This window comes from Lynx rufus, unplaced genomic scaffold (assembly GCF_022079265.1).
Source record: "Lynx rufus isolate CCGP_SWC_20201006 ecotype Redwood Valley unplaced genomic scaffold, mLynRuf1.p SCAF_5, whole genome shotgun sequence".
Lineage (NCBI taxonomy): Eukaryota > Metazoa > Chordata > Mammalia > Carnivora > Felidae > Lynx > Lynx rufus.
In genome coordinates this window covers 93,646,949-93,718,570 of record NW_025814867.1, presented here as the reverse complement: position 1 = coordinate 93,718,570, position 71,622 = coordinate 93,646,949, and the positions used below count along the sequence as shown (strand labels likewise).

General features: G+C 42.7%; 2 protein-coding genes and 1 non-coding gene across 4 annotated transcripts; 2 read left to right on the top strand and 1 right to left on the bottom strand.

Annotated features, from left to right (window-relative positions):
• Positions 1-10,926: 10,926 nt before the first annotated feature.
• UPK1B (uroplakin 1B) lies at positions 10,927-29,010 on the top strand. The gene is made up of 7 exons (XM_047100034.1): positions 10,927-10,995; positions 12,135-12,335; positions 14,731-14,805; positions 15,739-15,861; positions 17,962-18,141; positions 25,111-25,194; positions 28,960-29,010. The coding sequence occupies exons 1-7, from the start codon at positions 10,927-10,929 to the stop codon at positions 29,008-29,010; spliced, it is 783 nt and encodes a 260-aa protein (XP_046955990.1).
• Positions 29,011-36,738: 7,728 nt separating this feature from the next.
• B4GALT4 (beta-1,4-galactosyltransferase 4) lies at positions 36,739-60,797 on the bottom strand. 2 transcript variants are annotated; one of them, XM_047100204.1, is made up of 7 exons: positions 60,709-60,797; positions 54,321-54,717; positions 50,807-51,039; positions 48,340-48,527; positions 43,138-43,260; positions 40,977-41,081; positions 36,739-37,703 (listed from the first exon to the last, which is right to left on the bottom strand). In XM_047100204.1, the coding sequence occupies exons 2-7, from the start codon at positions 54,571-54,573 to the stop codon at positions 37,571-37,573; spliced, it is 1,035 nt and encodes a 344-aa protein (XP_046956160.1). In that variant the 5' UTR covers positions 54,574-54,717; positions 60,709-60,797; the 3' UTR covers positions 36,739-37,570. The 2 variants fall into 2 exon arrangements, with proteins under 2 accessions (XP_046956160.1, XP_046956161.1); XM_047100205.1 differs by lacking the exon at positions 60,709-60,797 and having other exon boundaries at positions 54,321-54,796.
• Positions 60,798-69,627: 8,830 nt separating this feature from the next.
• On the top strand, positions 69,628-69,730 carry LOC124527443 (small nucleolar RNA U13). Its single transcript, XR_006965892.1, has one exon. It is a non-coding gene; the product is annotated as a small nucleolar RNA U13 (small nucleolar RNA).
• The last annotated feature ends 1,892 nt before the right edge of the window (positions 69,731-71,622 follow it).

The following is a 71,622-nucleotide window of genomic DNA, read 5'->3' as shown; positions in this document are numbered from 1 at the left end:
CTTCAGCCAGGTCACGATCTCGCGGTCTGTGAGTTTGAGCCCAGCGTCAGGCTCTGGGCTGATGGCTCGGAGCCTGGAGCCTGTTTCCGATTCTGTGTCTCCCTCTCTCTCTGCCCCTCCCCCGTTCATGCTCTGTCTCTCTCTGTCCCAAAAATAAATTAAAAACGTTGAAAAAAAATTTAAAAAAAATGTTTATTTATTTCTGAGACAGAGACAGAGCATGAGTGGGGGAGGGGCAGAGAGAGAGGGAGACACAGAATCCGAAGCAGGCTCCAGGCTCTGAGCTGTCAGCACAGAGCCCGACACGGGGCTCGAACTCACAAACCGTGAGATCATGACCTGAGCCAAAGTCGGTTGCTCAACCGACTGAGCCACCCAGGCGCCCTTTAATGTCTTTTTAAAATTAAAGATAATGTTGATTGTTTCTTACCTGAATAGAGTTGCTTAAGCACAAGAAGAAAGAACTTAGATTATATATATATATATATATATATATATATATATGTTTTATATATATTTATATAGTTTTCAAACCTTGTAAAGAAATGGTTTTCCTTTTGATTAGCCCTTCTTGATGAGGAGAAAATTTTCTTATTTTGCTTTCTGCTACAATAGGCTTAAAAACCAACTCACCCATTTTTTTGTTTTTAAACTACCTGGAAAGAATCATAGACTTGTAAATCCCTAGGGGAATTTATATACCATTTAGTCAAGAAAAACAAATGAAATCTCAGAACTTCTTTTTGACCTCTCCTGCCTACATCTCACCCAGAACAAACACTGATCAGCCCATGCAGGCTGCACACACCCCTGATGTTCCCTAACTGGGGCAAAGACCAAATTCATGAAGAGTCGCCCTAACCTCACCTCCCCCAAGGAGTCTCCATAGCATTCCTGCCTTGGGGCTGGGCATCCGGCTGGCATTACCCACACCTGAGGTCCTCACGTGGCTGAGAATGCCTGAGCCATTGTTTCTATCCTATTCCTGACTTCAGGTGGGTCAAGGGCTCTGAAGTCACCACGGCAAGCATCAGGAGTCTAGAGCAGTGCTGTCCAATAGAATCCTCTGTGATGATGGAAATGTTCTATACAATAGCCACTAACTCCATGTGGCTATTGAACACTTAAAATGTGGCTAGTGCAACCAAATAATTGGACTTTTAATTTTTATTTAATTGAATGAATTTGAATGAAAATAGCTACATCCAACTACTAGTTGCCATAGTAGAGCAGGTTTAAAGCTTTAAAACAAGAAAAACCAATGGATGCTGTGAGCCATGGGTGTCAGAGCCATAGGCACAAGCACTGCTTTTCATCATTGCCAGAGACTCATCCTACCCTAAATTTTTTTTTTAATTTTTTTTTCAACGTTTATTTATTTTTGGGACAGAGAGAGACAGAGCATGAACGGGGGAGGGGCAGAGAGAGAGGAAGACACAGAATCGGAAACAGGCTCCAGGCTCTGAGCCATCAGCCCAGAGCCCGACGCGGGGCTCGAACTCCCGGACCGCGAGATCGTGACCTGGCTGAAGTCGGACGCTTAACCGACTGCGCCACCCAGGCGCCCCATCCTACCCTAAATTTAAGCAGACTAGCAATTGTCCTGATCTAAAATCCCCACACCCACCTTTATTCTCCCCTGTAAGTCATAAAACTGTCTACTCTTGTTCTGGGTTTCAAGGTTAGGGCTAAGGTAACAGCACAGTGTGTTTCTTATTTCTTCCTCTCCTATTTCTCTGTTTGTTTTGTTTTGTTTTTTTTTTTCCTTTGTTAATCCAAATTTCCCTAGCATGAGCTAGAGTTTGAGGTGTGGTTTGCGTGTTTTCTGGTCCAACAAACTTGGGTGAGGAAAAGAGGTAATGAACTTGAAGAAATGATCTCATGCTTGGTGGGAGAGTCTTATTTCTTTTTCTTTTACTTTGAAAATGGTTTCTTTAGTGAGCAATAGTTTTTAGACCTATTCAATGTGTCTGGAAACATCAACACTATGGATATGAGTAATTTTTATAAGAAAACAAACTGAATGAGGGCACAAGAAAAAAAAAAAAGAAAACTCCAGCCTTTTAAAATGTTTGCACTTCTCCAGAGCAAAGGAGCTCCTGGGATGTTGAGCAATTTGCGTAAATCATCATGGTGCCAGGCCACTGGGCAGTTTTCCACAGGGTGGGGCTCACAGAGGCTATTCTTGAACATGGAAAACACTTTGAGGTGAGCTGCATACTTTCAGTCAGGGGTGATATTATTTCTAAAGTGGACAGTCACAGGAGGCCTGGGTCGCTCAGTTGCTTAAGCATATGACTTGGGTGAGCCCTCATGACGTGAGGGTCATGATCTTGCAGTCTGTGAGTTTGAGCCCCATGTTGGGCTCTGTGCCGACAGCTCAGAGCCTGGAACCTGCTTCAGATTCTGTGTCTCCCTCTCTGCCCCTCCCCGACTCGTGCTATCTCTCTCTCTGTCTCAAAACTAAATATTTTTTTAAAATGTTTAAATAGGGGCGCATGGGTGGCTCAGTCGGTTAAATGTCCGACTTTGGCTCAGGTCATGATCTCACGGTTCATGAGTTTGAGCCCCGCGTTGGGCTCTGTGAGGACAGCTCAGAGCTTGGAGCCTTCGGATTCTGTGTCTGCCTCTGTCTCTGCCCTCCCCTGCTCGTGCTCTGTCTCTCTCTCCCTCTCTCTCTCAGAAATAAACATTAAAAAAAATAATTTAAAAAATTAAATAGTCACTACTTGGCTCTCTGCCCTCTACCAATCCCACTTTTTAAAACTCAGCTCACCCCATTTGCTTATTTTTTATCCCTGCTAGGTTTAAAAACAAACCTAATACCTATCTATGAGGGAAGAGCTGCTTTGGAATAACACAAGAAAGTTTCTATAGACCCCATAATTGACATAGCTGATACATACATACTGGGGGCTGAAATGGTAGGTAGGCAGGGAAGACACATCATATTTTCAGGACCCGGTCTCTATCCACAGAAGACGGATCCAAGCCCCCAGATCATGAGTTACGTTAGCCCACTGAGGCTTTACTCTCCTTGGGTCTCTCTCTCTCTCTCTCTCTCTCTCTCTCATGTGTCTTCCCCCTCTGTTTGAAAATATACAGAAGAGATCTGATAAAATCATTCACAATGAGGTATTGACATTGAAGCCTCATGAGCCTCACTGTGCCTCTTTTACATGGATGTGCATTCTAATCAGGAGCAAAGGAGTGACTCTTTTGTGGGATTTCGGAAATTAGGGTAATTAGTGAGAAGAGTTTGAATGGAGGGCAATGGTACAAGGCTCTCTCCCTGCTAGCTTTGTTTATGTGCCTCCCTTTATGGCTTAACCTTTAAGGGAAAAGAGCAGGTTCAAGGGCAGGGAATTGGAGGTTTCTCTCAACTTTAAAGAAACATAAAGGGAAGGGCACCTGGGTGGCTCAATCGGTTAAGAGCCAGACTTCAGCTCAGGTCATGATCTCACAGTTAGTGGATTCCAGCCCTGCGTCAGGCTCTGTGCTGACAGCTCAGAGCCTGGAGCCTGCTTCGGATTCTGTGTCTCCCTCTCTCTCTGCCCCTCCCCTGCTTGTGCTCTCTCTCTCTCTCTCTCTCTCTCTCTCTCTCTCTCTCAAAAAATAGATAAAGAAAGAAAGAAAGAAAGAAAGAAAGAAAGAAAGAAAGAAAAAAAAAACATAAAGGGAGGTGGTGTCTACCTACCTTAGAAAGAAGAATGATTAGTGACAAGCTCAATAAAAGGCTATTAAGAGTCAGAAGACCTGGACTTGAATCTTGACTCTGCAAACAACACATGCATGATCTTGAACAAGTCACTTCCCCTCCGGGAGCCTTGGTTTCCTCATTTGCACAATGAGAGACCTGACTACAAAGCCTCTACGTCTTCAGCCACATAAAGAGATATTTGTTTTAAGGAAATGGCTTATGGGGTTGTAGGGGCTAGCAAGCCTGAAATCTGTAGAGCAGCCGAAAATTCAGGAAAGAAGTTGATGTTGCAGTCTTGAGTCTGAAATCTGCAGACAATTTTGAGGCAGAATTCCTTCCTCCTCAGGAAACCTGTCTTTGCCCTTAAGGACCTCAACTGATGGGAAGAGGCCCACCCAGGTTGTGGAGGATAATCTGTTTTACTCAAAGTCTATTGATTTAAATGTTAATCATGTCTGTAAAAATATCTTCACAGCAGTATATAGACTGGTATTTGACCCTACAACTGGGCACCATATCCTAATCAGGTTGACACATAAAATTAACCATTACAGGGCATTTATCACAATGTTTCTTCATCAGGCAGGCAGAAACAAAACTCAAGAAGTTATTAACTTAAGACACATCTACCACCAAGCCCTAGAGAACACCACAGTTTATGTTCTTTATGTAGAGAGGTGCCTATCTGTCTCACCTTTTTGTTCTCTCTCCATGCCTGTCCTTTCTGGAAAGGGCAATCAATTCTTTTTTTTTTTTTTTTTTTTTTTTTAGTAGCCATTGGTGTGAAAATTCGTCAAGGTTTTTCTTTCTTTTTTTTTTAACTTAAATAAGTTCATAAGTCTGTCCCTGTGCACAGACATTCAGAGCCTTTAAAGAACTCTGAAAGATTAGCCAGGCCTGATCGTTTTTCCTTTCATAGAAATCATGTTGCCTTTCCTCCAAGTGTGCTAGGAACCCCTTCCGGGACACTCCTCCAGCTGTCTATTATGGAAGTCCCCTGTTTTCCAAGAACTTTTCCTAGAAGTTTTCCACTCAGTGCAGTCTCTTTGACACAGAGACTGTGTAATGTCATGGAGTCATTTCGACCGGGTTTCCCAACTTCACTCTTGAGTGTCTCCTAGTTTCCTGGGTAGCTGCCTTCCAGCTCAGTACTTTTCCTACATCTTTCTTTTCTGATAGTTCTAGAAGAGTGGTTTGCAGCCACACTGGGGCTTGCCATGTGGCTTGGAAATTCCGAGCTGATGAGGAGAAGCTCTCCACTCTTGTTTCAGCCAGATTTTGATCTGGTTGTATATATTAGCATTCCATATTAAAATCCTATTTTCTTGGAAAGGGAATGTGGCTCTGTGTTTTAAAACAATGGAATGGCTAGTTTTAGGTACTTTCACCATTCAAGTCTGTTAGCGTGGTCTACCTGCTTCAAGAAACTGAGGCAAAAGTGAGGAGAAGATTAGTACTGGTTGAGTAACTAATATTGTGTTAGATTTCACATATATTCTCACTGAATTTTCACACAAACCCTTTGAGTGAGTTATTACGATACCCATTTAAAGATGAAGCTCAACAAGATTAAGAAACTGCCCAAGCTGGGGTGCCTGGGTGGCTCAAAGGGCTAACCGTTTGACTCTTAATTTCTGTTCGGGTCATGATCTCACAGCTCGTGAGTTTCAGCCCTGTGTTTGGCTCTGCACTAATGGTGCTTGGGATTCTCTCCCTCTCCCTCTTTCTCTGTTCCTCCCCTGCTTGTGCTCTCTCTCATGCTCTCTCTCAAAATAAATAAGAAAAGAAAAGGAAAGATAAGAAAAGAAAAGAAAAGGAAACAAGAAAAAAGAAACTGCCCAAGCTCACAAAACTGCTAAGTAGCAGAGTCAAAGCCCATGTTCTTCCCACTTCATTGTACTCTCTAACCTACTGTGCAATAGAGGTCTATGCAAACAATTCACTCATATATTTATTTGTCTATTTATTTATTCATTCATTCACTCATTCGTTCATTGATTCAAATATACATTTCTAAATTTTACTTTGTCTGCCTTTTGTCTATCAAAATAATTTATTGAGTGCCTACTATGTGTCAAGCACTGCGCCACCTTGGACCTAGAAAGACAAATGAAACAGGGTCCCAGTGCCTTCTCCTGCTTTGGAGACTCTTACAATAAAGTGCAGGAAACCATTTGTACATTGATAACAGGAGGAAAGAATGCACAAGGGGAGCAGAACAGAGTCCTCCCTAAGTAAATTCTGTATCAGAAAAAACGCAGCCTGGGCACAGAGGAGAATCTTGAGTGTCAGCTCTGTGCCGCCTCGGTCTGGAGCAGAGGCCCTGGAGCTAGCCAAAGCCAGGGCAATGTAGCCCAGTGTCCGGTGTTAACTGTTCAGGAATGCTGATGGAATGCAGAGAGGGTCCCTCCCACGTGGACGTGCTGCTTGGTACCTGACTCTGGCCACACCCCAAGCACAACTGGGAAACTTGTTTCTTGTCCCAAAGAGATTATTTCCCCCCATGAATCCTTCCATGAAAAATAAGCACACATGGGTAAGGACTATAGGTCCTTACGGCAGACTGGGCCCTAGGCAGGGGAGAGAGGGAAGGAAGAAGGGGCTGCCTCACCTCAACCTGGAAGACCTTGGCTGTGGGACTAGTCACCTTCAAACCTCCGGGCTAGGCTCCAGGTGTTACAGTGCCACTGGTCCACGGAGAAAGGCCATAGCCCAATATCCTGCCCTTCCTAAATATGCCCCTGGTTATTAATCATAATTTCTTATGTTTGTAAACAGACTTAGTATTTGCCAACCACTTCTGCATCTTTTATGTCAGTGATCACAACAACCCCATCAAACACATTGTGTTTTACCCATCTTATAAATGAGGAAGTAAACACTGAGTGGCATTGCCCAGGGATACACAGTAAGGATGGGCAAGACTGGGGGTTGGAACTTCAGCATTCTGACACCAAGTCCAGTGTGCTCACAGCTAGACCACAGCCACTAGGCTACACCGTGAGCCACCAGAAGAGCCTCCACTTGGTTCCCTAATTGCCATCTCTCTTGACATTTGCAGCTATCTGATGGATACAACAATGTTTTAAATCTTCGAGACACCAACCTAGTCTAAAATACAAATGACCAAGGAGAGGCTATGAAATGTTGACTGTCATATTAACCTGCACATTTGCACCTTTTCCTTCCAAGAATTTTGGTCCCAAGGGGTGGGTGAGAGAACTGCAGGTTTGGGATACATCTCAACAAAATCTCTGGAAAAACATGTGGGTCCAGCGCTGGGTTTGGGGAAAATGTACAAATATTAGTGCAACGTCGAGGAGCTAAGGAGACAAGAACCTAGAAAAGTGAGTGAAGACTGATTCTGACCTTTGCAAAGACAGGCTCATCTGAGCAGGAAGATGGACCTGTTCTCTCTGCTTAAGGGTTGCCAAGGAAGCGAGCCAGGCGTTGCTTTTTATACTGAAAGTATTAGCTACATGACAGGACTTTATAAACTGCACAGTGTTATGTAGATGATCCGAAACCAAGCAGACCTGGGTTTGAATCTGAGCTTTTGCATTTTCTAGCAATGTGGTATTGGGCAAAGTAAGTAATCTCTCAAGCCTCCCTTTCTTCATCTGCAAAATGACAAGAAAACAGATTCTCCCCCTGGATCCTCCAGGAAGGCAGCTCTACTGACACCTTGATCGTAACCCAGTGAGGCTTATTTCACACTTTTTTTTAAAGTTTAGTTATTTTATTTTTGAGAGAGAGAGGGAGAATATCCCAAGTAGGCTCCATGCTCAGCACAGAGCTCCACTGGGGGGTGGGTGGGAGAGCCTTAAACCCATAAACTGGGAGATCATGACCTGAGCCAAAACCAAGAGTTGATGGCTCAACCCACTGAGCCACCCAAGTGCCCCTCATTTTCATACTTCTGACCTCCACATCAGATGTTACATTTGTGTTGTTTTAAGCCAGGAAGTTTGTGGTAACTTGTTACAGCAGCCATAAGGAACTAGTACAGACTTTAGTAAAAAAAAAAAAAAAAAAAATACCCATCTCATGGTGTGCCTTGGTGTCTCAGTCAGTTAAGCATCAGAATCTTGGTATTGGCTCAGGTCATAATCTCACAATCGTGAGATCAAGCTCTGCATCAGGCTCTGAGCCAAGCATGGAACCTGCTTGGGATTCTCTCTCTCCCTCTCTCTGTGCTCCTCCCACACTCCTGCTCTATCTCTCTCAAAAATAAGTAAACAAACTTAAAAAAAAATACCCATCTCTTGGATCTGTTGAGAGGAAATGCACATAAAGTACCTAACATGTGCTGAGAACAGTGTAAGTGCTCATTAAATGGCAGCTTTCATCATCATTTTGTTATTTTGGAAGACGAGAGTGACTTTCTAAGTTATTATGTGTCACTGATCCCAGAGGCCTGAAGACGAGAATTCACAGGGGAAAAGGAGAAAAATCTAGTGGTCAGCAACTTCAGAATGTTTTACCATCACTATATCCCTGCCTTCCATAAATACAGTCAGGCTGCCTCTCTGGCATTTCCTTCCATATGCCTGTCTAGGTTTCTTCTGTTAATTCTTCTTTTTGCTCATACTAACCCCTCATCTGCCCACTCTTTGTCTTCTCCCACTCTTGTCTGCACGTTTCCACCCTGACTCTGATGGACAATTCTCCTCTATTCATTTGTCCCTTCCTCCTTTATAAAACTCAGTGTGGCAGGTTCCTCTTTGGAAAAGTTCGTTATGGGGCTTCATGAGTCACCGGGCCAAATCCCTTGTTCAGAGTATCTTCAGTTCCTTTCTGCACCAATAAAGTCCCTCTTCGGTAGCCTCATACTCTCTTCCTTTTATCCATAGTCCTATTTCCCCCTTTATTTGACTGCATACAGTCATTTTTGCTTTGAACCCATGTTGCTGTCATCACACTTTACATTCCTTGAAAGAACGAATTGCTGCTAACCAACTAGTCAACACAAACAGGCTGCTGCTACCCAGCAAATGGGTGCATAATCTGTACTGGTTGAAATGGTGCTGCACTTGGCCTCCAGACTTTTGCCCTTTACTCTCTATACTTGTGTTGTTTGAACTTCTGCCTTCCACTGTCTATTTATTCATGTCTCTAAATGGTAACTTAACTTGTCAGGAGCAATGTCTGTGCATACCAGTAATGAACTTTACAATGTGACTGGTCTGGTTACATGAGTAAAGATCTACCTTGGCAGACTGTGTATTAACTCCTTCAGGGCATTCGGGCTCCACTCAGTCTAATGTTTAACAATTACTGGAACAATTGCGGGAAAGAATGAATGCCATTTCTAAGCAGAAACTACACATAAAGATCTTGTAACAATGGCCCGGTTCTATTCATTCAGCAAACATTGATAGAGTACCCACTATGCACCCAGCTCTGGGCCAGAAACACTCATGAATTTTAATTCCTTTCAATTCCCACAGCTACCCAGGTGAACCAGGAAGGGAAAAATGGAGAAGCTGAGATTCTTTGGAAGGCTGCTAACACTTACATTAGAGAGTAGTAACAAAGGAAGTCAAATCTTAGCAAAGACTGAGAAGGCTTGCCTCCCACTGATCCCCTGTACAAACTGGGACTTCAGCCAAACTGACTCACTTGCCACCTCACCGCCACCTTGCTCTTCTAGGTCTCTGGTCCCTGACATTTCCTTTCCCTGGAATTTCAGCCGCACACCCCCACTTCCTCCCACACCACACCCTATATCTCTAGTCTACTTACCAAAACCACACATACTCTGCAAGGCTTACGTCTTCCCTACTCGGAACTCCCATAGCACTTAGGGTCTTCCTAGATGTAATAAAATTATTTAGGAACCTGTCTTAGCTTCCCGACGAGAGCACAAAATCCTGGAAAACAGCAATCTTCCTATCTTTTATACCTCAAAACTCAAGTCATATCATTTAATACATTTTGGTTTAAAGCATGAATACAGGAAGTGATTAATTTAATTAACAACACAATAAGAGATCTGGACGGCTTTTCTGGAGGTATTTTAAGTACAAAAGCTAAAGTAATTGACCCAAACACTTACCCTTCCAGAGAATCCTGAGGGAGGGAGAGGCCCACTTCTTTTTAGTGCCATTCAAAGCACTAAATCTTGTAAATAATTTCTAGGAGCCAGTGTGGGTTGAGGGGATGCACTTAGGCTCCAGAGTCACACAGACCATGGTCTCCAGCCTACCTCTTCCATTGCATGACCCCAGGGAACTTAATTACCTAAATTAAAGCTTTAGTTTCCTCATCTGCAAAATGAGCCTCCTCACCTTTTTTCTTTTCTACCTAATTGGGCTATGAGACTTAGATGTGTGCATGTGAAGTACCTAGTAGAGCGACACATGGCAGGAACTATATGTCAGCCCCTCTTCTCCCACTGCCCCGCCTCGTGCAACAGGGAACTTTTCATTATTTTTTAAAAATGTTTAAAAAATGTTTGTTTCTTTATTTTGAGAGAGAGAGAGACCACATGAGCAGGGGAGGAAGAGAGGGAGAGAGAGAATCCCAAGCAGGTTCCTCCCATTATCAGTGCAGAGCCCAGTGCAGGGTTCAAAATCACAAACAGTGAGATCATGACCTGAGCCTAGATCGAGTCAGCCGCTTAACCAACTGAGCCCCCTAGGTGCCCCCAGGGAGCTTTTTAAATTGCCAACTATTTTTGAAGGTAACAAAATATTCTGATAATAATTATTTTTAACAGCTGCCTGTAGCCCATATGGGCACCAGCTGCCAACTTTGGCCATGGGTTTTCCTTTGGGGTTTCGGTTTGCCATGACCAAGGATAGGAAGAGCCATGCTGGGGCACCTGGGGGTGCTTCAGCCCTGCCCAGTCCTCAGCACCCCATGTATGCCCTTGTTAACATGCAGGACCTCAGTGCATCACTCAGAAGTGCACAGTCTGTATATTCTCCACCTTAAAGAACAACTGAAAGTTACTGATCAGACTCTGGCAAGCTTTACTTTTTTTTTCTTCTTTATAAAATTACAGTAAAAAAAAAAAAATGCAATGATTCCTGAGCTTAGTAATCCAATTCCCTCCCTTGCTAAATGATTGCCTGACTTCAGTTTGGATGCTTTGGAACACGAGAAGGTGATGCAGGTGATAGTGTGATGGAGTCATGTTATGAAACCTGGAGCAACATTTGTCACCTGGTCCTACTCAGCTGGAATGTTCTCGTGTCCTCAGCTTGGGGGAAATCCTGAAGATGGCCAAAGATGACTCCACTGCTCGTTGCTTCCAGGGCCTGCTGATTTTTGGAAATGTGATTGTTGGTGTAAGTAATGAGTATTTTTCAGGAAATTCTGTTCTTTCTGTAATCACAATTTTTGGATTAATTGAAAGTGGGAGTTTAAAGGAAAACCATGATATCCTTACTGGCTTCCTATCTTTTTTCTTCCTAATTTTAGGAAATGTGTTAGCAAAATAGGCTAGCTAGAATTTAATTATATAAATAATCGTATGTAACTATGTGATATGTCAAAAAAAATGGATATTTCCCTCCCAACTTAAATGTTTTTTTTTTAATTTTTAAATGTATATCCAAGTTAGTTAATATGTAGTATAACAATGATTTCAGGATAGATTCCTTAATGCCCCCTACCCATTTAGCCCATGCCCCCTCCCAAACCCCTCCCTCCCAACTTTAAAACACAAGAATCCAAAAGAAGCCATGTCAACCGTGGTCACTGTGCAAACATTGCCACCACACACACACTTCAGTGTTTCTTTCCTATTTTGCCTTGATTTGATTTGCATGGAACAGTCCTGTTAAGGCTGTTGGGGACAGATGTTTGCATTTACTTGTCCTTATCACACAGAGGCCAGTACCAGGATGGGAGAGTGGCTCAGAGGTCAGGCTGTGTGGGCTCAGTGTGCTGACAGAGCGCTTGAGAGTCAGGATCTCTGGGTCTTGGCCCAGCCCTGCCTCTGACTCCATGACTCTGGACAAGTTATCAGCTTTCAAGGACAAGGTCCCTCATCAATAAAATGCAGAGGGTGGGAAAGATAACCACCAAGGTCACTTCCAGCGCTAATGCTCAGTGCCAGACAAAGACTAGTCTAAATATTATAATCCAGGAATTGGGACGAAGGACCGTGGGAGTAGGGGTGGGAGGTTCTGTTCATACAAGATGTTGTTTGAGTGGTTCATGCCCCACAGACTTTAGATGGTCTGAAATTGCCTGGGTCTTTCCCCCAAATAGCAGTAAGACAGAGTGACAGGTGGGTGGAGGCATACATCCTAGTAATAGGATGGAAGGAGCAGTTTGATTTTCTGGCGATGAGTCTCAGTTCATTGCTTTGAGCCTATGCAGAGATGGAGTTAGACTCTCTTACCAACCCCTCCCCACACTTTTGCATCCCCTTTCCAACGCTGTTGCACTACCAGCCTGACAGAATGCCCTCTGCCCCCAGATGTGCGGCATCGCCCTGACTGCAGAGTGCATCTTCTTTGTATCCGACCAGCATAGCCTCTACCCGCTGCTGGAAGCCACTGACAATGATGACATCTATGGGGCAGCCTGGATTGGCATGTTTGTTGGCATCTGCCTCTTCTGCCTGTCCGTTCTAGGCATTGTAGGCATCATGAAGTCCAACAGGAAAATTCTTCTGGCGGTGAGAGCTTAAAACTCTACGGTTGCCTCCTGGGCCAATTTCGATGGATTCTTTTCTTCTTCCCTGAGCGTAGTGATTTGGCTCTTAGTGGGCTAAGTGGGAGCAGAGAGAGACAGGTAAGGGGAGAGAAGGAGGAAACACTTTCCCTGCAGCGAAAGCTTGACCATTTTGGGGGCAAAGATGCCCTCCATTGCCCTCCACTATTGCAAGTCCAGAAGATTCCAGTACAGAGAACCCAAAGGAGAGAAACCTGATGGTGACCCTGTTGAGTATTTTCCAGATCTGTGCTTCTCCAACCAGCTGCAGCCAGTGGGTTCAGCCAGGAGCTACATAGGCCAAAGCAGAGACAGAGTGAGAATTTGATAACTAGAGTTTTTCTCTTGACAACAAGTAGTTTAAAGTATTATTTTAATATTAATCAGTGATATTTTAGGATATAAAATACAAAATATGCATGAATTTTTAAGAGAAAGCATGAGCTTTTTCAGACATTTTTGAGCCCAAGGCTGATGATTTTGTATAATGACCTGCATTTCCTACATTATACATTCACTCTGCTTTTCAGGGCCCCTGGGAAACCTTGATGCACAGCACTAGAGAGTTCGGCTTCAGCTCCATCTGCCTGTGGAGGCTCTAACACTGTGCACCCACAGAGAAGCTTCTGCCCCAAGCCACAGACAGTCATGCCCTCCCTTTGTAGATGGAAGCAAATTTGCAACCAGCTGAGCTAAGAACCCTTGGTATTGGGTCTAGACCTCTATTCTCTGCCCCCATGCTCAGGTCAATGGTTTCTCACACTGTGATGGGGTCCCACCCCCACTCCCCACCCTAAAATATCTCTCCTACCCAAATGCTGAAGGACCTGAGTTACATCTTTATGGAACAAGCCCAGCAACTTAAAGTGCTTGTCGGTTTACTTTTCCTGTGATCTAAACATTGTCCTGGCACCCAGGGAATGCAGAACTTTTACATTCTCTGATTCCTTTAGTGTGAGTTAAGTTCCAGGGCAAAAGCACCCACTTTTTTGGGTGGGGACAACAATGCAGGGAAAGGGAGAGGAGGGGCAGGTGTCCTCAGAGACCAGCTTCACCTGCATCCTGGTCTCACTTTGGGCCCTCCATGTATTCCTGACACAGCCAGAAGGAAACATTGTTCACCGTGCCCTGCAGAGAAAAGAAGCAGTGCCCCTTCCAAGGGGCTGACAGAGAAAACACCTGAACCCTGGGCCTCCTGTCTGGAGTGTCTCTAAGGGGTTTCTGAGCCTCTCCAAGAGTCATCAAGCTCTTTTTTTTCTTTCAGAGATTTTACTCTTAAGTAATTTCTACACCCAACGTGGGGCTCAAACTCACAACCCCGAGATCAAGAGTCACATGCTCTATGGACTGAGCCAGCCAGGCACCCATAACACAAAGCTCTGACAAAGAACAAGGCAGCAAATGTTCTGAGGCCTCTGAAGGTGCTCCTGCTCCAGCCAGAGCCTTTATCCAAGCTGAGTAATTAGGGCAGCAGAGGGTCCTGCTCAGAGAGCTGCCCAGCTGCCCCTGCCCAGGGAGAGAGGACCATTTTCCTTGCCCTCCCCCACGGACACTGCAGCAGGGGACCAACAGTGAATGTGCAAGGCTGAGGAAAGCAAAGGCAGACCCTCACAAATAGTTCCCATCCCTGATTCAGAGGCAACTTGCTGTTCAGATATTTTCCAGTCACAAACAGGGGCTGCGTGGTGGGGAGGCATCACGTGAACACGTGCATGCACGCATGTGAGTGTGGACACACACACATGAGAGCAACACCACACAGCAAGGTCTGTTCCACTTGCCTGGCCCATAACTGGAAGGGTGGGGCTTGAGAGAAGAATGCCGGCGAAGAGCTGTGTACCTGGAGGCTGCCTGCTCCTCTCAGGACCCTTGTCAGGAGGGACAATGGATATTAAACACGATCCGGTCATCTTTTTCTGACCTTTGTAATTCTAAATTTCCAGTAAACCGTAAAGAAAATTTATCTTAATGAGGGGATTTTTGAAGCTGTACATAGTGTCCGATCCACCAAAACTCTTTTGCCAGCCATTGAACACACACACGCACACACACCCCAGTTCATTCTCTTGTATTTGTTTTTCTCACTTAAAGTAGAAATATAGGATATACTGGACTGAGAAAGCTCTGTATTCAATAGCCATTTGTTGTCTGGGGATAAGGAGAGAATTGAGCTGATTAGCACCTAGCACCTAGCACCCAGACTTGCTCCAAGCAGCTGATCAATGAAGGTTTGTTGAATAATTTCATTATTGATTAGATGGTTACACTTTGATGAATATGCTGAAAGAATATAACAATTTTTTTTAATTCTCTCTTTGGAGATACATGTAATTCTTTTTTTTAATTTGTTTCCCTTCCAGTATTTCATTCTGATGTTTATAGTATATGGCTTTGAAGTGGCATCTTGTATCACAGCAGCAACACAACGAGACTTTGTGAGTACAATCACAAAAAGCACAGAGCAAAAATGATCACATGAATCACTGTTATCATCATAACAATATAAGAGCTGACATGTATTAAGCCCTTACACTGTACCAGGCACTCCAATATGTGCATTAATATTAAATACATAACTACTTGGGGCACCTGGGTGGCAAAGCATCCGACTTTGCCTCAAGGTCATGATCTCACGGTGTGTGAGTTCGAGCCCCGCGTCGGGCTCTGTGCTGACAGCTCGGAGCCTGGAGCCTGCTTTGGATTCTGTGTCTCCCTCTCTCTCTGCCCCTCCCCGGCTCTCACTCTGTCTCTGTCTCAAAAATAAACATTAAAAAAATTTCAATATATAACTACTTAATCCTCATAAGAACTCTATGAAGTAGGTATTATCACTGTGGTCATTTTATAGATTAAAAAAAAAATGAGACTTTAAAAGGTGAAGTAACTTGTCCAAGGTTACACAACTGGTAAGGGAAGGAGAAGAATCCTGAGTCCAGGCAGAGCGACTCCAGGACCCAAGCTTGTACTGTTGTGCTCTTCCCCACACTGCAGTAGCCTCTAGCCCTCCAACAGGATGGGCAATAATCCACAGCATCTAAGACTTCCTCTCAATTCAGCATCCCTCATTCTCTCCTTTTCTCCATTTCCCAGTTCAAGCCACCCTACGATGCCTGCCCCCTGCCCTAGTCTCACTGGGATTTGTTTGAGGATGGTAGGCTTTAAATTCCCCCTCATAAGGACTTCAGACATGCAGAGCAACCTCCCACAGGCACCACCCTTCTTGGTGCCTCTGAGCACAGTTTTACTCCAGCAGTTTTACTCCAGAAGATAACGTGCAGTGCCCCCAGCAACAGGCAGAGCAAATCATTTTGCTTCCTTGGGGATGAGTGTGCTAACTCTTCTTCTTGTGTTGCCTCCTCCTACCATAGTTCACGCCCAACCTCTTCCTGAAGCAGATGCTGGAGAGGTACCAAAATAATAGCCCTCCAAACAATGACGACCAATGGAAAAACAATGGAGTCACCAAGACCTGGGACAGACTCATGCTCCAGGTAATGCCTGCAGTCTTGGGGAGACTCCAGTATCCAGGTGTGAAGATGTGGTTGGAAGTGAAGTCAAAGTGTGGGGACCACAGTCTCTAGGCCGTTTCCTTCAAAAAGAGACTGGACATAGGCAAATTCATTTATTCCTCTCATCTATGCCTCTTGTGTGCACATCACTCAGTGGGACCCCAAGATCTCTATTTTATTCTCAATCCATGATGTTGATTAACTTCCATTTAGGGATAATGACATTGTTAAGAAATCTAGAGGCACGTGCTGCCTCTTAGAACTCAGGCATCACTTACATTAAAAGAAAAAGTTTGCTTCCTCCACACCACAGTGAACTCAAGTGGCAATCATTCCCTATTTTGCTTATGTAGTACCTATGGGCTAGTCCTCCTAAGGACCATGGGGTATGAATTGATTTGAATGCCCACTTTTCTCTAACTGGCCATCATACCTTATATGCAAGTTAAACTTAAATATCATCAAAAATCCAAGTCTTTCAGAATATCCATAATCACCCCTACTGCCTTTGTAAACTTTTATCCCTACATAAACCCGAATCTGACCCAACTCTCACACTGCCCCCTCTCTCCCCTCCCCTCTACCTGCTCACAGTACATCATCAGCAAACTCCCATATAGCCTCTGTGCCTTCTTTAATGTCTCTTTACCCTCTATCTTCTATCATTTCCTTCATTTATCTGAATATTCCTATTCCAATAATTCTTTTTACCCCATTAGAACCTCCAATTCATTGGCCACTTTTTTTACTTTCTATCACTCTTCTGACCATAGGTCACGTACTTTTTCCACTCTTTTAACAAGAACTAAGCCCTTTGAATGGAAATGGGAATGCCCACATATTTTGAAAAACCTTCTTACCAACTTTTAAAAACCCAGTCTAAAATAATCCTGGCTCAAACTTAACCATTCTTCCCCCAAAAGTCTCAGGTCAAAATGCAGGATACTTATTTCCCTTGGTGATAGATTTTCCATAATCCAGTAGCAAAATAGGACATGCTTTAAAGACAGCTGATTTATCATCAAGTTTATTGCGAAGTATTTATTCTAAACATTGAGAGGGGCCTGTAGTTTTAAGTTCCTCCCCTTGAAACATTTGAACAGAATTTATAAAAAGGAAGGGAAATGATGTGAAGTATGTTTCATCCCTTAACCTCAACTCTATCCAGATTGTGAGGACATTAGCTATGTGTTCACTGATCTTCGTTTCCTATGTAGAGACATAGCTGTGTGCCACCAGGTTTTGGTTATTTTTTTCTCCCATTATTAAAGTCATACATAATTACTTTAGAAAATGTTAAAAATATAGAAATGTAAGATAAGAATTATTCCTAATTTCTTCACCACTAGAAGTTTTAATTTTCTGATTTTTGATTTGCTCATATGTCGTGAGAATAATTATAGCTCTCTCACACTGCTGTATCAAGATATTCATATTAATAATAATTAACATTTAGCAAGGGTTTACTATGGACCAGGCATTGTACAAAACAGATTAGGTGCATTAACTAATCCTCACTGAAACTCTGAGGACCATGGGCTGTGTTAAGGAAACTAGGCCATGTTTTACAGTTAAGGAAAATGAGGCATAGGGAGTTGAACTCATCAAAGGCCATGGAGCTCATCAATAGCTAGTAAAGTAACAAATGTTGAAGTATTTTCCAACCTCTAAAACATAAGTTATTAATACCCTCAGCTCTTGTTTGGGGAATTTTATTTTATTTTTTTCTTAATTTTTTTTAACATTTATTTATTTTTTTGAGACAGAGAGAGACAGAGCATGAACGGGGGAGGGTCAGAGAGAGAGGGAGAGACACAGAATCCGAAACAGGCTCCAGGCTCTGAGCTATTGGCACAGAGCCCGACGCGGGGTTCGAACTCACAGACCATGAGATCGTGACCTGAGCTGAAGTCAGATGCTCAACCGACTGAGCCACCCAGGCGCCCCTGTTTGGGGAATTTTAGTAAACGCAAGATATGGTATACTTTCTGTATCTTCTTTCTCCATAAAATCTCAGTTGCTACATTGGTGGCTCTAGCAAGGACCACGAAAGAGAATTTTGTATCTCTCTTCCACTGACAGGACAATTGCTGTGGTGTAAATGGTCCATCAGACTGGCAGAAATATACGTCTGCCTTCCGGACCGAGAATAATGATGCCGACTATCCCTGGCCTCGTCAGTGCTGTGTGATGGACAGTCTTAAAAAACCTCTCAACCTGGAGGCCTGCAAGCTAGGAGTGCCTGGTTACTACCACAAGCAGGTGAGTCCTCGCCACCCCAGACCGGCCAGGTTTCCTGCTCTTCATGAGGGAAATACTGCTTAACTGTAGGTAATAGTCCTCATAAAGAATTCCGCATCCTTTTTCCTAAACCTTTTGTCAACTATATCCTTCTCTGGTAGTAAAATATGGATGCTAAGATTAGCAGGGTGATCTGGGAAAATCTACATATTAAAAGAATTGACAGAACATGAGAATTGCAATAACAAAGTCCAACTTTTTTAAATGCAAACTATTTGCACAATGTATAGAATTGGTGTTTCAATTTTTTTTAACGTTTATTTTTGAGAGAGAGAGAAAGAGAGAGTGAGAGAGAGCATGAGCAGAGGAGGGACAAGAGAGAGGGAGACACAGAATCTGAATCAGGCTCCCAGCTCTGAGCTGTTAGCACAGAGCCCAAGGCAGGGCTCAAACCCATGAACCAAGAGATCATGACCTGAGCCGAAGTCAAATGCTTAATCAACTGAGCCACCTACGGACCCCTAGAAATGGTATTTCAAAAACTATTTACATTAAGCAAAGATTTGCTCTATTTTTGCAAAATGTAAATTGGAAGGGGTGTATAAAGAGAGAATGCTTTGCTAATTTCCAAAGCAATGGCAATTGCTGATGGTAAATGCAGTAATTATATAACCACATTCCTTATTCAGTGATAATATAGGATAATACTTTTCTTCATGTTTATTTTTTTATTTTGAGAGAGAGAGAGAAAGCTAGCATGTGAGTGGGGGAGGGGAAGAGAGAGAGAGAGAGAGAGAGAGAGAGAGAGAGAGAGAGAATCCCAAGCAGGCTCCACCCTGTCAGCTTGAAGCCCAACATGGGGCTCAATCTCATGAACCATGAGATCATGACCTAAGCCAAAATCAAGAGTCAGTGGCTTAACCAACTAAGCCACCTAGGTTCCCCTAGGATAGTCTTAATAAAATATTAGATTGGTGATTTGGTTACAGATGGTTTTTGAGTGTTTCCAGCCTGATGAGAATGATATAATGATCCTGAAAACTAACATTTATTGAGTACTTACTAAAGCCAGACACTGTTCTAAGTACCATATGTATATTAACTCGTTTAAAGGTCAAAGGTAGGGGGCACCTGGGTGGCTCAGTTCATTGAGCGTCTGACTTCGGCTCAGGTCGTGATGTTACAGTCCATGGGTTCGAGTCCCACATCAGGCTCTGTGCTGACAGCTCAGAGCCTGCAGCCTGCTTCGGATTCTGTGTTTCCCCCTCTCTCTCTCTGCCCCTCCCCTGCTCACTCTTGCACATGCACACTCTCTCTCTGTCTCTCAAAAAGAAAGAAAAACGTTAAAAAAAAGTAGGCACCATTATGATTCTTACTTTAGGGATGAGGAACTAAGATGTAGAGATATAAGAAGTACCTAGCCCAAGGTCACTCAGCTAGTAAATGGTTGAATCAGGATTAATACCCCAGCAGTCTGGTTCCAGAGCCTAGCCTGTAAGCCAAGAAAGAATTTGGAAATATTCCCAAATAGCCCAACGCGAATCCTTGTATCATTGTAGCCAGCCTCTGAAAGGTTTATACTGCTTTGCGAGTTACCATTTTGAGGAAAGTTGGTTGTGTGCCAGTTTGTTAAATAATTCGAGAAATGTCAGACTCCTTAGTCTGGCAGTAAATAATGCAACGTGCACGTTCAGAATGAAGGACACTGTACAGCTGATCATCATCCCACATCTGGAAGGGTGCCTGGACTGGGATTGGATGCATTAATCCAGAAAAGGACGTGGGGGTGATGGAGATTATTTTGCAGAATCCTTCAAAGCAACCCTTATTTAGCTTTTCAGCAGCACTGTTTTAGTGTCATTTTAATCAGGTACATTCAGACTGCTCTCAAGATTCAATTTATTCCTTATAATCACAATATGCAATATAATTATCACTCTCAGGAGTAATAAAATGCTTTCCATATTTCAACCTTGGCACTGACCCTCACAAACATATCTTGATTGGACTGTAATTACATAGAAATTATATCATCTCTGTGAGAAAGACATAAAGGGGTATTTGCCCTCAGATAATCAGTTTATCTCCCTAGGACATGTGATTTTCTAGTAGGGAGGGACCTTCACTCGAGTTTTGACAACCCTTCTCACATTCTCCCTTTCGGTTCCTTGGCCTCACCTGTCCTTAACATTTCCATCTCCTTACCCACCCACCAGCTACACCACAGCTACAAACTCATCATCACGCAACCCTACCCTCCTGCCAAATTCCTGGACCTGAAATTCTTCTCTCTGTCCCCGTCTCTAACTTCCTTCTGTCTCTAACTCCCTGTGCTCCTACTTTCTCAATCTCACTCATTCTTCACTCTCGACATAGTTCTTATCTTCTAATCCTTTCCACTTCTCCCCCTCCTGGTCCTCCAGATTCCCACACACCACAATTCTTTCCACGTTATAAGTCCTGCTAATTCTCCTATAGCAATCCCTTTCCACAAAGCAAAATATGCCACCCAGTACTTCATACACTGTACTTCTGTCATTGCAGTTGACGTATCGTAAGTATTTTTTCACAAGGCTCCTTTTTTCTGAGTCCCCTTGAGGACCATGCATTACTCCATTCTGTGTCTCCAGTACCCCACAGGCTGCCTGGCACAATGCAGGCATTGGGGAATGTTTGGTGGGTGGGTGGTTGAAGAGATAAATGACTCTTTTTCATATCCATATTGTGGCTTTTCAAAATCTGCATAAATGAAGGCTAACAAAATTAGGGATATCATCATAAGTGTGGTGATAATAGAAATCAACCAGGGCACCTGGGGGGCTCAGTCAGTTCAGTGTCTGACTCTTGATCTCAGCTCAGGTCATGATCTCGCAGTTTGTGAGTTTGAACCCCATGTTGCGCTCTGCGATGACAGCACAGAGACTGCTTGGGATTCTCTTTCTGCCCTTCTTTTCTCTCCCTCTCTCTCTCTCTTTCTTCCCTCTCTCTCTCTCTCAAAATAAACTTAAAAAAATAAATAAATAAACCAGAATTTCATATAGCATGTAAGATGCTGGTATATGTATTCTTACTCATGCTCCAACTGCCCTAGAAATGCTACGCGCTATCTAATCACTATACCTCAAGAACATTATCACAGAACTAAGGACGACCAAAGTAAGCACCACTACAATGATAAAAAGGCATCATGAAAAGGCACTAAATAAGAAGAGGTGAAAAACCTGGGGCTTTTGTCTGTGAGTTCCATGAGAACATACACATGTCTGTCTTGTCACTGCTGAATGTCCAGCCCAGTGCCTGGCACCTGACATAAGTGGGCTTTTGTACATGTTAGGACAAATGACCCCCCCTCCCAGGATTGTCAGGAGGATCAGTGAGTAATGGATACAGGAGTGTTTGTGAACTATTGTGTCATGAATGATACTGTCATAATCATCTCTTCGTATCATGTTCCATTCATTCTATCAATGTTTATTGGGTGCCTATTTTGTGCCAGGCACTTGTGCTGGGTTCTAGAGATTCAACAATGAGCACAATAAGATCCCTGCCCTCCAGAGCTTGCACTGTGGTATGGGAGGCACCAAACAAGTTACCAAGTAAATACATGATACATTCCAGGTAGTGATAAATGCCATAGACAGAAATAAAGCAGGGTAGGTATATAAGGAATGATAGGGTTTTTTTTCTCTATGGTGGTCAGGAAAGGCTTTGTTGAGATAGTATCTGCATAGAGTTCTGAATTAAGTGAGGAAATGAGACCCTGACTTAAAGAAGATTGGGGAAGAGAGTTCTAAGGAAAAGAAGCAGCAAGTGCAAAGGCTCTGAAGTGGGAGCATTCTTAGCTTTTTAAATTTTTTTTAGTTTATTCATTTTGGAAAGAGAGAGAGAGCAAGCACAAACAGTGGAGTGGCAGAGAGAGAAGGAGAGACACAGAATCTGAAGCAGGCTCCAGGCTCTAAGGTGTCAGCACAGAGCCCAACGCAGGGCTCAAACCCATTAACTGTGAGATCATGACGTGAGCTGAAGTCAGAGGCTTAACCTACTGAGCCACCCAGGCACCCGTTAGCTTTGTAGAGGAACACCAAGGACATCAGCATGGCAAGGCCAGAATGAGTGGAGGAGTAGAAGGCAAAGATGATCTAGAATTTGTAGGGCTTGAATCTGCAGGGAAGGATCCCCCTTAGGGAAAAAAAAAAACTAAAAATACGCATACAAAATTAGGTGCAGGGCCTTGAAATGGTCTTGCAAGTAAGCAGCCCTGAAGCTTAAGCTCATTAGCTTTGCAGGGAAACAGCTTCTGGTAGAGGAAGCTGGGGTCATAGAGGCAGAGCCTCATCAGAGAGTATCCCGCAGGCCATTGCAAGGACTCAGAATTTCATTTTAAGGGTGGCGGAGAGCCATTTCTTTTGAGCAGGGATTTATCTGATTTATGTTTTATAAGCATCCCTCTGGCACTATATAAAGGCATCCTACTGGATGCCAACAGTAGGCTCAGCCCTCAGGGAGACCAATGAAGAGGCCATTGTAGTAATTCTGGTGTGAGACCATAGTGGACCAAAGTGGTAGCAGGAGTTAGTAAGTGTTTGAATTTGAGATATAGTTTTTAAAGTTTATGTATTATGTATTTTGAGAGGGGGGATATCAGTGGGGGAGGGGCAGAGAGAGAGGAAGAGCGAGAGAGGGAGGGAGAGAGAGAGAGAGAGAGAGAGAGAGAGAGAGAGAATCTCAAGCAGACTCCATGCTTCCAGTGCAAAGCCCAACACGGGCTCACACCCACAAATCGTGAGATCATGACCCAAAGCAAAGAGTCAGACACTTAACTGACTGAGCCACCCAGGTGTCCCTGAGATATATTTTTTTTTTTTTTTTAAATTTTTTTTTTTTTTTCAACGTTTATTTATTTTTGGGACAGAGAGAGACAGAGCATGAACGGGGGAGGGGCAGAGAGAGAAGGAGACACAGAATCGGAAACAGGCTCCAGGCTCTGAGCCATCAGCCCAGAGCCTGACGCGGGGCTCGAACTCACAGACCGCGAGATCGTGACCTGGCTGAAGTCGGACGCTTAACCGACTGCGCCACCCAGGCGCCCCCCTGAGATATATTTTAAAAGTAGACCCAGGCTGGCTCAGTTGGAAGAGTATGCTACTCTTGATCTCAGGGTTGTAGGTTTGAGCCCCATGTTGGTGTAGAGATTGCTTAAAAATAAAATCTTAAAAAAATAAAAATAAAGTAGACCCAAAAGGTTTTGCCTGAGTATTTGATGTTGGATAAGAGAAGAACAGTTAGGGTGCCTGGGTGGCTCAGTCGGTTAAGCGTCTGACTTCAGCTCAGGTCACGATCTTGCAGTCCGTGAGTTCAAGCCCCACGTCAGGCTCTGGGCTGATGGCTCAGAGCCTGGAGCCTGCTTCCGATTCTGTGTCTCCCTCTCTCTCTGCCCCTCCCCCGTTCATGCTCTGTCTCTCTCTGTCTCAAAAATAAATAAATGTTAAAAAAAATTTAAATAAAGGTAATTCAATTTTTTTACTTGAGCATGTAGTTGAATGGAGATGTCTGTAATATAGAGAAGAATAAATGGAGAAAATAGAGGTACTTAGCAAAGGCAGGGTGCGTAAGTGGGTTAACAAGGGACTGGAACAGGGTCTGAAAAGATGGAACCTTAAACAGTCACCTATAGCCACTGGGCAGGGCCTAAACTTCAAGGTCAGCCTTTGGAGAACATTTCCCTCTGGACATGAAAGTCCACGGAATCATCTGGTGATTGCATTTCCTAGACTTCTCCCAGGGCTTTAGCATGGGTCACTCAGAGGTCAGCCCTAGCCCCATGTGTGTGTATTACTCCAACTTCACATGGTGACTGGAACAGAGTGTGCCAAATATACAAACTTTCTGGATTATGGCATGCATGAATGAATGATTTGATTAATAAAAAATGAATCATTTGCACGCACACATGGCTTTTCAAGCCCTCACTAGAATCCAATAAAGATATGTTGAAACATAGTGTCAAATGAAAGCATGAAACAGGACTTTTTTTAATGGTTAAAAAAAAAACAACTCTGATTTTCATAGATTAGAAGTTTTCTTTAAGCATAAACAGGGGTGCCTGGGTGGCTCAGTTAAGCGTCCAACTTTGGCTCAGGTCATGATCTCACAGTCCGCGAGTATGAGCCCCGCGTCGGGCTCTGTGCTGACAGCTCAGAGCCTGGAACCTGCTTTAGATTCTGTGTCTCCCTCTCTCTTTGCCCCTCCCTGCTCATGCTCTGTCTCTCTCTGTCTCAAAAATAAATGAAAACATTAAAAAAAAAAAAAAAAGAATAAATAATCACGGGCACCTGGGTGGCTTAGTTGGGCATCTGACTCTTGGTTCTGGCTCTGGTCATGATCTTGTGGTTTCAGGAGTTCGAGCCCTGTGTTGGGCTCTGTGCTGGCAGTGCAGAACTGCTTGGGATTCTCTCTGTCCTCTCTCTGTCTTTCTCTGCCCATCCCCCGCTTGTGCACACACACACACTCTCTCTCTCTCTCTGAAAAAAAAATAAAACTTCAAAAAAAAAAAAAAGAATAAGCAATTAAAAAGTAATTGTCCCCTCAAAACAACTCACCAATTTAGGAGAGAAAAATACTCAAATTTTATTAAGAATACTTTATATTGTACTTTATACTACAGTTTTTTAAAAAAAGAATACTTGACAGTGTCCGCGTATTCAATTAAAAAAAAAATAAGTCAGACTAAAATAGCAGCACCTTTGTTAGAGTGAGTGATAAAAACACAAAATAATGTGATATAGAGTAGCTGTTGAACAGAATTATTTCTATCCCCTCAGCAGAGCCCTGTTAATACCTGGATGTCCACGGGGATGTTGAAATAGCCTGGTTATGTTAAATTAGACTTTGGAAGAGTATTGATACAAATAGATATCTGCTTTTCCCCCATCTCTTACATCTTTCTCTCTGGTTCCTCTCACACCCATGTGGGATCACCTGCCCCTCCAGGGCTGCTACGAACTCATCTCTGGACCAATGAACAGACATGCCTGGGGGGTCGCCTGGTTTGGATTTGCCATTCTCTGCTGGACTGTGAGTATTTCCCTGCACAAGTTAAGGAGATGACTTGAGATTAACCCCTGGTTAATCCAGCCACACTAGACAGTCTGGAAACAAAACCTTGGACCTGAGGGCTAGTCAGGAAGCTGCTGGCACCAGACCAAGGACAGTGGATCCCCCTGGCAAGTGAGTGTTCACATCCCCTACCAGGGAAGAGATGTGCCCTACTAGCCACATCCTTCTTCAGGCTGATGGGGAAGCATTTGACTGCCCTTCCGGCTCTCTAGATCTCATGAATTCATTATAGTTAAATACCAAACACTGTCAGCTCCCTAGATGGCTCCTGCCCAGCATTGATCTGCGTTTGCTCCTTCCAAAGAGCTGCCTCCTCCAGGCTCACCTCATCTACTTTATCTGATGTTCGTGCAACAGAAAGGTAGGGCAGTGGTTCTCAGCCCTGGCTGCGCATTAAAACTTCCTGGGAGAGCTCGGGGAAAAGAAACTATGCATGAGCCCCAAACTCTGAGATTCTGATTCAGTGGATCTAGGGGCAGGAGCCAGGCATTTAAAAAAAAAGATTTTTTTTTTTCCACATAATTCTAATTTGCTGTCAGGATTTAGAGCCACTCATTGCATTCAGGAAGAAGTTCTAAACTTTTGGTTTCAGAACCCCTTCACACTCTCAAAAATTACTGAGGACTCCAGCAAGCTTTTATTTATGGGGGCTATATCTATTTATAGTTACGCTATTAGAAATTAACACAGAATTTTTAAAAATACTTATTAATTCATTTAAAGTAACAATAATAAACTGATTACATGTTACTGTTAACAATATATTTTTGTGAAAAAAGTGCCTATTTTCTAAAACAAAAACGATGAGAAAAGTAGCATTGTTTTACATTTTTAAAAGTATCTTCGGTGTCTGGTTTTAATAGAAGACAGCTGGGTTCTCATATTTGCTTCTTCACTTCCTCTGTAATAGTATATTCCTTAGGTTGAAGGATTTTAAGAAATCCATCCTCACACTGATAGGTAGTGAAAAAACCAAGAATGTTTTGATAGCCTTATCTAAACGTAATTGTGAATATTCTTTGATATTACACAAAGCTTGACAACTAGTAGTTTTTAAACATTAGTTGCAATGTGGGTTCTAAAATTATGTCAACAAACTTTTCAGACTGTTATATTAAAATAGGTTACATCAGTTTGTCTTGAAATTTGCATACGTCATTTACCCGTCCGTGATTGTATTAACAACATGCATCGGTTATTTGGGAAAATATTGGTTCATGTGTTATGCTGATCTTCCAAATGTAGGCTGAATTCTCTATGCAATATCAATAAATCACATTCATTGTTATTGCCATATTGGAAAGGACCTTAAGCATGGGGGTGCTATGGGCCCATCATGACAGAAACAAGTTTCCTGAGTTTTGCTTGAGTGCCCAAATTTATCACTGGCAACAAGTATTGTCAGTTGTTTTCCTCAAAGTGACAGAGTCACTTTGTAAAATTTTGAGAAAATGTCTGCCAAACATCCAATCTGAATAACTGTAGCTTGTCTATTAGTCATTTTTTCAAGTAAAAGTCATGTTGCATGAAAAAATGGCTGGTTTAGCATACAACTCAATTACACGAGTGCTTTGCCTTCAGACAACCATCAGGTTTCACTATGCAACAAACTGCTTTGTGCATACTTTGTTTCAAGAATATTACAAAGATGTATATTCAAAGGTGAACACTTAATAAAATTAGTAATTCTTACTGCTTCACCAAAAACAATCTTAAAATTCTAAAACTCTAAATCTCTTAAGTCTGCCTTTTTTTTTTTTTTTACTGCAAGTACAGAGCAGTGAAGAATACACTGACTACTAACACGGTTTCGTGCCTTTACCTTAAATCCTGCTAAGATGCCAGCAGTTTTACTTTCCACTGCTTTGCATCATCAGTACAAATGTGAAAACAGTGAAAAGGGCAAAAAAAAAAAAAAAGTCTTAACATTGTTATGCAAAAGGTCTTGACCTCATGGACACCCACAAGGGTCCCTTGGGTGGTTATGCACCACACTTTAGGAAATGCTGGGTTTGGGGTGAGAAGCTGAGTGAGGCAGGCAGGAAGGGAAAACCATTTCCTCTGAGAAGTCATCGGTGGTCCCTCACCCACCCTCAGGAACTCCCACAACACTCTGCACACACCTCTGTCATGTAATGGTCACTCTACTACAATGGATTTGTCTCCGCCAAAAGCCTGGGAACCAGCAGCGTTCTGTATCCCCAGTGCTTAGCAGAGCACATGGCATGTGCTTGATACTCTGTTGAATGAATGAAAAACTGTAACAGTGAAGTTCCTATTCAGCCATGCTAGCAGGAACTGTGGGATAATGTTTAAAGGCTCCCAAGCTGGGGTGACTGGGTGGCTCAGTTGGTTAAGCGGCCGACTTCAGCTCAGGTCACGATCTCGCGGTCCGTGAGTTCGAGCCCCGCGTCAGGCTCTGGGCTGATGGCTCAGAGCCTGGAGCCTGCTTCCGATTCTGTGTCTCCCTCTCTCTCTGCCCCTCCCCCGTTCATGCTCTGTCTCTCTCTGTCTCAAAAATAAATAAAACGTTAAAAAAAAAAAAAATTAAAGGCTCCCAAGGACCTTAAAACTCCAGACCAGTTAAAACCCTTGACATTTCCACAAGCCTCAAATGGACTCTGAATCTAGGAAGCCCTCCTGAATGAAATTCAAAAGAGGGAAGGGAAGGAAACCAAGTGTAGTGAGGACCTGCTATGGACAAGGTGTCATATCCAATGCTTTTAGCATTAAATCCCTAGAATAATAGCTAGGTAGGTAGCCAGTCTCCTTGGTTAAGTTCCTCACTCTCTCAGTCTCTTCACTGGGTTCTGGAAGCACTCAGTGGAGTTATATGCGTAGCACTCAGGACAGTGTCTGATGTGTAATACGTAGTCAATAAACATCAGACATTAGTAGTCTGATGATCTCATTTTATAATCTCATTCCATCTTCTAACTTGGAGGGTAGGTGAAGAAGATGGTACTATCTCTACTTTCCAGATGTAGGAAGGGAGGAGCAGAGCTGCAGAAGAACCCAGATATTCCAGCCCCTTGCCTGAGTCAAATGCCTTGAGTTCTGTGGCATTCTGCAGGGGCAGCCGTACCAGGTCATAAGCATTTTTGGGAAAAGAGGGAGTCCTGTGGTAGGAGAGGTTCAATAGTAGAATGTAAGAAAATTGTACCTCCAAATGGTACATATGAGAAATAGGAAGCCACTGGAGGGTCATTAGCCCTGATGGGAAGAAGAAAGGATTTCCCCAGGGGGGCTAGTTTAGCACAGAGGTGAGAGGAGCAATCCCAGAAGACGGCAAGTCTGGGTGCAGTTTGGGACAGGGAGGTGGGAAATGGGGAAGGTGTGTCTGAGTGGCAGGATAGTTACCTCTGCCCCATGAGGTGTTGTTTGTTTGTTTGTTTTTAGTTTATTTGCTTATTTACTAAGAGAGAGAGAGAATGCAAGCAGGGGAGGGGCAGACAGAGAGGGAAAGACAGAATCCCAAGCAGGCTCCATGCTGCCAACGCGATCTCAAGAACTGTTAGATCGTGAGCTGAGCCAAAATCAAGAGCCGGTCGCTTAGCAGACTGAGCCACCCTGGTGTCCCTGCCCCACGAGGTTTCTTAAGGTGAGATTACTCTTAAAATTTCAGCATCATCTAAACCTGAGTGAACCTAACATCCTTTTCCCCCCAAGTATGAGATGTTTCTAAAACAATTCCTTATTTATTTTTTGGCCTTTCTATTCTAGTTTTGGGTTCTCCTGGGTACCATGTTCTACTGGAGCAGAATTGAATATTAAGAATGAAGTGTCACCATTATACCACCTTCCTCCAGCGACTCTGGACCACGTGCTGCAAGCTTGCTTTCCCAGTATATTTCTCACATCTGAGCCCTGAGGGGATGTGTGCATTCTTACTCAAATTACCAAGTCAGTTGGTGTGGTGTCCCTCTGAGCTCTCAGCCTCTCAAAATTCTCACTAGTGTTTTCAGCTTGGTCTGGAGTTCTGCGACATTTTTATACATGGTAGGAAAAGGAGACTTTAGAAAGACGGTAACTACTTCCACCCCTGTTTATGTTTAATTTGGGGGCATAAAGACATCCACAGGAACCTGTGATATCACAGTAAGCCCAAGTCTGTATTTGGAAGGCAAATATTTCTTACTGCTTTCTAAAAGAGACTTCCAAAGGCTTTTATTCAAGTCAACTTTGCACAGGTGGGAGAACTAAGGAAAAGTTGGCCTTTGTTCTATGGCCTTTGTTCTTTGGTGTCTTTGGCCTTTGTTCTATGGTGTCTCCCATCTACGCAGACTCATGTGATTCCCTTAATGCCAACTTAGGACACCTTTATTCTCCAGGACAATATCCAACCTTGAGTTAATAGTGGTTGAAACTTCCTCTCAGACACAGCAGAGTGATATGTTGTCTATTAAGCTCAGTTCTCCCATGAAAAGTATATGGACTTTTGGGGTCAAAGAAGGGGCTTGTCATATATTCACCCATGTCAACTTTTGAAACACCTTTCAAACAAGAGAGAAGCAAGCTGGCTATTAGCTACATGATTTATGGTGATTTCTGTTACTGTCAAAATATTCCTCTTCTGAACTGTTTCTATTTGTGGTCCTGAAAGAAATTCTTATAATTCAATATTTGTTTGTCTAGTCTTATAAATAAAGAAGGCTTTTAAATGTGTTCACTTTGTTTTGTGTTTACCAGTGGCATAATTGGTCATATACAAGTATAACAAAATGAGTGGTCCAACCGCAGAGCCTTTTAGGCTCATGGGAATTAAAGTGTAGGAGATGGAAAATGCAATAGGGTGAGGTTTCCTGCTGGAAACTCTGTAACCCTGCTGTGCAGTTAAATGGTTGGAACTTCTAAATTTACTTTCACTTTTCACTCCTGCTGCACTTAGCCCAATAGCAGTGATGATGCTCCAGCTCTTCAATCCTTTTCCTCTACAAAGGAAGCATCTCAAACTTCCAACTGCTGAACTGTGTCCCCTAGGAAGGAAATGTATGTTTCCTTCATGGTCTTACTCGCAGATGACTCACAGAGTGCCCTGATCTCATGCCCCGGCCAGGTTCTGGTGAGTTGGGCTGAGCCCTGGGATGGGGGGGGGGGGGTCGGGGGGGGGGGGGGGAGAGGAGTGCCTTCGCCATGCACCTGCTGGTAAAACTGGGGTGACAGCCTGATCCTTAATTCCCAGGATAGGGGACCAAAGGCTCATGTCCTGATGCCCAACTGGCTTGCCCTCCCCTGCCTCACCTTATATCTCCAGGAGAGTGCTTGGGATGTCAGGATAAATGACACCTGTACTTGGCTGAGATTCTCTCCATGGTCTTTTAGAAGAAAGAGAGGGAAGACCTCACTCTGGGCAAAGTTTTGAAATGCCTCTCTCATGTGTTCCGATGCCTTTTGCTTCTAGTGCTAACCAGGTTTTCCAGTGCCCTCATGCTCTCTGCTGACTGAGCAAATTCTGCCCCAAACCACTCTTGACTTTCCCTCTAGGGCTTCATTCTCCAAAAATCTACCTACAAAATTTCATTCTTCTTGTGATTTGATCTCTTCTAGGTTAAGGGAAAGCTTTGTACAGACTAATTCATACTAAGGAGTGAATGACAGCTAGTTCCCACTCCCTTAATCTTCTATGTGGATTTTTCATTGATAACTGAAAATGATTTCTAGTTGGTAAAAATCCAAGGCAGCTGTGGGAACAGGAAAGCGCTGTTGTGGGGCAAGATGGCCCGCCTGCTGCTCTCTAAATCTTACTTCCTGCCTTCTCTACTAAGAATTAACTAGAAAGAGAACAGGCCTTCAGTTAGTAAGTGCTCCTTGTCACCTCTCCAGCTAGGCTTCTACCTGGAGCCTCAGCCTCATCTTCAGAGAAGGTGCAAATTCCACTGTAAATGTGGACAGACTTCGTTCCTCCAAAAACCAAATAAGGCCCCAAACTCAGGTACCACTACATCCAGGCCGCTAACACTCGGGTAGGACATACCCTTCAGCTGAGAGAATCCCAGGCCTGGAGACTTCTCTGCACTGGAGAAGTCCAGCCACTCGGGACTGTGCTTTGTGCCCCAGGGGTCTTCAGTTTAACCTCAGGGCAGTTTCCACTCTGCCTAGTTTGGGCCTCCACCTTTCTCCACCTTCCCTGGAAGCCCAGCCTTCCTCACTTCCTTCTGGCTTCTGGGACTGTTAGTGGGACTCACACCACCATTCAGGCCCCGGGGTGAGGCCCAGGTCCAGCCTCACCAGACCAGGGAGAGTAGGAGCACCTGGATCTGGGGAGCTGGCAGGCTGCTGTGCTCAAGACCCACCCAGACAAACCATCTTGAGAAATTCCCACTTCTGCAACAGTCCATGGGCCTGCACCAACACCAAAAATGGGTCAGGTTAACTCTGGGGTAGGTTTCACTTGGCGGCAATGGCAGATGGCTCTCTTGGTTCGCCGATTCCTCCCAGGGTGTCACCCGGGCTCCTGGCATGCTGCGTACACAGAATGTTATAAAGCCCACTGCTCAGGTTTGTTAGCCCTGTAACTATTTTTCCTACATGAGCTGGAATACACAGAAACTGCTCCAATTCTAAACAGCACATCAGATACTTCCTGGCTACCCATAAAGAGAAAGAACAGTGGTCACGTGAATTCGAAAATCCAATCTCCTCTCAAAGCTCCACCCTACGCCCCCACCCAGCCCACTGAGGAGCAGGGTTGTGGCTGAGAAACTGGAAACTGAGCTGGTTTCTTATCTCTACTGAATGACCAATTGTCTTTCTCCTTCAGAATCGAATATTTCCTTCCTTTTGTCTTTTCTGCTTCACCACACCCAGATCCTTATCACCTTCTATACTTGAGACTCAATCAAAAAAGAAACCCAGAAAAAAGAAAAAAAAAGCCAAAGAAGACTAGTTGTAAGCTACTGAGTTTGCTTTCATGTGTGACATTTTTATCATAAGGCTTGAATGATCCCATCTGATGAGATCCACAAACATCTTGGAAAAAGGCAGCATTGCTGAGAAATGCATAGTTCCCAGACCCTTCTCCAAGCAACCCTCCCCACAATCCCCAACCAACGCCCAACACACACACACACACACACACACACACACACACACACACCCCTACCTTTGACGGAGGCAAATAACCAAATCCTGGGGTTAGAGAAAGCTTGCCATCATGCCCTATTTTCTAATGGCCTCTACCCTGGGTTCCTGCTGAAAAAGAAAACAAGAGCAGCCCAACAGTCAGAAACTGGCCTGCACTCATACCTGTAAGCAATCCTATCAGATGTAAACAATCTCACAGAACACCAACTTCAGATAAGGTCACATAAAATGAGGCAAAGCAAGTCCACTTCATCATTTTGTCCAAGCACAAGTACAAGGTCACTGGGCCACCTGCAAAATACCAAACACACCCAATTTGGCTAAAATAAGTGACTGCTATGAGTTTACCAATTACAGCTCTATTCTCCTGCTAGTCCCTATGAATAAAATGTAGACACGCTTATAGAATTGCCCCCGCTTTCTGACAATGTCCAAACGTAGAGCACACCCTGCTTGCTCGGGCCCTCCCCAAATGACCCAACCAAAACCCAAACGCCATAATAGGTTCAAACTCCCTTTTTCTAAGACACCTCATGATTCCTTATGGTGTGTTCTCCCTCACTGGGAGTCATAATCCCAACTTATTTACTGCAAAAGTGTTCCTGGGGGTCTCTGAAGGGCGTAGCCACTCCAAATAACTGTCCATCCCTCTTTCCTTTCTTGGCATATTTGTTGGTTTGTTACCATGAAGTGGTTAAGAACACAAACTCTGGAGTCAAATATCTGCCTCCAAATCCCAGCTCTGCATGACTTTGGCAATTTACTCAGCCTCTTGGAACCTGTTTCAGGAAAACAGGTCTCTCCCCAAAGGAGACTGAGAGGACTAAGATATGTCAAGTGCGTTAGAATGGTAACAGGCTGTAAGAGATGCCAATAGGAAGTTATACCATAAATCTGGTCTGAAGTACTCTGCTTGGCCCATAATCCCTGGGAACATGCCAACTAATGTCATGTTGCTTCAATTTATTATGATAAGCTTGATAATCAAATACGCAGTCCAAATTTACTGGCCCTGAAACAATAGCAATGAGTAATAGCTTTTTAGCAAAATTCCTACTCTATGGTGGAAGAATGTACTGGGGTAGTCCAGATAAGGCATTTTAATGGATACATCTCATGTACTGTATGTTATTTCTAGAACCCTAGCTACAGATGAGATTTCTGCCCTTGCTGCCATCACAGAGAAATTTCATAATCTCCTGACAATGTGATATTCAGGGTGGGGGAACATAAGATACTGGGGTCAAGAAGAATGGATTCAAGTGACTTATCTCCTCCTCTTACCAACTTCGGTTAAGCTACTTAACTTGAATCTGCTTTTTTCTTTGCAGTACATACACAGCTACAGGGCTACTGGCAAGATAAAATTTAAAAAAATAAATAAAATCACACAGGTAACTTGGCCAATACAGAGCAAGCATTCAATTATTATTATGACCCACCCTTCACCAACTTCTCTTCCAAGGACCAAAATTACACACACACACACACACACACACACACACACACGAGGTTTGATTTTGAGTTTTCAATAGTCATCAATGGAACAACGGACCCTTTGCTGGTACAGTCAAGCTCCCTGAGAGTGAGACCCTCTCAGCCAGTCCTCTGTGAACACCTTTCAGACCTCTGAGGGCCTCTTAGCAGGTATAAGATGGTCTTCAGTGTACTTAAAACCAGTGACGGTGGCAATAGCTTAAATAAGGTACTAAGGAATACATTTAAAATTTGGAATGTGATTGGCAAAAAGTACTTATGAAATATACCTGAATATGTTCCATCTTGTAGGACACGTTAATGGCTTTTGAGAAGAACTGTGTACATACAAAAATTGGAGAAAGTAGAGGTTTTGAGTCTAGCAGAAAATATCTTTCATCTCTCCTAAGAGTCCATCCACAGAGCATCTGGGACCCCTCGAGAAACCTGTCCAATTGGGGTTTGAGTGGAAGTGAGGGGGCTAAGGGCAGAAAAACCAGGGAGGGAGTCAGGAAAAAAGTTCAGAGACCAGATGAGAATGAAACATACTTTTTAGATCACAGAAGATACCAAACTTCTCTGGGAAATAGGACAAAGATATATACACAGGAAAACTACCTTTGAAAAATGAGAGAAGCCGGGTACCTGGGTGGCTCAGGCAGCTAAGCATCTGACTTCGGCTCAGGTCATGATCTCACAGTTCGTGAGCTCGAGCCCTGCTTCTGGTGAGCCCCACTTGTCTCTCTCTCTGCCCCCCATGGGATTCTTTCTCTCTCTGCTCTTGCTCACTTGTGCCCAGTCTATTAAAAAAAGGAAAAGAAAATGAGAGAAGCCAGCCCCCCTCCAAAAATTAAAAAATGAGAGAAGCCAAGATGAAGGCAATGTGGTCTTGAAGTCAGGACACCTGAGTGTGTGCCCTGACTCTGCCATTTACTAGCTGTGCCATTTCTGGCAAGTCCCCCACCTGTTCAGAACCTCTACTTCCTCATCCACTCTACTTATCTCAAGAGTCAACAGGATCAATAAAGTGTGCGTAAAAACATCACAAGAGCATAAAGAATCGTAAAACTGAGTGGAAGTGGAAGTGAGAAAAAAACCAACCCAAACTTTTAAAGGAGCACACTCTACCAAGTATTTGTGATGTCCAAATAGACTGCACTCCTATAATCCTTAGCAATTACGGTAGGCAGATCTACAAAGCTCAAAAACCTTGGCCTCTTTGTTGCAGTTGACAATGAGAACATACAGGGCAGGTATTGGGGAAATTTGGTTCCTTTGAGGCTGAACTCCTCTGCCCAGCTGTGGAGAGAAGGAGGTGGATGGCAGCCATGAGCAGGCAGTTGTCACACCCCAGTGCAGGTAAAGTGGCATGGTAGAGAAATAGAGGTCCTTTTTTTTTAATGTTTACTTTTGAGAGAGAGAGAGAGAGAGAGAGAGAGAGCGAGCAGGGGAGGAGCAGAGAGAGAGGGAGCTGGAGAATCTGAAGCAGGCTCTGCACTGTCAGGGCACAGTCAGTGCAGAGCTCAATGCAGGGCTCAAACTGAGATTGTGACCTGAGCCAGAGTCCGACACTTAACCAACTGAGCCAGCCAGATGCCCCAAGGTCTTAAAAAATTCTGTTCCACCTTGAGAGGTTTCACAATGAGTCATTTCAATGACTGGTGCATTATATTGGTTGCAAGAATGATCTGAAGAGTAATAGGCATAGTACAGTGGTTTCTAACATTAAAAACAAAATGCAGATGCCTACTCGTCATTGAAAACACAGAATTTCCATTGTAGTGGCTATATTCTGTTGCTATTTAATAAAAAACTGAATTCTCAAATACGGATCCTCAAATTCCTTGCACGTATTATTCTCTTCCTTTACCCTCCCAACCATGACCTGGGACCCACAGCCTCCAAAGTGGGGATCCCTGGCATGGGCTTTTGGCAATTACAACAGGGCAGTCTGCATATGATTATAATTAAGAGAATGTGGGGCAGCATGCTAAAGATTCTGCAGAAAAGAGAGAGAATAGGAACATGAAAACCACCATTATTTTCTTTGCTAAATGGAGAAAAAACACAGCTTTTACTTGTCCCTACTAAGTTAGACGTAAAGCAGGTCAGCCCTAGGTAAACCTGTCCTATCTATAAAATGTATCTTCCTTTCAAATTCTCATTCCCCACTTGGGAGGTGACTGCTGCCTTTCTTGGGAGCCCCAAACCCTCCTATTCCCTCCCTCTCCCTGTTTGGGAAGGACATTATTTACACTTACTGGCTAGCACTCATTCATGTTAAAGTTTAACGATTAAAGTGTCATATAATAAGGATGGATGGAGAGACCCTGGGGCACAGTTGCATTAATACTTGCTTAAGAACATCCACATCTACCTTATTTATGTGCCCATTCACTCATGCAAACAAAATATTATTTCTGTTCTGACCCAGAATCCATTTCCTATTACCTTCCTTAGATAATCCTTGCACATCCCTGCCCCCCAACCCCAGGAAGCTCAGCGGTATTGGTGGCTTCTCTCCCAAATCACTGCTGCTGCCCAAGTCAGTGCCCCGGCCCCACCTTCCTTATCAAAGGCTTCCCAAGCCCTGGCCTCCACCCCTCCTATCCTATAACCAACCAGGTGCGCCCCAGAGGCCAGTCCTGCTGCACCCAGTGCTGATGGTAGGGAAGGAGCAGGCACAAGAGGATGAAGAGAACAAAGGCATGATAGGCCCAGGAGAGGAGATGCAGAGGCAGCTGCCATGGGCCTGCCGCCAGTTGACAAAGGGGAAAAACAGGAAGAAGGAACAGAAGGATACAAAAAAAAAGAAAGGGAGTAAGGGGACTCAGTCTCATTTGCTTGTAAACTGCTGAGGATTATGGATACTGAAATAAACACATCTACAGGCCTCAAACAACAGTGACAAACCAAGACTAGGCACCAAAAGCTTTTCCATATTTTACTACAGAGGTACTTTCGATCTATTATGAGTTAATATGTAATTTGTAAACAGCTAATTCATATCCTACACGTACAAAATCGTTTTTACAAAAATACTTTAAAAACTAGTAGATAATGTGTTCCCTGCTGGGCTATTCCTGGGAAGACATGTCTGGGCAGGTGACCCCCAGGACAGGGAGCAGCAGCAGTGACCAGCACAACTGTGGCTGCTTCTCCATCACTGTCCTCCTCCCAGCCATTCATCCTCAAGTTCACCGCATCTTGATTCTTCACCTCTCTCCTCTTTTCTGCGGCCTTCTTCCCACCTGGGGCCCAGCTCTTCAGAGGAGCGTGCAGGATAAATGAATAACAGGTAGACTTCTTCGTACCTTTCTACCACAGACGAGAACAATTCTGGTTCTCTGAGACATTCAGCAATCTTATTTCCTGTGGGCTTTCTTAGCCCAAACTTAAATATCCTTCAATCCAAGTTCTCAAGTAGCTAGGCTTCATGGTATTCTTTGAATAGTCCTTTTATACTCAGTCCTTCAAGTATCTGTATTACAAGATTTAACCCTCAGGGGGAAAACAACCAAGAAAGCTGTCTTCTTCCAATTGTTTTACATCCCGTATTACTTGGAGCTCTGCTAAGAAAATACAAAAAGAAAAAGTTCAGCTCAATAATTAGCTGCAACGAGTTCTTAATGTGTGCTACTAGTCCAAAAATTATTGGTCTCTAGCCCAAAATTATTGCAATAAAATATTCAGTTCTTCCGAATGTGTCTAGTCCAAAATTACTGCAATAAAATATTCAGTTCTTCCGAATGTCACCAGAAGATCCAAGGTCACGTTATGCACCAGACCAGAAATCCACCGTGATGTTGGTATATAAAGGATTATAATCCACAGAGAGTAATTTATAAATACAACTAGTCAACCCATCTGTTCTCCAGACTTGTGACACCTGATGTAAGAGCTTCATCCTAAAGATAAAAAGAACAGTGTAAATGGTAATGCAAGAATTTAACATATATTTCCATTGCTTTTTGCCCTGCCCCCAAATTTGACAAAAACATCTTTGTCAATTATCGTACCATCTGGATTTCCTGCTGCAAAAAGTTAATTTTCCCCATCTAAAGTAACAGGACACCAATGATAGCCATGTGTTCACGTGTCAGACCTCATGTTAAGACCCTAGGGGCCCATGATGGGAAGAGTCAATGCACCCAGTCTACAGGACAGAAGGACGCACAAGTAACACGGACACAATGCAATACGCACCATCCATTGCTAACAGGTCCTTGGCTAAGCTTCAGGGTATCTATGAATCCTCCCATAGTGCTGTCTGTAGGCAGGAGGGTACACACCTCTCCTAAGAGTCTCAAACAAAATCAGGATATATGTAGAAGAGGATGAATGAAGCAGAACCTGACTTTGTGAAGGAGTCTGGGGAGGGGGTGCAGAGAAAGTAGACATGACTGAGGCTTAGGAGAAAGGTGCAGGAAAGGACAACCAGGCAGGGTCATCATCCCATGCAAGATGCAGAGACATGCAAAGCAGCAGGATGCGCTTCAAGAAGCAGCAGCAATTGCATGGCTGGAGCCCAGGGATGTGGGGAGTGAAGCAGGTGGTGAGCTGAATTGGTATCTAGGATTTTGGGGTGAAAAGCAAAACGTTTTGGTGACAGTATCAATGTGGACAGAGATCAGAAACACAATGAGCTAAGTAAGGTCAGAGAAAAATAATACAGTATGATTTCACTTGTATGAAGTTGAAAAACATATAAAACTAAACAATCTTTTTCACAGGGATACACACCTCTGGAAAAACAACAACAACAACGACAACAACAAAGAAACAGCAGAAATAACGATCATTATCACAAGTAATAATCACAAAAATTCAGGAAAGCGTGACCTCTTGGGTTGGGGGAAGGAAATGGGTATGGGGGGGGGGTGGGTCACAGGTAACAAATATAATTTGGGTGGTGGGCACTACCACTGTTCATGGTACCAAGAATCTTCACACTTTTCAGACAGTTTGTAAGTATTATTTTGCATCTATTCCATAATTAATTTTTTTTTAATGTAAAGAGAAAAATGCACTTCTATGGACAAAGACTAGAAAGACGCATGGAAAACAGAAGTAGCTGCTTTGTTAAAGTTGCAGATTCTAACACATGGGTTAAAAGCCTTCTTTTTTTGATTTTTATTATTTTTTTTAATTTAAATCCAAGGTAGTTAACATATAGTGTAATAATGATTCCAGGAGAATTCATTGATTCATCACTTATATACAACACCCAGTGCTCATCCTAACAAGTGCCCTCCTTAATGCCCACCACCCATTTAGCCCACCCCACCCCCCACCCAACGCCCTGCCAACAACCCTCAGCTTATCTGTTTTTAAGAGTCTCTTATGGTTTGTCTCTCTCTGTTTTTATACTATTTTTGCTCCCCTTATGTTCATCTGTTTTGTATCTTAAATTCCATATATGAATGAAATCATATTTGTCTTTCTCTGACTGACTTATTTCACTTAGCATAATACACCCAAGTTCCATTAAAAGCCTTTTAATATTGTTTTAAAGTATAAGCTCTAACAAAGCCCTATAATATTTTAATACTGTTTTTTTAATGTTTATTATTTATTTTTGAGACAGAGACTGAGTGTAAGCAAGGGATGGACAGAGAGAGAGGAAGACACAGAATCCGAAGCAGGTTCCAGGCTCTGAGCTGTCAGCACAGAGCCCGACACGGGGCTTGAACCCACAAACCATGAGATCATGACCTGAGCTGCAGTCAGACGCTTAACTGACTAAGCCACCCAGTCACCCCTAATATTGTTTAAAATGTAGAAGAAAATATCAGAACAAAGAACTGTAGATTCTTCAACTACAGTCCCATAAAGAACTGGCTTATCTGTCGGGTTCCTGGGTGAAAGGTCTAATTCCTGGGGCAAGAAAAGTATATGGTAAGCCTAGAACAGCTCATCACATAGGAGCACAGGTAAGGGAGCTCTCAAAACTAGTGTAGTTATGTCAAAGGACTCAGGAGTCAGCCTGAAGAAGATTCCACTTGCCAACAATGAGATAAACTGAGCATTGAAAAGAATATTAACTACATCCTGAAGGATGCTAGGGAACATCAAGTCATCATTTTGAAAAATGAAAAATCAGCACTGATTCTTTCCCTTTATCTGCCTTTTCTATAAGAGCCATACCTTGGCATACTCAAACAGATGAAGGCAAGGCCTTCTTTGCAGAAAAATCTATCTAATAAATGCAGAAGGCATGATAGAATATCAGAATTTTGTGATTCCCAATGGAATAATAAATATATTCAATGAGCACCGATGGCTGATAAAATCATCAGGTGAAAGACTGATGGGGAACCTGGTTGGGACTAGTAGCACCTAAATCCACAGATCAATCTTAATATCACAAAGACCCAACAAGCCATCATATCTTCCAGTTGTGATACAAGAAGAGAGATGTGACATCATTGATGAAGTGTTCTAACCCTGAATAGTAGTGCACTCTGTTCAAGCCTCCAGATCTAACTCCCAGCTTACAACGGAATGTAGAGGTCAGAGGCACATATGAAGTTATACCACCAGGATGCAAGTCACAAAATCCACAAGGTATGAAATTGCAGGAGACAAATGACCTGATTTGTTCAACAAATAAAATGCAGCAGGCAAAAGGTAGTAGAGAGGTAATCTACAGACTGAGAGATTTCAGAGAGATCGTCCAAATGCAATGTGTGGATTCTGTCTAGATTCTGATGTGAATAAACCAACGGTTAAGGGAAAAGAAATTATGAGATGATCAAGGAAATCCAAACACTAAGTGGATATTTGATGATATTAAAGAAGTACTGTTAATTTCATTTTAGGTATACTGGTTTTCATTTTAGGTATACTGGTTTCTTTAAGACTTCTTATATTTAAGGATACATACTGAAGCATTTACACAGGATATGCTGTGATATCAGATTTGCTCCTAAATAATCTAGCGGGGGAGAAGGAAAAAGCAGGAGAAGGGAGAGAGGATGTGAGTTGGTAACTGTCGCAGCTAGGAATGGGGCACATGAGGGTTCCATATACCACTCCCTCTACTTTTGTGTCTGTTTGAAAACTGCCTTAATAAAAAGCTTTGAACAAAAGAAACTGGCTCATCTGATTGAATTCAGCAGACCTCACTGACAGAAGAAACTAAGCAGGTAGCCTGCCAGCCATATGAATCCAGGACTTACCGTTCTATATTCACCTCATTGCCTCTGTCTCTAGTGTGGAAGATCATTGTATATTTACCCACATTAGGCATTGGCCGGATTATTTTCATTCTATGAAGCTCAACCCTAGAAGAATAATAGAAGTGTTTTTTTAAAAAAAAGTCTATCCCACTTCATCTACCACTAGATACTTAAGAAGAATCATCTGCAAAAATTTACATATATGTACACACACACACAGTCACACAGAGCTTATTAGGATATTAGAATATTAAAATTAGGATATTAAAAAAAGCAATCTTTTAACATCCGGCCTCAGGCAGCAAGTCTATAAAAGAATCACATTTAACATTTATTATTGGGGTAAAAGGGGAGGTGTCAATTTATAGTTTGTCATTTTCTAAAACACCTCAGGAAACTTTTATGTTCAAGTCATTGGTTTATTCACAGTTATTAGTCAAGAACGACTCTGGAGACCATGATGTTCTTCTCAAATGAAAGCAAAACCGGGGTCTCCCCCCTGCCTTGAAGCTGAGGAGGATCAAGAAGATAGTGAAGTCACATAATACAGGCAAGATTCTATTAGTCATCCCATCTGGACAGTGAAATGATTTGGGGAACATGAGGGATACTGTTTACCTCTAGTCCTTGCTACTCTTGCCCAGAAATCTATCAGGTGCCCTGTGTTTACTTCATAAGCCACAGCCACACAGGCTGCCAATGGGCCGGGCCTTAAAGTACTGATGCCCATCACTATGACCATTCCTATGGAGCCTGTGGTGAGGGAAATCCATTCTCTCCTGCCAGAAACATTCCAGAGACTCTCAGCCGAGACATGGGAGCAAGACCAACACGGAGCCCTGGCTCCTTCACACTAAAGCACTGGGGCAGTTCCGGCAGTCACACATCTATTACTTCAGAACCCCAGCTAAGAAATGTCCTTCATAGGGGCGCCTGGATGGCTCAGTCGGTTAAGCATCCGACTTCGGCTCAGGTCATGATTTCACAGCTCATGAGTTCGAGCCCCGTGTCGGGACTCCGTGCTGACAGCTCAGGGCCTGGAGCCTGCTTCTGCTTCTGTCTCCCTCTCTCTCTGCCCCTAACCCACTCGCATTCTGTCTCTATCTCAAAAATAAAGAAACATTAAAAAATAAAATAAAAAAGAAATGTCCTTTCTAAGAGGCAACAGTAGGAGGAAAGAGGGTCTCCCAATAGCCCCCAAAGCCTTATTATTAGAAGTCTGAAGATACTCGCCTCAATTGAGGCTATTGAATACTTATTCTTGGGAGCTAGGGATAAGATTGGGTCACAAAACCCAAGTTTGGCAGGGAGGGGGGAGCTGAGAGAAGAGTCCAGACATACTCCCTTTGAGCCCCCAGAGCAGAAAGTAGTGCAAGAGAGCCTGAGGGTAATGCCAGCAGCCCTGAGTCTGGCTGGGGTGTCAGGCCAGCAGTTGCTCCCAGTGTCGGGGGCTGGCTAATGCATAAGGGTGAAAGGGAATCTTGGTCTGATCCTGGGTGTGCCACTCCTCACAGGCTGTTGGCATTCTCTGCTCTGGAAATTGAGAACTGTGCCAGGATTCCCTCGTGTCTGGTCAAAAGCACAGGCTTACAGGAGTGTCTGGGTGGCTCAGTTGGTTAAGCATCAGACTTTGGCCTAGGTCATGATCTTGTAGTTCCCGAGTTCGAGCCCCGCATCAGGCTCTGAGCTGACAGCTGTTGCAGACTCTGTGTCTCCCTCTCTCTCTCTGCCCCTCCCCCACTCAGGGTCTGTCTCTCTCTCTCTCTCTCTCTCTCAAAAGTAAATAAACATTAAAAAAAAAAAAGCTACAGGCTTACAATAGGCTCTCTGGCCACTTTCCTCAAATTGCAGTTTTGCAGAGTTCTGGACCCTGTCTCTGTAAGTAATACCCACCAAGTCCGCAGAAACCCCCATTAACACTTCTGGTCTCTAAACACCCGCAGAAACAAACGACCCTTCATCACTTCTGAACTGCCAATGGCGAACGGCAATTTGGGCCATCCTGCCCTCCCCCTGCCCCCTGCCCCCTTTTACGCCGGACTCCATGGCCTTATGACCTGCTGGACTGGCATCTAGAGGAACTATCCACAAATGAGGGTTTCCAGAGCCACTACTGATAGACAGCAGAGCCCCATGAAGGGGACCTATCCCTGTTGTTCACCTGAGTCTGAGGTCATCGTCTTCGCCTCCCCATCCCCAGTAGTTGTTAGAGAATCCATTCACCTTGAAAAATTGCTCTCTGCTTAGGGCAGTAACACCCCCAAAATATCCGTTGTAACGTAACCTGGAGCAAAAGAGAGGAGAGAGAAGGTAACATTAGCACAAGGCCGTCTGTTCTCCACACACTCTTCAGAAATCTCTATTTCAGGCCTGGCATTCTAGGAACAGTCTGAGGACCATGCACTTTCATCCATCCACCCCTACTTGACATCCACCTCCCCCAACGTTCCTGGCCTTCCCTGTCTGCCCTTCTTTCCTGTCGACGTAAGTGCTCACTTCCGCTCACTAAGCAAAGTGCTATCCACCTGTTACTGTGAATGTTTGTGTGTGGAGGTCTACAGAGGTACCTGTAAATGTGCAGCACGACATCAGGGTGAACACAGATTTCATCTCACATGCCAATCCAGTGAATAGTAATGGCTGCCAAGGGCACGGGGTTAAGAAGGATTCTGAGGCAGCCTCCAGGTTCAGCATGAATGAATGCCATAATGAATATACTGTTTTTTTACTTTTACTTTTTTTTTTTTTTTTTTTTGGCGGGGGTCAGGTAGAGAGGACACAGCTCCTGCACACACTTTGTCTGCAAACTCCACTTCTCTGCATGCAAATCTCCATCTCATTGTCTGCGTGGTGGAGAAGCCAAGGCACCTCAACAATCCTGAGGTTTCTGGCTTGGGTAACAAGGTAGATGATACAGTCTTAAAAAAAAAAAATAGAGGGGCGCCTGGGTGGCTCAGTCGGTTAAGCATCCGACTTCGGCTCAGGTCATGATCTCACGGTGTGTGGGTTCAAGCCCCACATGGGGCTCTGTGCTGACAGCTCAGAGCCTGGAGCCTGCTTTGGATTCTGTCTCCCTTTTTCTCTGCCCCTCCCCCACTTGTGCTCTGTCTCTCAAAAATAAATAAATGTAAAAAAAAAAAAAGTTAAAAAAAAAAGAGGGGCGCCTGGGTGGCTCAGTCGGTTGAGCGGCCGACTTCGGCTCAGGTCATGATCTCGCGGTCCGTGAGATCGAGCCCTGCGTCGGGCTCTGTGCTGACAGCTCACAACCTGGAGCCTGTTTCAGATTCTGTGTCTCCCTCTCGCTGACCCTCCCCTGTTCATGCTGTCTCTCTCTGTCTCAAAAATAACATAAAAATGTTAAAAAAAAAAAAAAAAAAGAGTACACAGAACAATAAGAGGAAGACAGTGAATTTTATGTTTTGGATAAGCTGCATTTGAGATACCCCTAGTGCTTTTGCTAGTGGGCAAAAGGATATAGGGTTCAAGTTCAAAAGAGAAGAGTGGCTACAGATATGGCTTTGGAACTAAGATGTCAAGAGGCAGTAGCTGAAGGGGCAGGAGTAGGAGACATGGCCTGAAGACAACACAGTAGGTGATAAGAGAGCACAGAGTGGAGCTATGTGGATACGATAAGAAAAAGGGAAGGGAGAAGAGGTCAAGAAGGACCTTGAGAGGTCAGAGAGCACCTCCCAGTCATACGGACTCTTATGGATTATTGGCACACAAATTAGCATATCTGAGAAATAAAGATAACCCCTGAATATCACACTGTAACAATTCAGAAATGCAAATGAGGGCAGCTTAATAACTTAGATGTTACTAAATAAAAAGATAAGAATATATGGAGAATTTCTAACTTTAATTAACTTCACTTCAAAGTATTCCAGGACCAATTAAATATTTCTGCTTTGCAGGGCACCTGGGCGACTCAGTAGGTTAAGCATCCAACCCTTGATTTTGGCTCAGGTCATGGTCTCACATTTGTGAGACAGAGCCCCACATCATCGGGCTCTGCGCTATCAGCAGATAGCTAGGGATTCTGTCTCTCCCTCTGTCTCTTATCTCCCTCCCCCGCTTGCACTCTCTCTCTCTCAAAATAAATAAAAATAAACTTTAAAAAACAAACAAAAGGAAAGATCAATAAACACATAGGCATTGCTATCTAACAGGTGGAGTCAGTCCCAAAAGCCAATTTGTAATTCAGCTATTTCTATGTTCTGAGTATAGATGGGGAGGCCCTGTTTAACCCACAGGGGAATAGATTTACTTATAACCCCTCAACCTAAAATTCTAGAAAATGGTATTACAACAACCTAAAGTAAACAAAAGGAATGCAGGGCTCAGAAGGCAGCCGTTACTGGCCAAGACACCCACTGCAGTGACTTGAAGCCATGGCCACTGGACTCTGACAAGGGATTAAGGACCTGAGACCAGCAGCTTCATCAGGACACCGAGCAGCATCACTGCCCAGGCACAACCTGCCAAGCACCAACAATGGGTCACCAGAAGAGAACCAGCATCACCGATTTGGGAGTGATGTATTAAATAACCACTATCCACTGTGTGCAAAACCGCTGGCTAGATGCTGTAACAGGTAGGCCCTGCCCTCAAAGAGCTTATAGTCTAACACAAGAGGCAAACTTCATCAGCGTTCTGAGGAAGGAGATGCCGTGCATCAGGGGGCCAGCAGGTGGGTCTGGGAGGATTCAGATAGGTAGGAAAATGGGGAAACTCTTGGTGGTCAGAACTCCATGAGGAAAAGTGGAGAGAGACACAAAGGAGGGCTGTCTGGGAGCACCCACAAAGCAGTGTAGATGCAGTGGGAGGTACCGTAAGAAAGGTTTAAGGAACTCTTAGTTTCCCAGCTGTTTCTTAGATGGCTAACGTCTACGTGTTTATTGATCTTTGCTTTTGGCTTTTCTTCTTACCAGGAAAAGCTTAAATATTAAATTGGCCTTGGAACACTTTTTTTTTTTTTTTAAGGGCTGTAAGGCCCAACGGTAGGGAAAACATAGTCATAAAATAACAGTAGAGTCCTTGAAGAAAGCAGGCAGGTACCAAAGGAATTCTTGGCAGTAAAATTTCCCACAGGCTGGTCCAGGGCTTCATCACTGATCCATAGTCAGTAGGATAAACAAGATTTATTTCTGGCCTCATCAGAGTCCGAGACAGTTAGGGCAAATTACTTCAAGTTCTTCCCTCTGCAGGGTAAAAACTTCTTGTACTTCTCCTCATGGGGCTGTGGTAACAATGATTAAAGCTAAAGTGGGTGGGGTTTTAAGCTCTGTGACTCAGTGAAACGTAGTGACCAGCAGGGAGAAGACACTTAGCTACCTTCAACCCCACCTGCCCTCCAGGCAAATAGAGGGGCTTTGCCCAAAGTAACAAAGGTAAGAAGTAGGTAAGCGGAGATAAGAGCAATTCCTACATTACTTGCACTCACCTCTCTCTGGCCCCAGAAGATGAGCAGTTTACATGATTCATATAAAGAAGTAGAAAAATGTAAATAACAAACAACCAGGACCAGAGGAAAACTTAAATCAGAACAGAAGATTAACATGGGAAATATATTAGAACTCTGATCTACAGATAGATTCTTCTCTCAGCTTCTGAAAGAAAGCCATGGGTTTGGCTCAGAACTTCTTACATCCAGATCAGAAGAGAAAACACATTCAATCACCTGATTCCTATTAAGAAAACCCTGCCAGTTACTCAAAGACGACAAAGGCTCTCGGATATCTAGTTATAAAAGAAATGTCTGGCCAGTTACAAGAACAAATCAAAACATCAAGATTCATACAAGGGCTGTTTTTAGAGTAAGTAGCATCTGATTGTGGCACTGAAGTTTTGCTGAAAATTTATTTCCAGCAGAAAAGCCCAAGAATTCAGATTCTTGAGGTCTGGCTTAAAAAAAAAATCTAGAATCCCAACAGAAAGTCTTTAAACAATCCCGTGTAGCTACACTCTGAAATAAACAACGAAAACAATCTTGTGTGATTATAATGTCTTATCACAGATGTTCAGAAAGAACTGGACCCTATGAAAGGGTCAAAGTACAGGTATTCTGTGTTATATACATGATGATAGCTTATTAATTTTACACATATGGTTGACATGCTTCTGAAAATGCCAAGGTACCCCGACATAATAAGCTGCTTTCTTCCATGCAGAGGTGGCTCTAGGAGACCAGAAAACAAAATGTCCAGGTAAGAATCAGGATATAATTCCTCAAAGGAAAAAAATCCTGTGATTCTCTTCCAGACCCCTCCCCTGCCCTCTGGCCCTACTATCCCTGCCTAATTCAGAAGCATGGCATCTCCTCTCCCAGCTTCTCCCCTCTGCCTTGCTCCACTCAATACACTAAAGGCCAGCAATGAGCTTTCTCCTGTCATTCTTCAGCTGTAACCATGTGTCAGATGACCCCCAGTCCCTTCCACAGGAAATCCAACTTCCTCAGCAGACTGAACGAGGCCTGCATAATCTGCCTACCCTCATCTCTTGCCTCTCCTCCCTCCACCATCCCAGACATTCATTTTCCAGCCCAAATGAACTACCTGCGTTTTCCCCCAAAACCACGCCATGTTCTCTCTTGCTTCCACGTCTTGGAAGCTGGGAAATTCCCACTGTTGCACAAGATGAAGGTTCCATGTTCTCTGGGGAAGAGCTTTAGATCCTTCCGTAAGTGTTTCTTAAAGACCTTGTGTGCTCACCCATTGTGGCTTATTCTAGGCATTTGTTTATATCCCAAGTGTTACACGGGGCTTGGGTTCAAAGTCAGTAAGGCTGAACAGAAGCTATGTGTCTGCTCAGAGGTGGAGGGGATGGAAACGAAGATAGAAATGATGGTGTCTAAGCAATTCTCACAGTGGTTGTGAGAGTGAGGAACTTGTCCTGGGTGTCCTGCTCCTGAACAGACTACTCAGTGGATATGCCCTTCCCCACTCTCCCTCAGAACCCTGGGAAGATGTCACAGTCTGAAAAGAAGAGTCAGTTTCACAACAGAGGCCTAAACGTTGACCGAAGGGGCATGCTCTTGTTGCCTGCTAGAAGGGGAAGTCAGGGACACCTACTCAGTGTGGACTTGCTTGTGAAAGCTGCACCATGGGGGCGCCGTGGGCGGGGCTGGCCCTCATTTGCAATGCCTGGATTGCCTTCCCTATCCTGTTCTTTCCCTTCCTCTTTCATCCTCTGCCAGGGTTGGTATAATTCCTGTTTTGAACTCTAAGTGATACGTCCTGGACCATTTTTCCTGTTCTTTATTTTTCTATAATAGTCTGGACACTACACCCCCCACAGCTTTGATGACAACAGAGCAAGTTTCTCTGCCTACGCAAGCCCTGGGCAGAGCCACCGTACCGCTTACCTGTACCCAGTGCTGTTCCGGCCAACCACCAGATGCTTGGGCTGCTCCTCACACTTATAAATGTTCAAGTCGTTCTCGGGGACCAGGTCCACATCGTGGAAAATAAAGCAGTCCCAGTTTTCATCCTTGAGAGCTTCTAGATAGCCCACATTCAAGAGTTTGGCTCGATTAAACTTTTTACTTCCAGCCTATAGATACAGAAATTAAAACTTGAAAAGCTCCAGAGATAAGGTTTCACACCATGCCTCTCTTCAGTTCGGAGGCAAGAGCTGGAATTATTCTTTCCAAAGCACAAGAATATACTTGTGACATGAAGATCTAACAGAGTAGATGTGATCATAAAAGACCACTTGCTTGTGTGTTTGTGGTTTTTTTTCATATACACTTACATTCTAAAAGCTATAAACATGCCTTGAAATGGACAGTTGCTGCTTAATGTGTATAGAGTTTCAGTTTTGCAAGGTGAGTAATTTCTAGAGAGTGCTTACACAATACTGTGAATATACTTCACACTACTGAACTGTATGCTTAAAAACAGTTAAGATGCACTTTTAGTGACTATGAACCTGGGGAGATTCTGGCAGGGTGTCAGATTTCACTGTTCTCCCAGCCCATCAACCTTGCCTTGAAGCCCCTCAATAAAATGGTTTGATCCAAAAAAAAAAAAAAAAAAAAAAGTTAAGACACTAAATTTCATGTATATTTCACCACAATTTTTTAAAAGGTCATACTTTTAAAATACAAATAAAAATAACTCAAAAAAATTTTTAAAAACATACATTTATTCCACATAAAACCATAAACCTTCTTACATGGTAGTCATGCCAATTACCATCATTGCTTTACTGTTTAACTTCTAGCTAATCCAATCTTACCCTATGTAACAAATTTGCACTAAGCTTCTAAGAGACACAGCTTGCCAGAAAAAAAAACAAAAAAACAAGAAATCTGGACCTATAAACAGAAGTTATTGGGGTGAGGGGTGGCTCAGTCAGTTAAGCGTCCAACTTCAGCTGAGGTCATGATCTCACGGTCCGTGAGTTCGAGCCCCGCGTCGGGCTATGTGCTGACCGCTCAGAGCCTGGAGCCCGTTTCAGATTCTTTGTCTCCTTCTCTCTGCCCCTCCCCTGCTCACGCTCTGTCTCTCTCACTCTCAAAAATAAACAAACATTAACATTTAATGGCAGAAGGTAATCCTCATAGTGACCTCATGGAAAGGGATTCATCACTGGGTAAGAAGAGAACACAATTCAAACAATAATATGAACAAAGCTATGTAGTATGAAAAAGATTTTACGGAATTAATTTGTTATGGCTATTTGGATCAAATTCCTTATGAATAAATTCCAGTTTAATAAACAGTTTATCATAACAGAAGTACAGACAATTCTCAAGTTACCACAGTATTTTCCTGAAAAGAATAACAAAGCACACATATTTTTTCTAGTCACAAAATACTGTACATTGGGGGTTGCTGTCCTGAGTAAGGATGGAGAATGACTAACAATGTTAAAAAGAAAAATAAGTATAAACCAATAGTAAAATTTTGTTTCAAATCGTAAAAAATGGCCCCTGGTTATTAGAAAGTATACATTGGAGAACTGCATCTTCTGATTTGTCGAAAGTTGTCCTAAAACAAATACTGCTGGTTATAAAATGCAGTTAATGATTTTGAATATGAAGCATGCAGTTAATGATTTTGCATTCTTGTCATCTGTAAGGATTTGAGGGGAAATTATTTGGATGGTCTGGGACAATTTGGGGGAGCCAGACACGGATATTTAAGTGGATATCTTATTTTTTTTTTTCAATAAACATTAATACCAAATACAGGCATCTTTCATCAGCCACTCTACTTAGAGCTAAATTCTTCAAAAGCAGCCTACACTTATCACTTACTGTATACCTACTAAATTGTCCTCTGGAAGCCTAATACATGAGTCGAGAAAGTGAAAATGAAACATAAAATGTTTTATATAATAAAAGTTATAGTCAGAAAGGAGGAAACAGTCCTAGAACTCCATGGCTATTAACCCAGTAATCTGTAGGATCCCCTGCCTAGATCCCCACTGAATAGCGATGCTCAATAATGAAAAATTCCAGCATCTCATCGTGCAGTGTATAGCAGCTGCAGGAGGAAATATAAGGTAAATCTCAGGAGAAAATCTTTGGGCAGTCATTGGCTAACACAGAAGGGCTCACACAGACAAAAATAAAACAAACCAGACTTCCTCCAGAAGTTCACATCAGAGGCAGTAAAATTCCCAGCACTTAGTCTGATTATTCCACACTCTGAGACAAGAATTTCCTTTACTCCTTTAATGGATAAATGAGGTAGGAGACCTTTTCTTTGGTGACAGTTTGGTGCTCCTTTTACCTAAGATATCCAGAGGGCCAAGTCCCTCAGTCTCTCCTCACAGAGAGGAGGACTGGGAGGGCAGAGCCTGGGTGTGCCCCCCACACTCACCTGGTGGATGACGTAGATGCCATAGTCCAGCTGCTGCCTCTGCAAGAATGGATGGAGGTGTTCGAGCAGGTACAGCAGGTGTTTCTCTCGGTTCCGGTGTGGAATGAGGATGGCGACCCGCTGGGAAGCCTTACATTCCTCGGGGTGATACCGGCCTCTGTGCACTTTGGGATTTTTTGCCTCTACTTCTTCCAGAGTGAGATCTGGTTTGAAAACGAGCTTGTTTTGGCCCCCTACAATAAAAACAGGACCCAGGAAAGAACAGTAGCTGTCTCATCAAGGGCTGATAGGATTATATGAGCACTGACCTAAAGCCCTTAGAACATTGCCCAGCACACAGTGAGGACCATGAGTGTCAGCTTTTATTATTATTACTTTAAAGCCTCTTTTGGTCATGAACTATAACCAGAGTCATGTGACCCAGGGTATTTTCTGCTAAAGCAAGTAAATGACATATGAGAGCATTCTCTTGTGGTGGGGTAACCAACTCTGGGTCTGTGATTCATCCGTACGGAGGAGATGCATTCTGTCCCACTGACCATGGTCAAGAGCCAAGATCAGGGCGAGACTGAATAACTTCAAATTTGCTCGATCCCCTTTTCCTTCTCAAAATTAAAACTCAAGAGCATTCCATGGAATCAAGCTCATGGTCAAGGCCATTTTCCCATTCTTTCCATGAGCTCCTGGGAGCTATCCTAGCTCCCTGAAGGTAAAAACCATGAAAGGAAATAGCAACTAGCCTCCTGCCTAACCCAGCAGTAACATGTATGTGCAACATCACAATTCTCCCATTGTGCATGGTAGCAGACACCCCAGTGGAGCATTTGCTCAGCGAGTCTGGACACAGCCTAACTAGATGAAACCCAGCGCCACCCATGGGAACCGACCTCATGCAAGGCTTTACAGATCAGGCTGAAGACACTGGCCCTCCTCCTCAATCTGAATTAACAGGGAATACTGACTGGTAAGAGAAGAGGCAGAGCTTTGGATAGAGAACTCTGCCACGCTTTTTTTTAACTCCATATATACTGGCCGGGCCATAACATCTCAAGATGCTTGCATGTTGTGCCGTCCTCTCCTGAACAAAGCAGTCACAGTCCCCTCCAATGTGTAAGTCACCACGCCTTGCTCCATGTGACCACTGCTGTCCTGGCCACGGCTTCTTAGACCAGGCTCCAGTGTCCGTGAAGTGGCTGAAAGACTCGGCCCAATGGCACCAAGGGCAAATAACTGCTTCCAGCCACCTACAGACAATAACCAGCCTCTAGGAAAGAGCCTTTCCTGAAGGTGTGACACATGCAGTTGGCAGGCAGAAATGCCCTAAAAACAAACAGTAAGAAAGGGAGTGACGTGAAAGGCAAGCTACCAGAGCTGCTGCCAGGCCGTAGAGCAGCTGGAAGATGATGGTGTGGCTGTTGAGATGGTTTCCCATGTAGCCTGTTATCAAGCCCCACCATGTGAGTTAACCCACGCCTCTATTCTTGGCCCCTGAAAGAGCCCCATGCGACAAGTCTGATATAAGCTAGTCCCCTTGCTCACTTTCTCATTGTCTTAACTTTTCAGGTGCCCTACCCTTCTAGAGCCTGCTTCCATTCACTATTAGTCTCCCTACCACTCCCTTGGCATCTTCTCCAATTTTGTTTCTTCTTGGGTCACTAATGGCCCATGTTACTTCATCACTACTTTTGTCACCTTCTTAATCCAGGTACTTCCTAAGTATTATGTCATGGCCCATGTATTTTTATGAAAACTTTAATTGCTTAAATATGTTGTGAGGATTTTGAACAAGGGAGACAGTAGAGTCAGATGTGTAGTTCAATGCCTCATTTTCCTATCTCAACTTGTGTAACTTGTGAGCAGAACAATTTCCCTCAGGTAATCAGGAGTGATATTTTGGCTGTTCCATGACTGAGTAAAGAGAAGCAGTATGCCAGTAGAAACACAGCACAAGGCTGTGATTCAGTGAGGAAAGAGAGTCTGCAGGTTTCGTTCAGCTAAGAGCAAGAAGCCACCCCACAGGGGGCTACTTCAGTGTATGTACTTTTCTGAGACAGAAGGAATCTCAACTGGATTTTTGATGAACAAACAGGAATCCACCAGGCAGACAGAGATTGAGGAAAGGCATTCTGGAAAGAGGAAACAGTATAAGGCTCAGAGGAGTATCTGGAGAACTACAAGTGTTTTGATGTTCTGGAGAATCAGAGGTCTCATAGAATCTTTGTGGATTATATCTAATATCGCTGTGGAGCTTTTCCTCTCTAATCAATGTGTTCCATAGAACCAATTTACCATTAATTTATTTATTATTATTATTTTTTTAATGTTTATTTACTTTTGAGAGAGAGAGAGAGGCAGAGTGCAAGCAGGGCAGAAAGAGAGGAAGACACAGAATCCCAAGCAGGCTCCAGGCTCTGAGCTGTCAGCACAGAGCCCAATGCCAGGCGTGAACCCACGAAACACGAGTTCATGACCTGAACTGAAGTTGGACGCTTAACCGACTGAGCCACCCAGGCACCCAAACCAATTTACTGCTAATTTAAACTGAAAGGCAAGACATCAAAGGGGAATCAGAACAGACAATATATTTAAGAAATAAACACTAAAGATGACATTGAAAAACCTACTCAGTCCTGTCCCTTGACTGCATACTTCTGACCATGGGAATGCTAACAGATGTGACATGAGTGGATTTCTCCACCTGTGCTCTTATGTCCCGTGGATGCCAGGAGAAGGACATCCTCAGGCGAGCTCATTGGTCTCAGGTGGAAAAGGTAAGACATATGGAGCAGAGCCACCAGCCTAAATCAATGCACCCCCCAGTTCATCTGGCAGACTTGTGAATGAAATACATGCCTGTGGATGTGAGACTTCTGTGGCTTGACAATAAAATTGGGTATGCTCGTATAATGGAAAACCATACATCAGCAACATAGACACATCTCACAAACACACTGTTGAACAACAAAAGCCAGACACAAAAGATTACACATCGTGTTTCTAATTATGTAAAGCTTAAAAACAGGAAAAACCTAGGGGCGCCTGGGTGGCGCAGTCGGTTGAGCGTCCGACCTCAGCCAGGTCACGATATCGCGCTCCGTGGGTTCGAGCCCCGCGTCAGGCTCTGGGCTGATGGCTCAGAGCCTGGAGCCTGTTTCCGATTCTGTGTCTCCCTCTCTCTCTGCCCCTCCCCCGTTCATGTTCTGTCTCTCTCTGTCCCAAAAATAAATAAACGTTGAAAAAAAAAATTTAAAAAAAAAAAAAAAAACAGGAAAAACCTAACGGATGGTGTTAGAATCTTGAAGTAAGGGTCATGACCGAAAGAAGCACGAGAACTCCCAGGGTTCCAGAAGGATTCCAGTTCTTAATTTAACATACTGATGACACAGGTATATTCATTTTGTGAAACTTAACCAAGTTGTACACTTCTGATTTTTATGCTTTTCTGTATCTATAAATGTGATATTTAACTAAGCAGTTTACATAGCACTTGAAAAAAAGAAAAAAAAAAACTTACTGAGGTACGGAGACACAGAAGGGCAGTTGTTGAGGTCTGCTTCTTTCACGGATGCTTCCTGAGTCAGAGTTTTTCCCTTCCCCCAGACTAGGACCTTGTTGAAATTGGCCATGAAATCCTTTGCTTTAGGAATCTCTTGAATAGCACCCACAAAGTAGTTACTGGTGGCCCACCCAAGCACTGTCAGGCATAAGAGAAAAAGCAACAGTAACCGGAACTTGTAGGAAAGGTGGAAAGTCATGAAGAAGCCCATGTCTGTTATTACGTGAGGATTATGTCTCTTTCCACTTCACTGCAGGGGAAGCTTCGAGTTCAACTCTTGTAATCTGATGGCAAACTTGGTGACAACTGAAGATGCAATGCCTGCTTTTGTTCAGTAATTCCGCTCCAACAATCTCTGGAAGGCAATCACAAAGACATGTTGTTTCACATGGAAATCCTATCCTGAATGATTCATGTCAGTGCAAACTGAAAACCTATTCCCAGTGGATCTTGACTAACAGGAATGGGAATTCTCCAATGAGGGGTTTGAGATCAGAAAATCGGATTTCAGAGGTCGAAGGTTCCAACCAGCTATACATCCCAGGAGTTACCACCCAGGCTGTCTGTCACCCAAGAGGAAAAGGCATTTCCAGATGTCGCACAGGAGGAGAGGGCAAAGAGGAAGCTGTGAAAGCCTCCTCAGTACTGAGTCGGGCACGACCCAAAATACAGCTCCCCAATTTTTTCTTTAGTGGCCCCTTCCTAGCACAGCTTTAAAAGACGGTTAACAACATGTAAAAATCTTGTATTTTGACTCAAAGAGAAAATAAGGAGAAAGACAAAAGCTCTTCTCTGTGACAGCTAGAAAAACACGTTCCTCAACAACAGGCATTAAAGTCCAGGATGTTGCAGCTATAAATGTTACATTCACAACGAGGCACTGGCACAGGGCACATCCCAACAGGTAAGGGTGAGGGCAAGAAACATAAGAGAAGGCCAAGACAGGAGCTCAGTAATCTGTAAGACTAACAGGTGGAACTACAGTGCAGTGTTTAAGATCAGTGGTTTGGATTTAGGCAGAAACTACAGCTCCACCACATATCAGCCATGACACCTCAAGTCAGTCACTTGACTAACTTCAGTCTCCTTACCTGTAAAATTGGGATAAAAACAGTACCTCCCTGGAGAGGTTACTGTATGACTGAACAGCCTAATGTATTAATACATAAAGTGTAGCCCATGCCTGACGCACAGCGAGCGCCAACTACGTGCTGACCATCACTGTTTTTATTGTCCTGTTACTTACATAAAGTGACTCTAAGGATGGCCAACAGGTGGGCACACTGGTGGCTGCCCCAAGCACCACTCTATCATACTGTATTTCTCACTGCCAGCTGATGAACTGCCATTCTTCACGAGCATGTGGTGGAATAGTGTGAACTCACTTCTGAAAGGTCACTATCTTCTCCATTCTTGACAAAAATCCCATTTCTGAAGCCACAAAGCTGATGGCCCACTCTGGACCATGTGAACACATTAAGGTGATGAAGGCTACTTGGCAAGTCCCCCAAGGACACAGCCAGCAATCCCCCCCCCCACATGTTCTCTGCATTGCCAAAACCACATCTGCCCTCGAATTCTAAGTGTGCTATCAGAAGGGGATAGAAAATGCTAAAGCCACGGCAGCGATAATCTCCACAGCCAAACATGCCCTCAGTTAAATGGATAGTTAAATGGAGACCAAAATATTTTCTGTGCCAAGTAATAACATGAAAACAAGTATGATCAAATCTTAAATAAAAGAAAAACAGAAATAAACTGTACATGTGTATGATTACCACTCAAACTACAGAAATAAAACTCCAGAGAGAAATATTAGCCAAAAGCTAACGAGAACTGCATGAAGAGTAGGGATTAGCCAAGGGTACTTTTTTCTATTTTTGGAATTTTGTATGATATACTTCTGCCCTTTTATAGTGAAAATTTAGTTGTTGAGTTTTGTCCGTTTTTTAAAATTAGACATAGGGATCCCTAGGTGGTAATTCAATGTGAAAAATAAAAACAAAACAATCTTAGCACCTCTTGAGATAGTCCCCTAGTTACTAAAGGGTAGAATTCCAAAAATTTAGCTCTAGGTTAGTTTGAAGGCAACCCAGAAAGCATTTCTCTCTAGATTCAACATTATAAATGAAGATTAGATTCTTGAGTCAAGCCACAAATGAGATTTGACTCAGGAAGCAACTAAACACTATGGCCTGTGTTTAGGGTCTTGTGAAGGCATCATAAGAAATGATGCCGAAGGCAGTAATAACAGCTAATAAGAGTGATTGATTTGTGCATCTACTCTATGGCACGTGCTGAAGTGAAATCATTTGTATTAACTTACTTCGCCTCTCAACTTTGCAAGGTAAGAATCACTAGTCTCATTTTATAGAGGAGAAAAATGAAGGGAGATTAAGGAACGTGCCCTCGACCACACAATTAGTAAGTGGTGGAGCTGGGGTCTGAACCCACAAGGCCAGGCCCAAAGCCTACCTCTGACACACCCTTCACATAGGCATTTCGATCTCTTTCCTCATCTAGGTACCTGGGTGCACCCAACACAAACCCTTAGAATATGCAGGATTCCCTTTGGCAGCCCCTCTCTCTGTCAGCCTCCTGTCCCTTTCCTTGGGACTGTGTTGGCATGGCTTTCTGTATCTGTTAAGTCTACAGGTTCCTGGGGCCAATCAGACAACATTTTGGGGACTCAACTATAGGAGGCTTAACTGCTAGAATTGGCAATAGTGGTTTTTTAAAGTTTTGGGTTTTTTTTTTAAAATTCCAGTGAACATACTGTGTAATATTAGTTTCAGGTATACAATACAGCGATTCAACACTTCCATCTCAATCTTGGAAAATTTAGACTGAGAACACTGCTCTTCTAAAAGCTGCTTATGGAGGGATAGCCCCCTGACAAGCCAAGAGATTTCTGATCACAGAGGTACTATAGTGTTAGAAGCAGAAACGAGCAGAAAACACACAAGTCTAGCACCCCCTCCTTTTACAGAGGGAGGAAGAGTGGTTTAGAGAGATTTAAAACCTACCCAAGCAGTGGCAAGCTGGGAATAATCGCAGACTAACATAGCTAAACTGCAGCCTACAGAATTTGTCCAAAGATAAGAAATTTATTACAAAAGCAAGGAACCATTCTTAATGATTACTTCATAAAAAAAAAAAAATGATTACTTCATAATTAGCCCTTCACTGCTAACTCCATTTCTTAAGACATCAATCTAGTTAAAAATAATCACTTCCCCTTTTTCCCAAGCCTTAGTGCTATCCTCAAACCAACTGTACAGGGAGCCAGCACGAAGGAAGCTCAAGTGTGAGGTCTCCTTGGTACCTGGGAGTAAACATCTGAAGTGTGAAGGGTCTGTAACACTGGTCCAAAGATCTTTCAAGAGAGATCTCCTGCCCACCCTGCTTATCAGCTGAGTGACTGAGGGCAACCCTTCTCAACAACTTTATCAAGCTATTAAACATAAAGATATATATGTACTTATCTTAAAATGTTGCTATAAGAATTTAATGAGATGTTGCACCCAAACACACCTGGTACATTCCCAGGAACGTAATAGTTATCAATCAAATCTATTTACCAATGTGATTTATGCTCAAATTTTATCAGGGTGCCAAGCAACATAATGTTAAATTTGGAATTACATTATGAAGTCCAGATAATTTTCCATTTCTCTGTAATTTATTTTTCTTTTAATCTTTTTTAACGTTTATTTATTATTGAGAGACAGAGAGTGAGCATGGGAGGAGCAGAGAGAAGGAGAGACACAGAATCTGAAGCAGGCTCCAGGCTCTGAGCTGTCAGCACAGAGCCTGACTTGGGGCTCGAACTCACAAACCGCGAGATCATGACCTGAGCTAAAGTCAGACGTTCAACCGACTGAGCCACCCAGGCACCCCTATTTTTCTTTTAATGGGTAATATATTACCTTTATGATTTAAACAAATCATGATTTTTAAAAGCAAGTTCTTTCTAGGGCAGGTAACTCTGGGTTAATGTTTAGGGAACTGTCATTAGACTGGACTTATTCATAATAACATTAAGTAATTGACAGACCTTGAACCTACCCTTGAAAAGTTTCCTTTCTCAATCAAAAAACAGACAGGAAAATCATGACTGTAGACAATAAATTCAGGTAACGTGAAAGAAGTTATTTTAGGGCAAGACTCTAGAAGTCTGTCTTATAGTTCAAAATGATGAGGCTTTCAAAACTGGTTTTTCCTCCCTCTCAATTCAACCAGTCTTTTCTGAGCATCGGCTATTTTCAGGCATAGTGCTAGGCACTAAGAGGAGAAAAGGGAATTAAGGTATAGTCCTTGCACTTAGAGTTTATTTCAATCCTTTCTTAAATTTCAATGAGTCTTTTGTTTTAAAATATGCCAGCCCCACCCCTGAAAACGGAGGAATAGATGAAATAAGATTGGCAAAATACTGAGATGTATTGAATTAGCTGATAGGTACCCAAGGGTTCATTTTGCTTTCCTCTCTACTTTTGTGTATGCTTGAACTTTTCCATAATAATGAAAGAAAAAATCTGGCAAGGAAGATAAGCTATAACTAAAGATAAATCAGCATTTATGCTAGGTATCATTTTTGGAGAATCTCTACACATACAAATCTCTGTACCACAGGGGATGGAGGGAGAATACTAGGTGCAGTCCACAAATATTTACTAAACATTTATGCACCAGAAGAAAGGGTGTGGTCTTCATTTAGCAGCCAAGAGTGCCAAGTCAGAGTTCTAAACCCAGCTGTTTTCCAAACCCATCTGGTCATCCTTTAAGCACAGAGCCTCTCAGGGCACGGCCCCAAGCACATGATCCTACTCCCATAGGCCTCTCTGGAGCAGCAGCAGGGGAAAGGCTGGTACTATGCTACTCATTTTACTCTCGCAGAGTTCCTGAGAGCTGAGTGTCTGCACACATGTTGTCCTACCTTCTTTGGGCCTCTGGTATTCATTCTTCTATTTATAGCTCCCTTACCTGGCTGCTAAGTGATCGCTGCCCAGACCCTGAAGAAGCAATGATTCCCCGGGTTGGGGGTAAGGATGGGATAGAAATGATGACAGCCACTTACAAGCACAAGCCATTTAAACTCAGAGCCTGAGCCCCTAATTGTAAGCTCCAAAATTGTAAGCATTTAAGCAAGAAAATGATGATGGCATTGCATGTTAACCCACAGAATACAATGAAGAGTCCACAGTGATACAAATGATCAAATAAACAAATGGGAGGGAAAAGGGCAGCTCCTCCTTATAGGAAACTCTCAATTAATAAGGAAGCAGGTGGTAGAAAAAAATCACTAGGCAAACACCACTGCAACAATTGCTGCAGACAAGATCCATCAATGAGAATTAAAATTAGTGGATGAAAAATTGAGGATAAACAGAGTTTGCATAGTCTCAAGTATCTCCCCCAAGATAATTATTAGTTGCAAAGGGAAAGACAATAACTTCACAGCAGAGTAACATAGATTTCACCCTAAGTGATCAGGTTTACTATCATCAGTGTTAAGACCTATCAACCTCATGAATCAGTGATATATTGAACTCCACAAAATAACCAGTACTCTCCAAAAGGGTCAAAATAATGAAGGACAAGGAAAAACTGAGAAACTATCTCAGATGGAAAAGACAAAGGAAAAATAACAAAATGCAATGTAGATCCTGGATAGACTATGGGAACAACAACAAAAAATTATTAGCAGGAAAATTGATGAAATCCAAATAAAATCTGTAGTCTAGTTAATAGTACTGATAATTGAACCATGGTTATGTAATGGTCTAATATTAGGGGAGGTTGAGTGATTTCTCTGTACCATTTTTGCAACTCCTCTCTAAGTCTAAAATTAATTAAAAATTAAAAGTTAAAATTTTAAAAGTCAGAGACTGAGCAAAACCCAAGTCAATATACAGCAGTTAAGTTAACTTAATTCTCAAAGAGAACCATTGTTTTTTGTATTCCTGGACCTCAAAATGACCTGACACATAGCAGGTGCTGAATTTGGTAAATAATCAGTGACCTTCTAGAGTATACTAGTTGAAATACATAAGGACATACCATAATCTCAGGCTACTACTAAAAAACAGATGAGAAGGCAGGAGGAGAAGGAAAAATAAAGATTAATAAAGAAGAGAAAAAATTAAATGGGTCTCAAATTCCATTTGGGGAATGTTTTAAAAACTGAAAAAGGCTCACCCCCATGCTGGCTCCCCTCAGGTAACTAACACCAACACTCTTCTAAGAGTAATGAGACCCATCTCTAATAAGTGGCACTTCCTCTCAGTCATGCCCACCGCCTTCTGCTCCTCTGCCATTGAGTATTCAAAAGCAGTGCCTCTCTCACCTGATTCTGAAAGGAATTGCTGCTTAGACCATCCCTTCCATCCGGAATTCACAGAGCACACAGGAGCAGTGTCTCGCATTCTAGGCAAGAGCTTCCAGATGGTCCTGCAGTAACTGTTTCACGGTAAGAGTCACCACAAAACAATCAGGAAACAAGCAGTAAATTTAACTAGCAAAGGACTGATGTTGTTTTATATAGTAAATGTTATACAGCATGACAGAGTCTGTAAGAATTTCTGAAGGGGGCTTTGAATGGAGATTCATTGTGTATGTCTGTGTCAAGTTCAGGTATCCCAGAGAACCCTGCAGGGGGGTCAGTCAGAGTTCCCTTTCTGCAGTCCTTAGGGGCACACCAATGAGAAGGTTTGAGAAGGCCTAAGGTAGTGGAAAAAACAAAGGCTCTGAAGTCACAAAGAGCTGAGTTCAAATCCTGTTACCAGATGCATGAATGGCTTTCGGCAAGTGACCTAAATTTCTGAGTCTGTTTTGCTATTTATTTAAAAAGCATGTTTAATACATGGTTCCAAGAATGCCTCTTACCAAATATGGCGGGGAATGTTAAAATTGAAGATTGCTGGGTCCTGCTCCAGAGCTAATGGGTCAGAACAGCTGGGCCTGGGACTCAGGAAAATGATTTTTTTTTTAATTCAAAAATTGTTTTAATGTTTATTTTTGAGAGAGAGAGAGAGAGACAGAAAGAGAGAGAGAGAGCGTGCATGCACAAGTTGGGGAGGGGCAGAGAGAGAGAGTGGGAGACACAGAACATGAAGCAGGCTCCAGGCTCTGAGCTGTCAGCACAGAGCCCAATGCTTGGCTTGAACCACGGACCACGAGATCATGACCTGAGCCAAAGTCAGCCGCTTAATTAACCGACTAAGCCACCCAGCCCCTGGGAAAATGAATTTTTAACAAGTTCCCCAAGTGACTCTTCTACCCATTAAAATTTGAGAACCACTGAAATAAGAGAATGAACCTAGAAGGCAATAGATCCTTTACAAATGTTAATTTTCCTTCTAGTGAGGAAAAGTAGTGAGAAGATATGTGAAAATGAGATTTTAAAATGCATTTGAATAGCTTTTGACTCCATCACTTTATTCTAAGGAAATAATCAGAAAGGCAGACCACAATATTCAAGCCAACATTATAAAAATAAACAAAAATTGAAAAGAATTAGAATGTTAACGATATAGAGCTGATTTAATTAATTATGGTAACTCCATATGCCAGAACATATGCTTTTATAAAAAGGTGTTTAAAAAACTTAACTACATGCGAAGGTGCTCATGATAGCAAACTGGAAAAAAAAAACAGAATATAAAAATGTATACAGAATACAATTCCAGTTATTCTCTAAATGTATGGTGTGCATTTATGTCTTTTATATATATATATATATATATATATATATATATATATACACATACACATACACATATATGTGTGTATGTGTGTGTGTGTTTGTGTCAGAAAGAATGACTGGTGGTTGTTTGTTAATTATAGGATTTGGGAAATTGTTTTTTCCCATATGTTCTAATTGTTCTAAAATGGGGTTTTTGTGGGGCGCCTAGGTGGCTCAGTCGGCTAAGTGTCCAACTTAGTCTCAGGTCATGACTCACAGTTCGAACCCTGCATCAGGCTCTGTGCTGACAGCTTGGAGCCTGGAGCCTGTTTCAGATTCTCTGTCTCCCGTTCTCTCTTCCCCTCCCCCATTCATGCTCTCTCTCTCCAAAATAAATAAATAAACAAACAAACAAACAAACAAACATCAAATACTTAAAAAATAAATTAAGTGGGGTTTTTGTGATCAGAAACGTTTTTTTTCTAATACAATGACTATATAGATTTCCTTCAAAATACATTAAAATTTATAGGTAACACAATAGATAGTTGTACAAGATACAAGACTGTAACCTTCAGCTCTGTAAGTTTGGCAGCATTCACATAACTTTTAAGGAAATCTGTTCTAAAGAGGCCCCAACAAGCCCAAATCTGGAAGAAAAAACTCAGAGGCTGTCAATAATTCTCAGTGCCACAAGAAAATCCTGTGATCTCTGTTTGAAATTCCTATCCCTAGGCTCTACTCCCAGAGATTTTTATTTCAAAGGTCTAAGTGAGGTCAGGGCATCCATATTCCATATTTTCAATAGGAACTTAGGTATGTTTGAGAAACCACTGTCCCTTGCCGACTTAAAAAAGAGAACAAACCTGCCACTGACTTGCTTTTGATGTTTCCACTCTGAATAAAAGATCTTCAAAGAAATGATTAGTGCTAAAATCATTTGCATGCATCTCTGGAAAAAGCACCCATTATTATTAGCTCAGTTTAAAGTAGATACTAAACACTTATTTGATGTGGCACATAAAACACAATATCAGAGCTAGTTTTACTGCCCCCCCCAAGATTATGTGGTCAAACAGGCCAATATTTCTAACAGATGTTTCTAATCTGATCAAGGCATAGATCTTCTCTCCCAATAATGCACAAAGACAGGAACCTGAACATTTTTGCAATTTCGTGGGGGTTAAAGGCCAACCAGAAAATAAAATTCCAAAAAGATAAACTATGGCCCAATCAAGCATTATCTCCTCGCCCTAGAGTCACATTCCAGAACTCCTGCCCAGCCCTCCGGCCTAGGATAGCCTTCTCCCCCTCTTTTTAAGCCCAGTCTCTTAGCCTGGACCCTGAATAATACTGACGCCTGGACTTTCTTGCATCCCTAACATGTTACCTTCCTTTAAATTAAAAAATTTAGAAATTAAAACACACACACACACACACACACACACACACACACACACTCACACTCACACACCTCCTGAACCCTCAAATTACTATCTTCTTGCTCCTCCTTTTGATCACCAAAGGGCTGCAAAGCGCTTCCTGAGCCCTGGCCACCTCCACGTCCCCATCCCTCTCCCACTCTTGAACACTATGCAACCCAGCGCACACCCACTTTGTTTGTAACTGCTCTCCAAGGCTAGCAATCCAAAGGCCTTTTCTCAGTCCCAATCCTCCTAGACTTTTCTATTCAAACTAGAGACAGCCTTTATCTTCTAATGGAAACCGATCAACAGACACTGATCGACAGACGGGGTATGGCCTCAGAGCCCACTCCGGGCAGGCGTCTCTGAAGTACTTTAAAAGCCAGGTGACTCTCACAACTCTCCGGCGCCAGCAGGCCGCAGGCTGGGATCAGCTGATCGGTTTCCTAGGAGAAACCCTGGGAGAGAGGGCTCTAAGGAGGAAGGGGCTTTCTCACGTTGATGTGCCCGCGGGGAAAGAGGTGCTGGGGGGACGACCCCAGATTCGTGAGACCACCCCTGAACCTCTCCCTACCTGGCAGCATCTGGCCCGGCTTCCCCGCCGGCAGCAGAGGGAGCGCCGCGGAGGTGCTCGCACCTGAGCCGGTGCCTCCCGCCAGGCTCGGCCTCCGCAGGCCCCCTGGCCGACCTCACCGCTCGGACTCGGGCAGGACCGCTCCACCGAGCCAGGCCGCGCCGCGCTGCGCTGCGCCCGCCCCACCGCGCGCCCAGACCCAAAGCGGTACCCACCCCGGTGCGCCCCACGGCGGTGCCCACCAGGAGCCCGCCGCCGCCCTCCGCACCGGACTGCGCGTCCCGGGCGCCTGCGGAGCCAAGGCCCGGCGCACTCACCGTAGACGCGGCCGCGGCCAGCACCGCCGGGAGAAGGGGAGGAGGCATGAGGGCCCATGGGGACCGCCCCCACCACCCCAGAGGAGGTTCCCGAGCACAGGCTCCGCCCCCCGCGTCCGCCCCGAGAGTCAGGTCCTCCGGGCCTCGCGGGCTGGTCTGCCAGTTTCTCCGCTAGCGTGGCGCTCCACCCCAGGCCGGCCGGACCCCACCCGGGCAGTGGAAGAACGAGGAGGGAGAAAGAGGGGTGGACATCTTGTATTACTGGCATCCTGGTGCCAGTAATACTGAGCTAGGTGCTGGGCGCTTCCCAGATTCACCCCGTAAATGCTCACAAAGCATTGGCTCGTTCAAAAAGGGGGTTAGTTCTGGTTTTACAGAACAGGAAACTGAGGCTTCAGAGGTTAGTAAACTTACCTTACATCACCTGACAGGTTTCAGCTTTCTCAACTGCGTAATGTACCAATTCACCTGCCTTCCCATTTCGCAGGACGATTGAAAATATTAACTGAATAAATTATTCGAAATCCTAATATCTTCAAAGATATTATTACGGAAGGCCAAGACAGAATAATGTTTATACTAAAGATTTAAGTAAAAAATCATCCTGGGTTCTGCTTAGGCAGGCAGGATAGCAGGCCAGATTCTCCAGGACACCCACCACTGATAAGAAACTAAGAGATTCTCCAAGAATTACCCCAACCCAAAAGGAACAAACCGTGGGAAGAACCAGCACTGGGTCATTGACCTCTGAGCACCGGGCTTTGCTTGAGAGCACGTGGAGAGTTTCTGCTGACACTGTGATCTGGGACTGGAAGAAGGTGACCCAAACATGAGGCTTTAAAGAGTTACCAAGTTCCCTGTGTTCTAAGCAGAAGCAATAAAAAAAACAAAACAAAACAAAAAAAAAAACGCACTCTGGAGGACGCTTCTTTGATTCAGTCCCATAAGATTCATGCAAATGCAAGTTAATGACAAAATCCTGAAACACAGGAGGTCACACATAAGTGACAGCAGAACTGATACACAATAGATTAAGGGCTTCTCTAACACAGAATACAAACCTTTTGTTTGTTTGTTTTTTGTTGTTGTTTTTGTTTTTTTTAATTTAAAGGAAAAGAAAAAAAAGAACATCCTTGGCGATTACTTACCAATTATGATGGAGATAGAGTGCCAGTACATTGGAGAAATCTGGCAGATACCACCTTAATCAAGTACTCAAAGTTAAGTTCACCAGTAGTACAAATTGGCATCACAGATGAGGTGGTGTTCTAAGAACATGACATCACCTTTATTGTATTCCAAATACAGAACTGGAATTTAATCACAAGGAAACAGATAAGCCCAAATTATGGGACAGTCTACAAAACAACTGGTCTGTACACCTCAGATATTTCAATGTCATAAAAGACAAAAAAAAAAAAAACTGTTTCAGGGGTGCCTGGGTAGCTCAGTCGGTTAAGCATCTGACTTCAGCTCAGGTCATGATCTCACGGTTTGTGAGTTTGAACCCCACATCCAGCTCTGTGCTGATAGCTCAGAGCCTGGAGCCTGCTTCAGATTCTGTGTCTTCCCCTCTCTCTCCTCCTCCCATGCTCACGCTTTGTCTCTCTCTGTCTCTCAATAATAAGCGTTAAAAAAAGAATTAAAAAAACAAAAACAAAACTGTTTCAGATTAAAGACTGTTCCTAGCCCAATGAGACTAAGGAGATTTGACATCTGAATTTCTGGATTGAAAAAAGTTGCTGCAAAGTATATTATTGAGACAACTGGAAATGAATAGGTACAATGTGATAGATTTAAAACAACCTGTAATTCTTTGACATTCCTCTGGCTGAGAAATGGGGACATATTTCTCCTTTTAAATCTGGGCTGGCCTAACAGAATGGGAAAAGATATTTGCAAATGACATATCGGACAAAGGGCTAGTATCCAAAATCTATAAGAGCTCACCAAACTCCACACCCGAAAAACAAATAAACCAGTGAAGAAATGGGCAGAAAACATGAATAGACACTTCTCTAAAGAAGACATCCGGATGGCCAACAGGCACATGAAAAGATGCTCAACATGACTCCTCATCAAAGAAATACAAATAAAAACCACACTCAGATATCACATATCACCTCACGCCAGTCAGAGTGGCCAAAATGAACAAATCAGGAGACTATAGATGCTGGAGAGGATGTGGAGAAATGGGAACCCTCTTGCACTGTTGGTGGGAATGCAAATTGGTGCAGCCACTCTGGAAAACAGTGTGGAGGTTCCTCAAAAAATTAAAAATAGACCTACCCTATGACCCAGCAATAGCACTGCTAGGAATTTACCCAAGGGATACAGGAGTACTGATGCATAGGGGCACTTGTACCCCAATGTTCATAGCAGCACTCTCAACAATAGCCATATTATGGAAAGAGCCTAAATGTCCATCAACTGATGAATGGATAAAAAAAATTGTGGTTTATATACACAATGGAGTACTACGTGGCAATGAGAAAGAATGAAATATGGCCCTTTGTAGCAACATGGATGGAACTGCAGAGTGAAATGAGTGAAATGAGCCATACAGAGAAAGACAGATACCATATGTTTTCACTCTTATGTGGATCCTGAGAAACGTAACAGAAACCCATGGGGGAGGGGAAGGAAAAAAAAAAAAGAGGTTAGAGTGGGAGAGAGCCAAAGCATAAGAGACTCTTAAAAACTGAGAACAAACTGAGGGTTGATGGGGGTGGGAGGGAGAGGGGGGTGGCTGATGGGTATTGAGGAGGGCACCTTTTGGGATGAGCACTGGGTGTTGTATGGAAACCAATTTGACAATAAACTTCATATATTGAAATCAATCAATCAATCAATCAATCAATATGGGCTGGCCTGTCACTGCTTTTACAAATGGAATAGAGTGAAAGTCAAGGGATGCCAATCCTGAACCCAACCTTTATTTTATTTTATTTTTTTTTTCTGAGCTCAATCTTTAAAAGGCAATTTCTGCTTCTTCCACTTATACTCTTTCCTGAATTTGATCATTGTATTGTTGTTATATAGGAAAGTGATTTTATTCTTAAGATTTATTTAATGAGTAACTATCACGATGTCTGCAATTTCTCTCCCATAGTTCAATTAAAGTGTGTGTGTGAGAGAGAGAGTGAGAAAGCAAGCGTGCACAAATGTGGCAAAATGTTAACAACTGATGAATCTAGATGAAGTGTATACAGATGTTCCCTGAATAATTTTTACAACTTTTCTAAGCCTTCATATTTTCCCCCAAAAAATTTAAAAGAGAAAGGATTAAATCTCAAAAAGGGGGAAAAAAGCAATGACTAGACTTCTCTTTTTGGCCAAGATGAACACACAAGGACCATCCCACCCAAAGTATCTAAAACAAACAAAAAAAACAGACAAAATATCTAAAACAACAGTTTTTAAGGTACTCTATATGAAGCAACGGAGGACAGTGATCTCTGAGAGACAGGAAACTGACAAGGTGAGTCCTACAACTGCCCCAGCTTGCTACTTTGAGAGTTTCCAAGCATGGCAGAAGGAAGAGAAAGTTGAGACAGAGTCTGGCAGACTCCCTGAGTTCAGAAAACAGACCCTAGAGTCCAGGGAGACAGAAGCAGCTAGAGCTCACAGGACAGAATAACAGAAAAAAGACAGCTTCACAGAAACAGAATACTGGACAGATCTGCAGAGAGTCCTCCCTCAACTATTTCTGATCAGTGTATGCATCTAAGGAAATGGTCCTAGGCCAGAGAAAGAACCACCTGTAAAGATTAGAGGGAAGCATGACAATATCAAATAGGCCAGGAGGGGATAAATGAAAGAATATATTGTAAGGTTCTTATATTACGTGTGAAGAGGCATGATATCACTTTAAGGCAGACTATGATAGATAAATATATATTATAAACCCTTAAGCAATCACTAACATATCAAAATAAAGAATTATAATTAATAAAGCAACTAAGGAGATAAAATCATATCAAAAAGAAACTTGATTAGTCCAAACGAAGGTAGAAAACTAGGAATGGGGCAACAAATAACAGGTGGGACAAATAGAAAACAAATAGCAAAAGGAGATACTCAAATCTAACCACATTAATAATCAAATTAAATATAAATGGTGTAAATAGCCTGATTAAAAGGCATAGCTTATCAGGTTGAATAAAAAAGCAAGACCCAACTATATGCTGCCTACAAAAAGTGCACTTTAAATATGAAGATGATGTAACAAATAGGTTAAAAGTGAAAGGATGGAAAGAGAGAAACCACGCTAACACTAGCCGAAAGAAAATGAGATCAATTACTTTAAAATCAAACAAAATACATTTCAGACCAAAGAATATTGCCAGGGATAAAGAAGGTCATTTTATCATTATAAGGATAAAGGATCAATTCATCAAGAGAAAATAACAATCTTAAACATTTATGAACCTAATAACAGTACCTCAAAATACATGAAGTTAAAACTGATAGAACTGCACAAAGAAATAGATGACTCCATAATTATAGTCAGAGATTTTAATACTACTCAATAATTGCTAGACCACGTATGCAGAAAATCAGTGTGGATATAGAAAATTTTAAAAACTAATCACTTGACCTGATTGACTTTTGTAAAACACCTAACAATAGCAGAATACACATTCTTCTCAAATGCACAAAGAACTATTCTGGGTCACAAGACTCAATAAAATACAATAGGATTCAAGTCATACAACCTATGTTCTCTGACCACAGAAAAATTAAATTAGAAATCAATAACTAAAAGATCCTTGGAAAATCCCCCAGTATTTGGAAACCAAACAATACCTTTCTTTATAACTGGGAGATTAAAGAAAAAATCAAAAGAGGAATTTTAAAAGTATTTGCAACTGAATGAAAATGAAAACAATATATCAGGATTTGTAGATGTGATTAACGCATTACTTAAGGGAAAACCTACAACACTAAATGTCTGTATTAAGAAAAAGAAAGCTTTCAAATCAATGATCTCAGCTTCTACCTTACAAAACTAGAAAAGAAAGAGCAAATCAGACATAAAGCAGAAAAAAGGAATAATAAAGACCAAAGCAGAATCCAATGAAATAGCAAAGAAGAAAACAATAGAATCAAATAAAGCAAAGGCTGGTTCTTTCAGAAAAATCAGTAAAATGGATTAAGCTTTAGCCAGACTAATCAGGAAAAAAAGTAAAAAGATAAATTATCAATAACAGGAATGCAGAGTTGATATCACCACATATTCTATAGGTATTAAGAATAAAAATAGATCCTTTTGTAAGTCATAAGTGTGATAATTGATGTTCATGCTGTTTTGTGACATGTGCTTCCTTCAAACCTTGTAACAACTGCAGTGTATTGTCCATCTCATGTGAAAAAAACAAACAAACAAGAAAAAGGGGGTAAAAATAGATTATTATGACTAGTAATAACTTTATGCCAATAAATTTCACAACCTAGATAAAATGGAAAAACTCCTTGAAAGACATCACTTACCATACCTCACACAAAAATAGATAACTTAAAAAGCCCTATATCTGTTAAAGAAATTGAACTTGTACTTAAAAGCATTTCCACAGAGAAAATTTCAGGCCCACATAGCTAGAAGTAATAATATTAGCTCTATAGAAATTATAGAGGGGCACCTGTGTGGCTCAGTCAGTTAAGCATCCAACTTTGGCTCAGGTCATGATCTCACAGTTAGTGGGTTCGAGCCCCGCATCAGGCTCTGTGCTGACAGCTCAGAGCCTGAAGCCTCCTTTGGATTCTGTGTCTCCCTCTCTCTTTGCCACTCCCCAGCTTGCTCTCTCTCTCTCTCTCTCTCTCTCTCTCTCTCAAAAATAAACATTAAAAAAATAAAGAAATTAGTATCTGTACTAATACTAATTCTATAGAAGGAAGAAGTAATACTAATTCTACACAAGATTTTCCAAAGAAAAACTCCCAACTCACTCTATGCGGCCAGTATTATCCCAACTCCAAACCCAGACAAAGATATTACAGGAAACAAAACTACAGACTAATATCTCTCATGTACATAGAAGCAAAAAATCTAAACAAAATTTTAGCAAATTGAACTCAATGGTATAAAAAAGGATAACATAATATAACCAAGTGGGTGTGTTCGCCCCCAAAATGCAGAATTGTTTTACTGTTCAAAAATCAAACAGTAGGGAATGCAAACTGGTACAGCCACTCTGGAAAACAGTGTGGAGTTTCCTCAAAAAATTAAAAATAGACCTACCCTATGACCCAGCAATAGCACTGCTAGGAATTTACCCAAGGGATATAGGAGTACTGATGCATAGGGGCACTTGTACCCCAATGTTTATAGCAGCACTTTCAACAATAGCCAAATAATGGAAAGAGCCTAAATGTCCATCAACTGATGAATGGATAAAGAAATTGTGGTTTGTATACACAATGGAATACTACGTGGCAATGAGAAAGAATGAAATACGGCCTTTTGTAGCAACGTGGATGGAACTGGAGTGTTATGCTAAGTGAAATAAGTCATACAGAGAAAGACAGATACCATATGTTTTCACTTTGATGTGGATCCTGAGAAACTTAACAGAAGACCATGGGGGAGGGGAAGGGAAAAAAAAAAGTTAGAGAGGGAGGGAGCCAAAGCATAAGAGACTCTTAAAAACTGAGAACAATCTGAGGATTGATGGGGGGTGGGAGGGAGGGGGTTGGTGATATGTATTGAGGAGGGCACCTGTTGGGATGAGCCCTGGGTGTTGTATGGAAACCAATTTGACAATAAATTTCATATTAAAAAAAAAAATCAAACAGCAATTCATCATATTAGCAAACCAAAGGAGAAAAACCATATAATCATCTCAATAGGTGCAAACACTGCATTTGACAAAATCTAATATTTATTTCTAATAAAAATTCTTGGCAAGCTAGGAGTATGAGGAAACTTCTTCAACCTGATAAAAGACATTTATAAAATACTGACAGCTAACATCACATTCATTGGTTAAAGACTGAATACTCTCCCACTAAGATCAAGAACAAGATAGGGGGATGTCTTCTATCACCACTTTTATTCAATATTGTATATAGATACAAAAACTCTAAACATAATTTCAATAAATTTAACAATATGTAAAAAGGATACTACGTCATGACCAAGTGGGATTCATCCCAAGAGGAATTCAACCCTTCAAAAATCAACCAATTTAATTCTTTTTTGCAAACTAAAAAGAAAACCCAGGTGAAATCATATTTCTAAAAAATAAATAAAAGGAGTCCA

What these genes read in the sequence shown, in the direction of transcription:
- UPK1B (XM_047100034.1), top strand. Translation starts at nt 10,927, where the DNA reads ATGGCCAAAGATGACTCCACTGCTCGTTGCTTCCAGGGCCTGCTGATT. An exon ending in GGGACAGACTCATGCTCCAG is followed by an intron (nt 15,862 to 17,961) that starts GTAATGCCTGCA and finishes TTCCACTGACAG; the next exon opens with GACAATTGCTGTGGTGTAAA. An exon ending in CTGGTTACTACCACAAGCAG is followed by an intron (nt 18,142 to 25,110) that starts GTGAGTCCTCGC and finishes CTGCCCCTCCAG; the next exon opens with GGCTGCTACGAACTCATCTC.
- B4GALT4 (XM_047100204.1), bottom strand. Translation starts at nt 54,573, where the DNA reads ATGGGCTTCTTCATGACTTTCCACCTTTCCTACAAGTTCCGGTTACTG. An exon ending in GACGATGACCTCAGACTCAG is followed by an intron (nt 41,082 to 43,137) that starts GTGAACAACAGG and finishes TTATTCTTCTAG; the next exon opens with GGTTGAGCTTCATAGAATGA. An exon ending in AATGAGGTGAATATAGAACG is followed by an intron (nt 37,704 to 40,976) that starts GTAAGTCCTGGA and finishes TTTTATCTTTAG; the next exon opens with GATGAAGCTCTTACATCAGG.